Source organism: Microchirus variegatus (assembly GCF_963457635.1).
Source record: "Microchirus variegatus genome assembly, chromosome: 2".
In the NCBI taxonomy this organism is placed as follows: Eukaryota; Metazoa; Chordata; class Actinopteri; order Pleuronectiformes; family Soleidae; genus Microchirus; species Microchirus variegatus.
This window is the reverse complement of record NC_139803.1, coordinates 12464354-12529945: the sequence shown is the minus strand read 5'-3', so window position 1 is coordinate 12529945 and position 65592 is coordinate 12464354. Positions and strand designations below refer to the sequence as shown.

Here is a 65592-nt window from a genome sequence, read left to right as displayed (position 1 = left end):
AAAATATTATTTACTTCCATGTTTAAGTGATTCATATCAACATGATACTCGGTATCGGCCCGATACTGGTCCAATTATCACTGGATTGTATATCAGAGTGTAAATAAAAAAGTAGCATTTTAGCCGAGTCATGTTGTGGTCTGTTGGGAAAATTACGTCTTTGAAAAAGCTTGAAATGACTCATAGTTCAGGGGCCTCACCTGGGGGGGCCACATGAGCTTCAAAGTCTGGTCAGTAGGGGGCGGTAAAGTGTTTTTCGGGTGGTTTTCAGCGCTAATTAGTACATCTTTTAATATGCAAATGAAATGGTTGAAATGTGTATAACGTTGCTTTAAATTGAGACAGAAAAATATGTGTGAGCTCTCGCTCCTTAAGTGAGTGAAAACCGCTTAATAATAGTGCTGTGCTAAACGTTAACGCGCGTTAACGCATGACACATTTCCAAGACGCGAATGACGTCATGTTTACGTGCCGCGACACCGCGAGTCCAGGCACCGTTTACCGGTTAGCTTCGTTAGCTGCATTAGCTCCTTTTAGCGCCGGTTAGCTCGCCTACAGTGGAACTGGAGTAAACACACTGGAGTGTGTTTATTAAACAAAAAGGGCAGCGCTACGAATAACCGGGTGCACCTGTGTGCTGCGTATATGTGCCTCTGTTTTTAAAGTTTAGCGTTACTTTAGAGACTCATTTTAACAATCCGGAGTCACGTAAACATGACGTCACACACGTCTTTTTCCAGTCAGTTGTCATGGGAACGTATATGTAATAAATCTAAAGCAACTGGCCATAAAATCCTCCTAATATGTCACAGAGACTCAGGAATAATGTTCATATAACAAACTGAACTCACCAACAACAACAGTACAACCAAAATATTTGCATTAAAAAATATATTTTGCACACTGCAAATCATGTTTATGTTTTGAAATCATGTTTTGGCATGTGGCGCCACCTACCGCCGTCTACCAATCATTGCAGTCAGTAGAGTCTCAGCTGCCGCGCAACCACGGGTTGCCAGTTACGTCAGAAAACGAATCCTAAAAGACCTCGGTGTTTTTGGCCACATTCTTACATATGGCACCTTTAATAATAAACCTCCGTCCTTCCTTCAAAAGCACGTACACAACCGTTCTACCTTATTATCACATTAGGTCACTTTACTTTGTAAATGCACACTTATTCATGGACTGAAAAGCCTTCAATTCCCAGAATCCTCTCCTGTGGAACCAGCAGCCAGTAAGGCTTCAGGAAGGCGATGCTTTGGATCGGATATTAGACGGATAAAAATGTAAATAAAACGTCATGTTGTGGGCTGTTTGGGGGAAAAGTGGCTACACATCTTTTGAATGGTGTCGTAGTTTTAAAGGTCTACAATGACAGTATTGGACTGTTATCGGTATCAGTATCAGACACAAAAAGTGGTCATTCTAACATCGATTCTAATAGTGCTTTATTTCTGCTTTTGCAATAACCTGGTGCTGTAATTGCGTTATACCCACAGAGGTAATACTGTATGCCTCATTTCTGTTCACATACCATAATCCAGCACTATCAGTACAAACTGCACAAACATAACAATCTGTTTCCGGACAGTAAGATACCACACCTCGGCTGGATAAACACATCTTTTCGCTCTGCGCAGATTCTGTTCCATGTCATTGTCAGACAGCCGGATCTTTCCTTAAACAAGTTAAAAACAAAGTAAAAAAAAAAACTATTATAAACATTTCAATCACACACTTTTTTTTCCAACTAAAATCAGGTGAACACACACACACACACACACACACACACACTCTCACTCATCCCTGGCACCGCAGCAGGATTTCGAACCAGTGAGTTCCCACACGTCCTCCATCACAGCTATTGTTGGAGAATATTTATTTATTGTATTTATTCTCCCCCCAAAAAAAATTACATCATGACTTTACTGTGAACCTGCTCACATCCTTCATGAGCTTTGTATCTCCACACCCAAACGCAATAACACAAGCTTTATTTTGTCATAATTTTAAACGATGACACCGTTAGACAGAATATAAACAAATATGTCAGTGAAATTAAGGTGGGAGGTAGAAACAGTTATTGTTCAGAAACAGCCTAAAAAACAGCTCTGATTTACCGAAATGATTGTTTTACTAGTTAACCCTTTAATACCGAGCGTATTCCAGGCAACAAGTTCGCGCAAGCGTATTTTGCGTTGCCGTAGTTACGCAACGGTTTGTGCTATTGGGAAAATTCCAACGGTTTCTGAAACGCTGCGAGCGACGTTGCACGTCGAAACCAACGCGTGGTTATTACGGTAATTTCCCTCGCGCTGTTGCAGGAAGCCGGCGAATCAGCGCCTTTGTCGCCAGAAAGTGGGAAAGTGGTCCTGTTTTTGGACAAAAACTCAAACAAATAAATAAAACCTTTTGTTTTTTTTTTTTCATTTTAAATTGTTAATATACAACTTAAACATGCAGTAAATTGTAAATAACTGCCAGATATTGAAAGTTATTGTGGGAAAATTGGTAAAAAAAATCATGTTTTCTGGCCCTTTCATGGTTAAAATAAGCAGTGGGAAAAAAGACATTTTGAGGCTTAGGTGTCAAAGGGTTTAACTTGTCTGACCCAGCTAAATTTCTTTATTTAAAAATGCTAACCCACTGATTTTGTAATTGAATAGTCCTGTTCTAAAGGTTCAAATGTCAAGTATTTAGTGTGATTTAACCTTATAACACGACCCTGGCTCTCTTAAAACTGGAGTGGACCCTTAATTAATGTTATTGCTAAATATCTGCAGTGAAAAAGGTCGTAAGAGTAAAACCCACACTCTTAGAAATAAGGGTTCCAAAAGGGTCCTTCTACAAGGGCTGAGGTTCTACTTGGAACCATTTGCTTCCAGAAGAAAGGGTTTTTTAAAGGGTTCTTGGTAACACTAATGTTTCCAGTAAGAACCATTTTGATCCAGAAAACCCTTTAAAACCCCTTTCCTGAATAAAGGGTTCTTGGTGGAACCTTTTAAAAAAAGGTTCTACCTGGAGCAAAAAAGGGTTCTCCTATGAAGACAAGCCGAAGAAACTTATATGGTTCTACTTAGCACTTTTATTTGTAAGAGTGTAGAGACCTACCAGGGTTAGGAACAACAGGCATCAATGAGGGTCGGGTATCTTGCTCCCTTTTTTGAGCTTGTCCTCAGAGGAGAACACATTTTTGGCTCGAGGTAGAACCTGCATAAAGGTTCCAAGAACCCTTTAAAACCCTTTATTCAGGAAAGGGGTTTTAAAGGGTTCTCTGGATCAAAATGGTTCTCATGGGTACCATTAGTGTTACCAAGAAACCTAGAAAAAACCTTTCTTTGGGGGGTTTTTCAGAAGTAAATGGTTCCAGGTAGAACCTCAGCCCTTGTAGAAGAACCCTTTTGGAACCCTTATTTCTAATAGTGTTGTAGAGGATGCAGAGACACAATTTCCCCTGCAGGACTGATAAAGGACTCATTTAGTAAGTTAGTTCATTACGGTCACAGGTATTCACAAATAAACGCAGGCGCATTTGTGTTGACACATATTAAGCACACGTTCTTTATATACTTAATTAAATATCAGCGTTCTGCACAAAAGAAATTGAGCGAGAAGGTGTGTATACGCTGAAGCTTATTTGGACCGACCCTAGGTGCTAATGTTACCTGTCAGCGTGTGATTTATCAAACAAAGACGCAATCCATCAAAAAGCCAATGATCACAGAGTTTGACAGACATGAAAACAACAGAGCTGCTGGTGCTTTAAGATTCATGCACTGTACTGAATTTATATACAATAAACACTCATCAGCTGCCCTTAATAGATACACAGGACACCTCATTAAGTGGCACTCGGTGAGATTCTTCTGCTTCTGCTTCAAGGTTCATTAATGTGTCGCGCCACAATCAGAGATGGTTGAGTTGCCTTTCCGTCATTTTGGAACCAATCTTCCTTTGACCTCTGGCATCAACAAGGCAGAGAACTCTCCGCTCACTGGATGTTTTCTCTATTTTCAGAGCGTTCTCTATAAATCATGAACTAATTGTGAGAGAAAATACCAGCTCCTTTGGCACCAACTACTAACGCCACGTTAGTCAAAGTATTCTTAAAATATACTTAAGTTAAAACAGTAGCTTGCTTAAAATGTACTCAGAGTAAAAGTTACTTAGTTACTTTTTGTGTCGTGCTAAAAGGCCACATTATTCACCTGTCCTCATCTTTTTTTCACCTGTCCTCATTCACATATCCTCATCATTCACCTGTCTTCATTATTCACCTGTCCTCATCATTCATTTACCTATCCTCATTCACATGTCCTCAACATTCATCTGTCCTCATTCACATGTCCTCATTATTCACATGTCCTTATATTCTTTGACCTGTCCTCATCATTCATTCATCTGTCCTTGTCATTCACCTGTCCTCATTCACAGGTCCTCAACATTCACATGTCCTCATCATTCACCTGTCCTCATTCACATGTCCCCATGATTCACCTGTCCTCAGTCACCTGTACTCATCATTCATTCACCTGTCCTCATCATTCATCTGTCCTCATTCACATGTCCTCATCATTCACTTGTCCTCATTCACACGTCCTCATCATTCACCTTTCCCCTTTTACCTGTCCTAATTATTCACCTGTTCACGTTATTCAGCTGTCCTTATCTTCTTTCACCTGTCCTCATCATTCTTTCACCTGTCCTCATTCATGTGTCTTCATTCACCTGTCCTCATTATTCTCCTCTCCACATCATTCACCTGTCCTCATTATTCACCTGTCCACATCATTCACCTGTTCTCATCATTCACCTTTCCTCATTCACAGGTCGTCAACGTTCACATGTCCTCATCATTCACCTGTCCCCATTCACATATCCTCATTATTCACCTGTCCACATCATTCATTCACCTGTCCTCATTCACAGGTCCTCAACATTCACGTCCTCATCATTCACCTGTCCTCATTTTTTTCACCTGTCATTATTCACCTGTCACCTGTATCTTCTTTGACCTCTCCTCATCATTCATTCACCTCTCCTCATCATTCATTCACCTGTCCTCATCATTCACATGTCCTCAACATTCACCTGTCCTCATTCACATGTCCTCATCATTCACCTGTCCTCATTCACAGGTCCTCAACATTCACAAGTCCTCATCATTCACCTGTCCTCATTTTTCACCTGTCATTATTCACCTGTCACCTGTATCTTCTTTGACCTGTCCTCATCATTCATTCACCTGTCCTCATCATTCACATGTCCTCAGCATTCACCTGTCCTCATTGACACGTCCTCAACATTCACCTGTCCTCATTCACATGTCCTCAGCATTCACCTGTCCTCATTGACACGTCCTCAACATTCACCTGTCCTCATTCACATGTCCTCATCATTCACCTGTTCTCATTCACCTGTCCTTATCATCTTTCACCTGTCCTCATCATTCTTTCACCTGTCCTCATTCATGTGTCTTCATTCACCTGTCCTCATACATGTGTCTTCATTCACCTGTCCTTATCTTCTTTCACCTGTCCTCATCATTCTTTCACCTGTCCTCATTCATGTGTCTTCATTCACATGTCCTCATTATTCACCTGTCCACATCATTCAAATTTTTTAAACATTCAAAAACATATTTAAGTAAAAGTAAAATTACAAATTCTAAAATGTACATGCCTGAATACATGAAGTAGCTGCGATGTGAATGTTGGACCAGTGTACCTAATAAAGAGACTGCTGAGAGTATAGAACACACACAGCTGTTCACCCTTCACTGGTGACAGAAAACTCATGTAATCCTTCCACTCAACACGAAATGAGGAAGAAATTCTTGTATATTTTAGGCCTCGACACACACACACGCACACACTACAATCTGTGGTTTTACGTATTGATTCACCTTTATGTCACAGTCTCACACAACAATGATGGCGGCCACGGCTCGCCACACAGCCAGGCGAGCGTGCAACTCCCTCCTCCTCGTCTCCTGCCACGCACACCGAGCAATGCATTTTCTGGAGGAGAGAGGGAAAAAAACCTGAATATACAGATGTCTCCATCCTTCACAGGCTCAGTGGAGCCTGCAGTGCATACAAGACACACACACACACACACACACACACACACACACACACATACACTGCTGCTGCTGAGGCCTGTCACACACACATCCATCAGCACAGACAGAGGCGAACAGCAGCCACTGCAGCTCCGTCTCATGGATGTGAGCGAGGGCAGAGAAAAGACTTGTGTGTCAGAATTAGCAGCTGCAACAGAGAGGAGTTTGACATGGTATCACAACACAGCTTCTTCTCTTATATATATATACATGTATGTATATATATATACATACATGTATATATATATATACATATATATAGAAATAGAAATATGAGATTAACAGTGTGGAGCAGCATCCTCATCTCTGGTGAACCACACTGTCTCCTGATTGGGTGAAATAGCTGCACTGCTGTCTTCAAACCAGAGAGTGCTCTGGCGCCATCTTGTGGCAGATTTGAGCACATCAAGAGATGAGAAAGAGACCAATTCCTGCAGGAATTTAACAAAACCAACAACCCTAACCCTTTTAAGGTGTTGTTAAATGTCTGTCACACATAATATCCCCCAAGACCCAAAATAACACATTTATTTTACTTTGTTTAATTAATTTGTTTGTATCACAGCCAAATAAAAGAAGTTTCTCGCTTTACCTTTAACCTTTAATTAAGTCATTATACTTTTCAGTACTGTGTTCACTATCGGTTGGTTTTGCCTGTGTGTAATTTCTAGTTCGTTACAATTACATAGATTTATTTGTCTCCTGGCTACAGTCCGCACGCTCCCCTCTTGATGAATCTATTTAGAATCATCCACTTCCTGTTTGCCATTCAGACCTTCCACACTTGTGGAGCCTGCAGGAGCAGGAGGAGACACTGGGGACAAACATGTGGTAACTGCTGCTTAAAAATGATCCACACATTTCTTAGATGTTCTGTTGACGCTCTGTTTACAACTGTTGTTAACATCCGACCTGAGTGATCTGATCACAGGTGTTCAGATTACACCTGCTGCTAATGCTAATGCTAATGTGACGTCACTGCTCCACAGGAAACACAAACCTTTCATTTAATTTCTCTTCACATACAAATTATGTTGTTTTCTGGTCTGTGTGTTACAGAAAGACAAAGAATCCAGGAAATGTTAATGTTATTATTTTCTTTGTCCAGAAAATGTTTGAAAAATGTTCATCAATGTTTCTCAAACCTGGAATTGATGATTCTCAAATGTCTTTTTTATTATTATTATTATTATTATTATCCACAAGCCAAAAATGATTCCGTTTTAATTATTCCTTTGTTATAAGGAACAAAGAAACCAGGAAATGTAAAACATGTGTAATAAAATAAAACAATTAAAGAAACAACAACAATTAATTGATTAGTTGTATTTGACAATTGATTTAGTAATGGTTTAATAATGCATTAATCATTGCATCTCTACTTGTTTTATATATTTTTTAACAAACATCAGAGACACCATGATATGATTTATCACAATATTTGAAAAATCATATATTGCGTTATACTCTCAGCGTGAGTGAAAGTGAGCACTTGGCACCATCTAGTGGAATGAAATAATAATGTATTTTGTTATTTTTAATGCCAATCCCCAAAAACATTTTGGGGATTGGCATTTTGTTACATCAGTTTTAAAAAATATACGCTAAAAAAATAATACTTGGTGTCTCAAACGTGATAAAACATTATTATTATATTATTATCAACATATTTCACGAGACAGTGTTCACTTTGGATGTGGGACCTTAAATGTTGAAGTTTAAGGGTATTGAACTCTCAACATCAGGACCGCCATCAGTGAGTTATCTGTTGGGAAGGCGAGGTGGAATCGAACCAGCCACCACCTGACTGGCACAACTTTGCGGTTGTGAACAAATCCACCACGCCACACATCCCTTGCTGGTTGACTATGGTACTTAAAAAGTCACTGCATCCAAGATTCGAACCAGGACTCGAACTCAGGACTCCTGCTCCAAACGCAAGGGTGTAAACCATTACATCAACTGTTTGACAAATAGCTCATGGGACTAAGAGACTGACTGAAGTTCCTGAGGCTTCTGTGGGCAGGGTTTGAATCTTGGATAGAGTGACTTTTTGAGTACAATATTCAACCAAAAATAGTAAATAGTTGTTCGAAAACTGAAGTGAGTGTGGAGTTAAAGCTGGTTAAAGAGCAGGTGTAGCAATGCTCAAGTCCTGAGGTTGAGAATTCAATTCACTTATACTGCAACATTTTAAGGTTCCACGTCCAAAGTGAACACTGAAAAGCACCAAGAGCTCCCAAATCTCTCAGGGATGTGTGGTGTGGTGGATTTGTTCACAACCGCAAAGTTGTGCCAGTCCGGTGGTGGCAGGTTCAATTGCACCTCGTGGTCCCAACAGATATTAAGAGTTCAATTCCCTTATACTTCGACATTTTAGGTCCCACATCCAAAGTGAACACTGAAAAGCACCATGTGCTCCCAAACCTTTCAGGTTGAGCAGCAGTGAATGACATAATATCACGCTTGTCCACCGGAGGGCAGTTTCAACAGTTGAGCAGCCATGAATGACGTAATATCACGTTTGTCCACCGGAGGGCAGTTTCAACAGTTGAGCAGCAATGAATCAAATATTCCTCGAAATTTAATATCTCAATTGTCCACCGGAGGGCAGTTTAGATAAATCCATTTGGAATCCTTCACTTCCTGTTTGCCATTCAGACCTTCCACACATGAGGAGCCTGCAGGAGCAGGAGACACCCAGGAGGAAGAGGAGCACCGGGGACAAACGTGGTAACTACTGCTTAAAAATGATCCACATATTTCTTAGATGTTCTGTTGACGCTCTGTTTACAACTGTTGTTAACATCCGACCTGAGTGATCTGATCACAGGTGTTCACATGCTATTGCTAATTATAATGCTAATGCTAATGTGACGTCACATCACTGCTCCACAGTAAACAAACACCTTTAATTTCATTTGTCTTCACATACAAATGATGTTGTTTTCTGTTTGTTACAGAAAGACAAAGAATCCAGGAAATGTTTGAAAAATGTTTATCAATGTTTCTCAAACCTGGAATGGATGATTCTCAAATGTCTTCTCTCTTTTTTATCCACAAGCCAAAATGATTCTGTTTTAATTATTTCTTTGTTATAAGGAACAAAGAAAGCAGAAAATGTTCAACATGTGTAATAAAATAAAACAATTAAAGAAGCAACAACAATTAATTGATTATTAAAATAATAGCCAATTAATTTAGTAAGGGTTTAATAATGCAGTAATCATTGCATCCCTACCTGTTTTACATGTTTTTTAACAATCATCAGAGACACCATGATACGATTTATCACGATATTTGAAAAATCATATATTGCGTTGTACTGACAGTGCTAGTGAAAGTGAGCATTTGGCACCATCTAGTGGACTGAACTATTAGTTCATTTTGCTATTTTTTAATGCCAATCCACAAAAACGTTTGACGTTTTTGTCTTAATCGTGTACTTTGTAAAGTATTTTGACAGAGGATTACTCAGAAAGTACACAATAAAAGTACTTGATATTATTCATGCATGTAATCTAGAAAGTACTTAGTTCAGTGGTGAATGAATTTTGGACTACTTATGGAAAATAAGCATTTTATTTCATGTTAAAGTTGGGTGAAATCGACTTAATATTGTACTTTGTAAAGTATTTTGACAGAGGATTACTCAAAAAGTACACAGTAAAAGTACTTGATATTATTCATGCAGGTAATCTAGAAAGTGCTTAGTTCAGTAGTGAATTAATTTTGGACTACTTATGGGAAATAAACTTTTTATTCCATGTAACAGTTGGGAGAAATAAACTTAATCTTGTCTTCTGTAAAGTATTTTGAAAGAGGATTACTCAAAAAGTACACAGTAAAAGTACTTGATATTATTCATACAGGTAGTCTGGGATGTACCTAATTTAGTCGTGTATGAATCTTGGACTACTTATGGGAAATAAGCATTTTATTCCATGTTAAAATATGGCGAAATCAACTTAATCTTGTCCTTTGTTAGTGATTTTGACAGAGGATTACTCAAAAAGTACACAGTAAAAGTACTTCATATTATTCATGCAGGTAATCTAGGAAGTACTAAGTACAAAGTTCAGTAGTGTATGAATCTTGGACTACTTATGGAAAAAATACTTTTTATTCCATGTTAAATTTGGGTGAAATCAACTTAATCTTGTACTTTGTAAAGTATTTTGAAAGAGGATTACTCAAAAAGTACACTGTAAAAGTACTTGATATTATTCATGCATGTAATCTAGGAAGTACTAAGTACAAAGTTCAGTAGTGTATGAATCTTGGACTACTTATGGAAAATAAGCATTTTATTCCATTTTAAAGTTGGGCGAAATCGACTTAATCTTGTACGCTGTAAAGGATTTTGATAGCTGACTACTCAAAAAGTATGCAGTAAAAGTACTTGATATTATTCATGTCGGTAGTCTAGGAGGTACTTAGTTGAGTCATGTATGAATCTTGGATTCCTTATGGAAAATAAGCATTTGATTCCATTTTATTACATCCACGCTCTCCGGGGCTGCAGCTGGAAGATACTCAGTCCAGCAATATAAATCTTTAACTACTCACTGTCACTCCCAGCTCTTCAGTGCCGTTTCATTATGATTACCGTAAACATTAGTAGATTCGCGCACTGGAAAAACAACGTGCGGCTGATTTGACCAGGCAGACGCGAAGTCGCGTCACGTCACTGGACTCACAATTTGCCAATTCACCGTCAAATGAAACGTCTCTGCTCAGCTGGTAAGTAAAATAAACAGCTGTGTGTGATGTAAATACACAAAAATGTATTGTCTTGTGGAGTTTAAATACACGTCGTTAGCCTACAGCCTGTAGCCTGTACAGGGAAATACAGGTAAATACAGGTAAATACAGCGAGCTGGACTTCACTGAGATTGAGCATAGGCCTATGTCGCTAATTACGTTACTGTTTTTAATTATTATTCTTATTATTATTATTATGTAGAAAGCATGTTATATATATGGCAGGACTAAGCACACATTTATTACAATTGAAACATAAGTTAGTTGTTGACTTGTTTACTTTATTTCGTGATGTAGAACCCCATGAGCTGCCACTAAGTAAGCTAGCAGCCACTCTTCCACCGTTCAAAAGTGAAAAAGGAAAATACTTTTATAGTTGGTTACGTTTTGTTTGTTTGTTTATGTGTTATTAGTCTTCTTTGAGGTTCTTTAGCGGTCAGAATGTATATTAATAATAATCCCTACAGTTTCAAGAGGGTTCTCTGCACCTTGTGCTAATTACATATGGCATTGTTACTCATTAACTACTATACGTGTCAGTAGCTGTCTCCTATAAAGTACTTAAGTATTAAGAAAATGCCTTTGGTATAACTTGAATTAAAACATATATATAAGAAAGTAAAGTCTAAAAGTATATGACATTTACTGTACTTTCGTATCATGGTGGCTCAGTGGTCTGGCTAGTTCAACTGCAAAGTTGTGGGTTCAAATTACGGCTCTGCTAGTCTGTATGTGTCTTTGAGCAAGACACTTAAAGGGACACTGCGTAGTATTTATGGCTTTATATTACCCAAAATCCACTTTTGTATACATATTATGTGCTCCTGCATTGTCTAGTCTCTGTATAATATTTTAGTTTCATTTTCGTAGTGTTTCAAAAAGTCATGTAAAATAACATGGTTGCGGGCAGCTGTTGCATTGCCACAACGCCATGTTTCTACGGGAGCCTGTATAGACAAACCCGAGAGAACTGATCGGGCACCGAAAAAGAGGCTGAGAGCGGATCTTTTCAGCCTCTCCTCTAGATGTCACTATAAACTACTTACTTCACCTTTAACCCCATGTTGCAATGTGTGCATGATGAATGGCAAAACTAGTGTAAAGCAGCTAATAATTAGTTAATACAGACCATTACCAACTTTTCTTCTTCTTCTGATTTTATTTGGTAGTAACGAGCAACAAAAATAGTTATAGGAAAGTAGAGTAAAAGTACACAATTTATTCTGGAAATACAAAATACAAAGTACAGTTACGTGAATTTTGTACTCGTGCAAGTTCCTCCACTTGATAACTTCACCACACTACATTTCCAGGGTGCAACATTAATTTTACAGCTATAATTAGATTAAGATAATTCAACACAGATTACACAAACAGAAAACCAACAGGGTCTGTTTTGACTTGTGCTTTAAACCTTTCAGAACGGTTCGTTCAAGTAACACTCGAGGCCAAAAAAAATAGGTTAAAAATAATCCAACATTTTCCATTACTGCAAAGATTCTGGCTAAAGTCCAAACCCGAAAAGGATTTTGGAAATGAATTTGTGCAGCGGAACCTTATTCTGATTGATTTTGTTTCTCTGAACTACAATAAGTAGGAAAAGTACAGGTGGAAATAATCACCTTACCTACTGCCTGGTGGACTTGACTCCTTTGGTCCCCTTTATAATGATTTATTTGTGAGTATAATTACAATTACAATGTATATACAATCTGTACATACTGGTTCACAACATGAAATTAACAGATCCAGGCTTCTGTTTCACTGTCACGGTCAACAGGGAACTTAAGACATACTGTATAGCCACCATTTGCTTTGTGTTTACTGTACTCCAGGGTTCCCACAGGGCCTTGAAATCCTTGAAAATTCGCCCTAAATAGACATTGAAAGTGCTTGAATTTAGTGCAAGAAAGAAGTTGAGTTGATATTAAGGCAAATTCCTTTTATGTGATGCCACCTACTGTTTCATGCCCTGTATTGCTTGATGTATGCAGACTAGGTTCGTTGACATGAGATTCAAGTAACATGTAGCCAGTTGCAGGGCGTGCTGCAAAATTAATAAAAGTGGACGCCATGGGAGAAGCGACACTTACAAGTTACCCTCCCATCTTAAGCAGTGTCAGTACATTCTGTCCTTGAATTCGAGTTATTTTGGTCCTTGAAAAGTCCTCGAATTTGATGTCAACAAAGGTGTGGGAACCCTAACAGGTGTGCTATTCTTACTGTGACACACATGATGCTGTTATGTGTGTTTTTGTTTGTCCTTATTCGACCTTTGCACCTGAAGGAGTTACTGTACATGCCGTTACCAAGCTTAACCAACAGTATATATGTGATAAAGTTAATTCATACAGAATATTCCACATTGAACTTACCAGCTGCTTTACAGAGGTGATCAAGTTTGAGACATTTCAGTAAAAGAAGAGACAGGAATATATGGAATAATTAACAGTAAACACTGAGAACTTTCACAGACAATACAATTGTATGTTGTAAACAGATTTAAAGGTGAAGTAAGTAGTTTATAGTGCCATCTAGAGGAGAGGCTGAAATTTACAACAAAGAACTGCTGCTCTGCTCACCCCCTCCCTTCCCTGAGCGCTACGGTATCCGCAGCTGGTCAAATGTCGTCCTCGTCGTCTTTCTTCGTGTCAGCAGATGAGGTTCGTGAGGCGAGGGAGAGGACGAGCTACCGCGGCCGTAGCAGACGAAGCGGAGACAGTGGAGGCGGGACTTCCGCTACAAGTAAAGAGACGCTAGATTTGTTCTCTCGCGTTTGTCCTTACAGGCTCCGGTAGAAACATGGCGTCTCGCTGCTAACAGTGGCTATGCAACCGCGGCCCGCGACCATGTTATTTTACATGACTTTTTGAAACACTACGAAAATGAAACAAAAACTATTATACAGCGACTAGACAATGCAGGAGCACATAATATGTATAAAAAGGTGGATTTTGGGTTATATAAACCCATAAATACTACACATTGTCCCTTTAACAGGAGTATTAAAAAAAGAAAAGAAACGGATGTCAATCAAACACAGTCTGCATACACCCACACAAGTAGAATGACAGAAGTATTCAGGCAATAATGAATCTCATTATTTGTTGTTGTTAGGACAGATGTGTTTTACTGTTGTTGCTGGGTCAGGTGGGGGTAGTTTCTGCTCAATAGGCCGTTTTCACAGCAGACATTTTGATTTGATGTTTTGGCAGGAAAAGCATGGGGCGACACTGATGCCATTAACAACGTCAGGACAGTGAGCTGCAGTGCACGACAAGATGAAGGATGCAGATGTAAGTTTCTGCTACACAAATTCATTTCCAGATTCTTTTTCTGTTTGGACTTTAGCCTGAATGTCTGCTGTAATGGAAAATGTTGCATTGTTTTGAACCTATTTTTGGCCTCAAATGTTACTGGAATGAACTCATGTTAAAGGCTTCAAGCACGCATCAAAACAGACCCTGTTCATTTGTTTATGTAAATCTGGGTTGTATTATCTCAATCTAATTATAGCTGTAAAATGAATGTTGCAGATGACTGCGATACAACCTCCTTGAGCCCCTTGAAATGTAGTTTGGTAAAGTAAAACTGTGGAGGAACTTAAAATTGTACTATTGTTGGATGAGGTATTGACACATTGTGTTTTACATCTTCCTGAGCTGAGAAGCAGCCAGGAGCTAGCAGGCACACTCTCACTGAACGCACCTCCAGGGATGCCAGAAAAACACATTTTAGCCACTTATCAAAAGCCTCACTGAATAAAATAACAGTATTTTAAGTTTTATTTATTTATCTCTGATGTACAGCACTTTGTTTCAGCTCAGTTGTTGTGATTGAAACCTTTGTAAAGCAGCCACTCTCCCACTCCAAATCACATATTATAATCAGTGTTTGTTTGTGAGGCAAATCTGAATGGCGGTTTTAAAACACCACTGAAACAAAAGGAACACATTTGAACTCAGCAACTCCAACGTGCCTTGAAGGCAACTCAGACAAAACACTGATCTGCTCTACTGTTTTTGCTGCGGAGGCAGGAATGACACGTACCGTGTCTCGAAAAACTTGCACAAACAAAAATGAAACCATCTGTGTGTGTAGGTGAGGTGACGCCGTGTGTTAGTCCCCTGAATACAATCAGTACTTCACAGACTGTCTGCTTTTTCCCTCCCATTTTTATTTAAGGTTCATTATCATACAGCAAAAACTTATTTTGTACAAGGCCGTACAGGAAATGTACCTCACCTTTACTTTATCAAAAGCAGCAGAGTGAGTGAACAATCGTGGTGGAATTGTAACCAGCAGTGTCACCACAAAGCCGTTTTTTCTTTTAAATGTTAAAGCTCAAACTTCAGTGGCAGCCAGTGTTGTCAGAATCAATTACTGACACTGCTTGTACTCATAGAGATCAACCAGTAAGTAAAAGTAGCCTGATACTGGGGTTAGTCAGTAATTCAATATTCTACACACAAATCGTCAAATTTCACTGCAAAATCTCATTCGTGTACAACTACAGTGTGTTTTTTCTAAATAAGCTCCGTTTTTTTTTGTTTTTCTTGACTTTGAATGGTTAATACACTCTCTTCAAATGCAGTAAACTGTAAGTATACTGGAAAAATGGGCAAAAGCATTTATACTCGTAGGATGTTTTCTGGCCCTTTTATGGTTACAATAAGCAAAAAAGGCCAAGCGGACATACTTCATAGTTCATAAATAATGGTCTAAAATTACTAATATCGATATGTGGTTTGTGATATTGGTATCGGGCACAAAAATTCCCATCCCTACTGTTTTCTTAATCGATTAATCAGTTTGAGTGCTTCTTTAAATGATCAAAAGAAGCTCTCTGATTTAGCTTCTTAAATACAAGTATTTTCTGGTTTCTTTGCTCCATATAACTAAGAAATCATTAAAGCAGAATCATTTTGTTTTGTGGCCAAAACAAGACATTTGAGAACATTGTCATTTCCATTTTTTGACATTTTACGGACCAAACAACTGCTGTAGCTGCAGCCCTAGTTGCTTTATGTAAGAACGTTCAGCCTGATGAAGACGTAGCCCATTAACTTAGTGGTTCATCATCACTGATGTCTTTTCTGCAAGCAGCCTCTACCACGCCTGGTTCAGAATCAGCATGCGATCGCCAGCACAGGCCCAGCGAGAATGATGTGTGTGTTCCCGTCACTTCACACTGCTCTGGATTTTCAGTGAAATGAGAAAAGACAAAGAGCTTTTTCCCAAGTTGAATCAATCAAGCACTCCACGGAAGTGACACAGGCTCAATACATCTGCAGTATATGTCTATAAAAACTGACTCTGCAGCCTCTTTGCTGTAACATTTGTTAGCGGCTAATGACGTGGCTCTATAGAGACTACAGCGTTCATTGAAATACTGCATCTGAAGGTAATTGGATTGTCACCAGAATTTTGTATTTTATTGTGGCTTGATGATACATTTGAAAGGGCTTTGGTGTCACAAAGAGAATGGACCAAAACTAAAGACCCACTCCATACTGTATATTGAAGGCCATCCATTTCACAAGGATTTTAACAAACTGCTTCAATATTTGGTCTCGGCAGTGACCAACATTTTCTTTATAGCCATTACTGAAATATGTTGAGAACACATGTAGACTGTTCTAGGGCTGAAACTAACAATTATTTTCATAATCGATTAATCCAGTGTTTCCCAACCCTGGTCCTCAGGGAACACTGCCCTGCATGTGCTAGATGCCGCCCTGCTCCAACACACTGGATTCAGATGAACGGCTCGTTATCAGACTTCTGCAGAGCATGATGACCATTTGAATCAGCTGTGAGTAATCGTTTTGGTCAGTAAAATTTCAGAAAATGTTGATCAGTGTTTCTCAAAGCTAAAAAGGATGATGTTCTCAAATGTCTTGTTTTGTCTAAAAACCAAAAACTATTCTGTTTTAATGCTTTCTTTGTTATATGGAGCAAAAGCTGAAAAATCTGAAAACTTGTTGTAATCGCTTAAAAACACTCAAACCAATTAATCGATTGTCAAAATAGTTGATGATTAAAATGGTATTCAATTAATAATCGATTAATCAATTAATTGTTTCAAGTAATTAGTTTTCATATTATCATAACATTTTTATTTCAGTGCAACCACCTGGAGTTTAAAGGTGCCATATGTAAGAATGTGGCCAAAAACGGTTACTACACTCAAATTCAAAATACCGAGGTCTTTTAGGTTTCGTTTTCTCCGCCATTGTAGCTCAGATGTAACTGGCAACCCACTGTTGCGCGGCAGCTGAGACTCTACTGACTGCAATGATTGGTAGACGGTGGTAGGTGGCGCCACATGCCAAAACATGATTTCAAAACATAAACATGATTTGCAGTTTGCAAAAGATTTTTTTTTAATGCGAATATTTTGTCTGTACTGTTGTTGTTGGTGAGTTCAGTTTGTTATATGAACATTATTCCTGAATCTCTGTGACATATTAGGAGGATATTATGGCCAGTTGCTTTAGATTTATTACATAATGCACATTTAAGGCTTGTGTAGTTGCCCCACGGGTGAGTGATTATATTAGTTATAGATATCTTTTACTTTTTTAGGTAAGAGGAGTGTTTGTTTGTCGGTGTGTAGCAGCAGTTTAGCTCAGAATAGGAGAGGTGAAAGGTCAAACTGTAGGAATTGTGGAGGATTAATGCTATAAAATAAGTAGGAAAGTTATTTGAAGGTGTACAGGACTTCTCAACACTTTAATCCTGCTGAGTGCTGATGGGAATTCAGAGTAAAAGGCCAAGGTGTTGGTATTTGAAAGTGTGCGTGGAAGGGGAGGGGGTCTGCTATCCAGCTCACTGGAAGAAGAGTGTACAGCTCAGCACCCGTTCAGACATGTCATCATCAAAGTATTATAGCGGCAGTCCAGCTGGGAGATGATACTCTGACATCAAGGATCGAGTCAGAAGGTTTTATGACCTATTTCTCTTCTCTTTGGCTCAGGCCGTCTGCATAGCACCTGCTGATTTATATACACAACATAAAAGAAACAATAAAAAGAAAGGTGGGGTTGCTGGGGCATGGTTGCATCTAACAACACGTCATCATCTCTCTCTACGACCCTCTGGCTCTGTTGGTCCTAAAGCCTTGCTTTGCTGTAGCTGTCATATTTTTCAACGAGGCTCATATTTCTGACAAAGGGCCAGTTCAGATAGAAGCTGTAACGTATTAGTCCGTTTTTTAAATTTATTTATTTACCTTTAAAAACCAGCACTTTCATTTTTGCGGTTCGACACAATTATGGGTGAACGGAGCAGGTGGAGAATCGAAGATACAGCAGCTTCTGCTGATGACAGGAGAGGAAGTGAGATGGCTGCAGTGGATTTATCTTGAATGGTACTTCACATATCTCAGAGTCAGAGCTGTGTGAAGGAAACAAATCTATGTGGCAGAATAGTGTGAGGACTGTGTGTGTATCAATACAGATGTGGCACCAAATGCTGTGATGGTAGTTTTGTAGGGCTGCAAGGAACAATTATATTTTTGGTGTTTAAACTGTCAGAAAATGTTCGGTGTTTACCAAACCTGGAAATGATGATGTTCTCGACCAAAATGATTCCGTTTCAATGATTTCTTTGTTACATGGAGCAAATAAACCAGAAGATACTTACATATTATCACTCAAACTGAGTGATCGATTATCAAAATTGTCGAATAATCGTTTTGAGACACTTCATCTTAGGTGCAGTGTGGAATAAAGCCAGTGGGTGGCAGCTGAGGTCATTTTACATTATGCAGCAGTGCATAATTATTTCAATGCACTGCTGTTAAAAGTTTATTCAGCAACTTTTACGGTAAATTCTGTTCATTATTATATATTGCAGTCCTTCCTCGTGCAATATGCTAAGCCAGGACAAATATCGATATCTATAAATTGAGGCTATGTTTTGTCAGTGGAACACTTACGCATGTGTGACAGTAACACACTGAGGCAGTATTGCATGGATATTGGAGCAAAGTGTTCCGCACGCATTTTCAAATGAGTCAATTTGACTTGTATAAAAGCAGAGGCAGCGAGAGCAGGAGGAAAGAGAACATAACTCAGTGATAACTACGATAATATTGATTGTAGCAGTGGGTGTTAAAAAGGAGCACAGCAGTCACAGACGCAGAAATGCCTGCAGATAGTAACGCATGGAGAGAGACGAGAAAGCACAAAACTACAGGAGAGTGCATTAACGGGACGTGAATGCAAAGGAGGAGGAGGGGAGGAGGGCTCAGTGCATCATGGGAAGTCCCCTGGCAGACGAGACCTGTAGCATCCTATAGCAGAGGTTTCAGACAAGCCTCAGCCAGCCCTAAGGCGTTGTCAAAGAGGGAAAGTTTTTTGAGTTTTATCTGAAATGTGGAGACATTGTTTGAATCCGAACTGGAAGAATTGTCTCACAGGAGATGACCACTCCGGGAAGGATTCTAAATTCTGTTCAGGATTTTACAGAGAGCCAAAGCCAAGGAGCTAATAAAGGGGAAATGTGATTTATTTTACCAGTTTCTGTCAGTGCTGGTGCTGCAGCACTTTGCATCTGGAACTGTTGTTGGCCCTAAAACTACAGACATGTACAAGTTTACTGCATCTTTATGACACTGGGAGGACGATGATGCAGTGTATGCGGGAAAAAAAAGGCTTTCCCCTCGTTTTATGTGGGAAAGACGAATGCTGATCCAAGATATATTGCTGCTGAAGGCAGTAACTAGTGTTTATCAAGTGTTTCTGATGACTTCAGCTTTACCCTGTGTTGTTAGGTTTTCATGGTACATGGTTATGGAATTAGATTTGTGTCAATATTTTTCAAAGAACACTTTTTACGAAGCAAGCAACACTATTTAAGAAGCAAACAAATTGACTACTGAGTTTTGGAGCGACAACTCAAACTCCATCTGGAACTCTTTCCCCATGTTTTCCCGGTCGACATCCGACAAAATAATTTTAAGTAGCATTAGTTTGTCAGATTATAATCATTAAATACTTCAAGGTATTTTGTCGGACAGTGACTCCAAGCCCGTGACTACTACTGAACTCAGCAGCCAATCAGCTGGCAACGTCCTAAGGCCCGCCTATGGTCAGAATCACAAACAAAAAACCACGGTGCAAAGAACAAATCAGGGGGAAAGTTCTGATCATTCCAAACCAATAAAATACAATATTTTTGAAAGATTAAATCAATAATTTATTTGCAATTTGTGTATTTTGATTGATTTTTGTGTCCTCAATTCATAAAGTGTTGACACAAATCTTAATTCCATATAGTGTTAGTAGTAGTAGTATTAGTAGAGGAGGCTGAGGAGGCTTGTCTTATTAAAACTCACGGTCGACCAAGGGTCCTGTATTGATTACGCTAGCTCTAATTTGTCCCGGTGACACAGATTTGACCTGCTTTGCTCTCGAGTTCATATGAATTCACAAGAAACAATAATTAGAGTGGGTGTATTCCTTCAGTTTTAATGATCTCAGTGATGGAACTGCCTGGTCAACACGCACATCAACATGTTTTTAATCTCTTTTCAGTGTTTGATTGCTTTTTTCTCCCTCTTAATTAAACACCCAGGATGAAAGAGGGGGAAGTCACCTTCACCTCTGACATATAATGACCATTCACTCTAATGGAACTTTGTGTGGTGAGAAATGATTAACACTGAAGTTGATTACTGTCAAACTATACCATGGAGTCAAACTGGTGCTAGCAGAGGGAGTAACAGTAAAATAATGTAATATTAGTGATGGTAGTTGCTGATAAATGTGTTGTGATTATGTGAAGCAATGATATTTAAATATCAATTAAGTAAAATAGTCAGTGTGATTTCATGCTACATAGCACGTATTGATCATCAATTCACACTAAATACCAGGGCTCCAACTAACAATTATTTATTTTTTTACAATGGATTGATCTGTCACTTATTTCCTTGATTAATTATAGATTTTTTCCCAAAACGTCAAAGTGATGATGTCTTTTCACAGACCAAAGATGTCAAACTCAATTACAGAGGGGTTGAAATTAAAGACTGTGTCCAAGTCGAGGTCAAACGAGGTCAAACAATATTAAGATTCAGAGTGAAACAAGCTTGTAGATTAAACGGAGAAACACATTTGAAATTAAAGACGTGACAATATGTTCAAAGATATTTTTTTCATAAAACAATAATTGATTTACCCATAGAATAGCATCAGAACAACAAAAGAAAACATAGACGCTCTTTTGAGAGAGTAACTAACATTCACCCAGTTTGAAAAATCTGATTCCAAATTCCGTCTAGTCCTCATTAGAGGCATCAGCAGCTGTTATCTGTTTTCTCCCAGCATGTTTGATTTTTTTTCTGAGTGAAGGACTCCGAGGACTGATCGCTCAGTTTTCTCATTTTGCTGTTTTAATTCAATCCAGCAGTTTTGAGCAGAGACGGGCTGAAGTGACCGCGTTTCATAAAACTGATGAACGCGGCGGCGTTGACAGACGACCGCATTAATTTCAAGCGCCACTGTCCGCCTAATCACACATGAGGGACAGGCTGATTAATGTGTCCGCACTGAATGATTACAAAACCTTTAAAAAAAAGCCTGCAAGCTGCACTTCAGTCTCGGCTCTGCAACAAAAATGAATGAATCAGGTGTTGAAGGACGTGCTTCCTCTGTGATTATCTTATTTGTGTTATGCTTAGTTTTGAAGATGAGAGATGTGGGAAAACGCTAATCTTGTACCTGCAGTGTAAAGAAGTTCCAGTTTAACTTGAAATAATCATGGTAGATACTGGGTGAATGTAATTATATTGCAGTTCCTTCTTGCTGTTAATTGAGTTGTCTTTTTTACGAAATTCTGTCTGTCTCTCTGTGTGTCTGTGTGTGTGTGTCTGTGTGTGGTGAGAATAACTTATCATAACATGTTTTGATTGCATGATATACCAGCTTTGATCACAGGGTGGCACTGTCACCTAGCAACCACTAGTTTGAAATGCAGAACCATTAAATTTTCAGAAAACAGACTTTGCTTATGACATTGCAGATTCTAAAATGCCGCATTTTACTAATAAAATTATATATTTTGTACTTTTTTTTTTATCATTAATTATAACACCTGAGCCATAGATGCAGATACAGGACACTAATATCATTACCTCACCATTTGATATGTTATTTAAATATATGCTTTTATTTTGAGATTCATCACTTTAGGTTCATTACACATGGCGTTTTGCAGGGGTCAGAACAGATTACCTACTATCATCAAAGCCTCTATCCCCACCTCTTTATCCTCCCTTCAAAATGCAATGAAAGCATTATTGGTATTGACATTGTGTGTCCTCTGAGACTTCCTATGAGCTGTCATTCAGGGAAGAAGCACGATTTCTGTCCGTGTGACAGATAGAGTCTGCCTGAGCAATATCTTTAGTCTGGTGCCATCCTTCAGTTCTGTACTAACCTTTGAGTCAACTGTATAGAAGAGTCATTAGAATAAGAAGTCAGGAAAGCGTCATTCTGACTTCACATCCTGTCGAAACAGATCGTGTCTGATAACCTTATATGTCCCAGACTAATATGTCACAGAAGTTAAGATAAAATATTGGATTTGTGTACTTATACACCCATCAAATATAGGGCAACTGTATTGTTTATTGTGTTTCTGTCCGTCTGGCAAAGTGGTCATTTTCATTTTAGCTTGATTCTGGGAGGGAACAAGCCAACATATTTATATATGCAGCATTATTAAACACTGTTAATCAAATACAAAACATACTAACAGGCTAACAAAATGTGTTTTGTTGTGATTGACAAGACAATGATATTTTTAGCAATCTGAGATGCAGTCCATAATGGCTGTTCAATTTGCTCTGCTTTGCTTAATCTAGATTTGGTTTGAATTGACTCATAGCGCAGCCTTTTGTCAGAGAAAGGGCAAGTTGCTCTGGAAATTTTGGTGAAATTGTCAGTGATGTCGTTTTCATTGTTGCATCAGGCGTTTAGCTGTAGTGGATTCATGTCTTGAAGTCGCCTCTTTTGATCTGACACATGAATTCTCATGTAAACATAGTAGTAGCTGCTGCTACCGTACTGATATTTGGCCAGCTGATATTTGACAGCGTTATGTTATTTCTTCGGGGCAGCGATCTCCAGCTGTTGTAGTCTTTTCACAAAACATCTGGGCACAATCAAGGGGCTATAATGTACTGTATGTTTGCATTGGCAGGTGTTTGTTCAAAATCAAACTATAGTCCTTTAAGATAAAAGACGTGTTGAATAGATATGGAAATGCTTTGTTCCTTATTTCAGTGCAAAACTTTGACATAAAAATAACAGTTTAATCCACTAATGAAGATTGAGCAAGAAAATTGGCACTTTTAATTGGTTTTCCGTATGGACTCGCGGTGAATACAGAGCAATGGTGACAAGATGTAAAGCTAAAATGGTGACAGGATAGAAAGTTGGTTGATGGAATGTTACATACATAAAAAATATTATTGCAAAACAGCAAAGCAACACCTTTTACTCGACTGTGAATATGAACGTGTGTAGAGCTAATGTAGCCTATGTAAAGTGCAGTATATCGGGTACATGGGGGAGGCTGGTGGGTGCAATGTGTGTAAAGTGAGATATGTAAATAGTTCCTTATTTTATTATCTGCCGATAAAAGTTGGCAATCCTAGTCCTATGGGATTGACACATGATATAATGAGCTTTAACTCCGTTTTTCTGTGCGTCTGCCAGCTAAATGAGTTGGCACTCTGTCCACCACCATCTTGTTCCACATGATTATTACGCTGGACCTTTGCTTTTGCAAAATCGTCTCCATGAGTATAGGTTTCATGATTATAACACCAGTGGTGCAGCAGCAGCAGCTGCAGCTCAGACGTGCATGCATCTGAAACAGGTGTGTTATGAGAACCAGCTAAGGGTTAAAAATCCGCTCATCCATCCGGGAATCGCGGCTGCTTCTGGGGATTGAATTTTGGTTTGACATTAAATCTTGACATTTGTAGCTCGAGGAAGACATTAACCTTGTGGCTCGTAGCTGAAATCGCAGTTTGTTGTTTTTCTGTGACAGAATGTAATGAAAACCTGTTCAGTCTCGTACAAACAGCCTCGCAATGAATCCTGCCTTTATGAAATGGTTCATTTTTTTTTTTTATTATTGATTTAGCTTTGGTTTGTTTACTATGTTGCGCCGCAATTTCGTCAAGCCTCCTTGATATTTTGTATAATATAACCTGACACACTGAAACCCTCTTAACCACAATTTGAAAAATCGGTGTTTAAAAGTAATTAATGTTTGTTTGCACACAGCTGTTGACATCGAGTTTCTTATTATACTTACCTGTTGCCATAGCACGCTTCTCTTTTGCTGTTGCCAATTAAACGACATCTTATCTAAGTATTATTGAGTCTTGACACGTCATCAAGAATTTCAAAGAAATCTGCCCTTTCTTATATTCTTGTCATCACCTTTTTTCTTTCAATTATGGTGGAAGAAATCAGATGAAGCGCGTTTTACTGCAGTATCTGCAATTCGGCATCGGGCGGCACTGTTATTCCTGTGCAGACTGGGGATAGCTGAAGTATATTATCTATATCTATATCTATAAGTCAGAGCGGAGTTCAATAATAAGGAACTGGCATGAGCATGAATTTATTCTTTCTTTCTTTTCTTGTTTTTGTGGCATCACTATAATAATGAGTGAATGCAGCACAAATCGTCAGATATAAAAGGCTGAGATGGAGCTTTTGTGTGTTAGCTTTGCTCCATAAAAGTGAAAAATCAACACAAGTCATGTAAAGGTACTTCCTTTAATTCAAACTGAACTGGTTTAATAAAATAAGGAGGTCATAAATGGTAAATAATCAACATTATTTCTGTTGATGTACAGTTGAATAGAGAGTCCAGACATAATTCCACCTTAAGGCTTTTTTATCAATCATTACCATGACACGTCGCAAGCAGCGGATTCCTCCATAAACACTGCACCGTCAGAGTAATTCTTCAGTGTCCATCATCTGTGTTAGTGTGACAGGTCGCTCTTATGCTAGGAACATAATATGTACTAAAGTGAATTTGTAAAGCGTCACAGAAAAAAAGAAAAAAAAAAACCTTCTTAACCAAAATGAGTCCCACCAGGATTCACACTCACATTTGTACAGTCAGACACTTTGCTGGATAATCCCGACACTGCAGTCCAACAAATCTTGTCAAATCCTCTCTGGGATATTTGTCATCTTTGCCGCTCGCAGAGAGAGGCACTTTCCCCAGGCGGCCGCGAGGCTTTCATCACTGTTCGCCATTGGATCGCACAATGAATTGTCGTATTTCCTCCTGTGACCTCTGCTGCGTTTCCATGACACCGCAGCCAAACACAGTGTGCCTGGCTTATCAAACAGTCAGGTGGTCCACTTTCCATCAGCCAGTCTGTGTGTGTGTGTGTGTCTGTTCCCCACAGAGCACTCACTAAAGAACTTGTCCTGCTGCACCAGGCATGAGTGACCTTTTCAGATCATCATCTGGGGAGGTACTCCTGTGGAAGTCCACTAAAGTTCCTGTTCTGCAGAGCCTGGTCAACACTGTGGATAAAGGAGTCAATCATGTGTCTCATGTCAGGGGTGAAGGGGTCAAAGGAGGGCTGCTGGGTCCCCGAGCGTTTGAAATGGCCGTCCTGGTTGCTCTCGGCACAAAGCAGCCTCTCCTCCGCCATTGTGACGTTTAGGAACGCGGTGATGAGACGGAGCTGAGGGAGAAGAGCTCTCTGCAGCTCCTCGTAGTGCACCACCAGTAGACGGCGTCCAAATTTCAGCCAGCTCAGTGCGTGGGACGCCCACCAGGGGGCATAGCTGGAGACAAATTCTGGCCAGTCTGCAGGTGAAAGAGAGTAAATTGTGATGCAGTGACGGCAGTTATTTCTGGTATGGTTAATGTCAAAGATTAGTGTTTAAGTAAGAGTGATCTTTTTTATCATTTGTTGAAATCCTCTTCACATCCCCATAGCTTAAAGTGGTGTCGGTGTCTGTAGCTCTTGCCATACTTCTACTTCTTTTTGGGGAGGGTCACCAATTGCAAAATATTTTTTTTAAAGCCTTTTACTCGATATCTATTTAATAAGACATGCATTAGGTTGAGTCACAATTCATTCATCAGACGTGCTGTCTGCTGGAAATGTCATTTTAATCTCTATAAAAAACACTATGTGTTACAGAAATGGCAGTACAACAAGTCATTATATACTTTTCATGATCTATATTGTGAATCAGGTAAGAAACAGCTTCAATAAACATGGCCAATAACTGTTAGCAGCTGTACCTGACAATAACAATGAAGCTGTCATCAAAGAATGACGATTATAGACTCGTATTACAAATTAAAGGGCCAAATTAACTAATGTACAGCTGCTACATGAATAAAATAAACATCATAATAATGATAATTTACTTAGATCGATAGATACACGTACAGTCAACAAAATAGTTGCCAAAGAAAACTTTTATGATGGTACTTTGTACTTTGTATTTCCTCTTAGTATTCATGTTTCTGAACATATTTTGTCATCTCCCTGTATCTTCAGGAGTTCAGATAAGCTGCAATCCTCTGTTAAAGATGCTGAATTTTATGTTTTAAGAACCTACTCACAGTATTTACTGTATGTGACAGCTCAGTGCAGGCGTCACATAAATACCCTGAGGTCCACTGCAGCTGTAACATCAGGAGCAGGACATTATTCAGCAATAAGTACAGCATCTGTCTGCAGAGCCGTAAAAGCACTCGACCGTTATGTCTGCGTGTGGATTGCGGACTGCGTTACCTTTGCTTTTCCACTGTGTGTCCGTGGCGTGTCCTAAGTGTCCGGCGCACTTGCGATTGAATTCGGCCATGAGGGAGCGATAAGGGTTTCGAATGAGCAGGATGCCAGAATCGAACATCTCGATCTCTTTCTGACCGCTCTCGTGGGTCTTCACGCAGATGCTGCGGCCGCTCTTCCAATAATCCTTCTCACCTTTGAAGCCTGGCACCGATGAAGAAATAAAAATTGGACAGGGTCAGCTGCATAGCAACTCACTCAAACACTCATTTGTGAGAGAGGATTTCAGTGCAACCAAGTCTGCAGTTCCACTTTTACATTTCTGCAAACCACATATATGTTTTTTACACGTGTACAGACATACGTAGCAACATAATTTTAACCACTTGTGGCTGAAAAGAGGAAATGACAGATTTAGCATCTCTGTGGGGCTATAAAAAGATCATGGGTTTACCTCATGGCCCTAAATATTCTCTCCATTAAAAATGTGTTGTGTTGCACCATAAAACACACTGACATCTTGCCTGCGACATACACTGTTGTGACGCATTGAGAATTGCCATTTGAGTGGTGTCATGTCAGTTTTTAAAACTGGGATTTCACAGATGCACCCAGGCATCAATTGGACGGTCAGTCACATTAGTGTCCACACATATGTGCAGTGCAGTTATAAACAAAATTGACATCATTTTTATTGAAGAGGAGGTAAAGCGAATGATGTCGCGTTGAGCTTTGATCAACGATTAATCAGTTTGAAGCTTGTTTCATGATTAAAACAAGATTTGTGATTGTTTCAGCTTCTTCAATGTGAATATTTTCCCAGTTTATTTGCCCCAGATAAAGAAATAATTAAAAACGGAATTATTTTGGTTTGTGGGCAAAACAAGACATCGATTAATGAAAATAATTATGAAAAGATTAGCTCCTCAGGAAAATGGTTACCAATGAAATCAAGTGTGAAGTACGCTAATTCTCTAATAGACGATCAAAAATAGTCATTTTGTAAACAGCATAGTCGCTGATGATGCAAACATATAGGCAAATTTGGCCTATATGTCACATGCAAACATTCTATCTGCACTGGTTTTCAGAAAAAAATAATAATGGGAAGGTTTTTTCCTGTTAGAACAGGCTGCGCAGTGCCCTTCACAGCTCACCTCTGTTGTACAACATGCCATCGAAATAGAAGCTGCCAGTGTAGTAGCCGGTCACCAGCTCAATGAGATGCCGTACCCAGGTGTTGCCTGCGCCAGGAAAACTCGACAGAGCCACCAGGGAGCTGGATCTCTCAGGCAGAAACATTCTCTCTTTGCACCTGGAATCTAGAGGGACAGTGTTTTTTTTTTTTCCCCTGTCAGTTTCAGTTACATATATTTACACAAGATCAGAATTACCACAGTGCGGATTAATTTTCAGGGACAAAGGTAACGCGGAACTAAGAGGAGAGGATCGGAGGATAAGAGTTGAGATAGCTGCAGCGGTCTGATCTAAGTCTGAGATGAACACTGCTTACAAGGCAATTTCATCCTCAGCCATGCACTAAGTCCTCTTCCTCGCCAGAAAACGGCACAGGATTCACTGACAGTGTCGGGGAATGGAATCATTTAGAGTATGTTGTTTTTACGGGGGGCCATTTTACTGGAGACAAGAGAGGCTGCAAAAAATCCTGACAAAGCAGAAGGGGGATCTGATTAAAACAGAGGCACGGTCTGGTAATTATTACACTATCAGAACGAGACGCGGCTAGAATTTTAAACGCGTGGATGATTGACACAAATTCCCTCACCGAGCACAGGTGTGTGATACACCAGGTAGTGGTCGTGCTCAGCGGACGCACTGGGTGTGGAGTTGCTGGTGTCGTTGAGCGCGAACACCGGTGACATCCGTGTACAGAAACAGTGCGGCTTCTTGAACACAGCCAGAGGAAACTCCTGGAAAAACCCAAAAGCAACAAATATCCTTCATTTTTTTATTACATTATTCACATTTCTATCCAAAAATCCTGTCCAGCTTGCTTTTTTAATTTGTATGCAACAATTTTTGTCCCTTTTCCTGTTTTTTTTAGAAGGTCAGAACGCTCCATGTAAAAGCACAAGGACAAATACTGCATAGTCACTCAGACATACAGCACACACGGCAGTGTGGAAATTAATTACATTGTGGTTCCCGCCATGCAACATTTCTACTACCAGTGATTTCTCTTTTTAGAAAGAGACGCATCTGCTTCAGTTAGGTCTGAGTGCAGCATCCGGACTACTTCTAATTAGAGGCACATTAAACCTTAAATATTCAGCAAAATTCTAGGAGTTCTGTGAACCCACGTGTGATCTCCTGGGAGAGTAGACGGAGAGCCGCAGATTGTGCAATATTCGGATGATTTGCTCTGTAATTTCAGAGAAGTTATTCAAACCTTATCTGTGCAGGTCTCGATGCAGGACTGCGTTGTTCCGTTGGGCTGAAAGGAGGAGACGGGGAAGGTGTCGACGGTGCTCTTTGGCAACTTGAAGCAGCCGCGGTAGTGAACGTTTCTGACTGGAGAGAGGAAAATAAATGAGGGAATAGCTGCGTGCACTTGGAAAGATAATAAGGAAAGTTGGTAGAGTCATCCTTACTTAGAAACAACCTGTACAATGGTTTCGGGGTTAATTTGAAATATCCAGCCAGTCTTAAGTATTTCAGCCTGTAATATATTCATGCTCTTGACTGAATTGGAGTGTATAATACATTCAGAATTCAGCTGCAAACCTCCTGAGACACACACAGAACCATCCAATCATGAATATTAATACCATATATGAAATAAAGTCCCTCTGTAATAGATTTGACCTTGCCGACAACAAGAATGGAGGAGGCAACGTTCGCGGATCGTCAGCGTTTTCATGATGAAATCACGGGGGAAACAGTGAAATAATAATAAAAACTAAATGTATATCTGGCAAAGCAGTACATCTTTACATGAAATATGTTTTTTCAGATAGAATATTATAGTATATTGAAACGCGGCGCATCACAACCTCTATTCTTCGTGCAGAATGAACAAGCGGGGCGTTGCGTATCCTCCACAGTCACTGCCTCAGATTATTCTTAACTGAAAAATGTTTCAGCAAATGTCATAAATCAAAATGAAGGCTACACTAAGCATGGTTTTATGCAAATATATGCGTGCTTAGTCAATCAATAAAACATGCGTTCTCATTGCATAATTATTTTACATGTTTATATATCATACAGTATACACACACAGGAGCCTGCCTATAATTTATATGTATATGTGTGTATTTATGGAGTTCTGACACTAAGGAAACTGCTGCTGCAGCCTGTTTTTCCACATCTTCATTTCATTGTTATTAAACTGACATGACATTTACACTGACTACATTTCCCAATTACATTTATTAAAAAAAAAGAATCCCCAGTTAATGTTGCAATTGTGCAAAAAAAAAACCTGCTGACGCCAGCTCACATTTTGTTTGACCTCTTCTTTTCTGGAGTTTTTCAGACGCGTGTCAGCCTGTTATGGTGACTGTCAGCACAGATGGAAGAGTTACTTAACTTAGCTGAGTCTTAGCTTCAACTGAAATCCATCCATCGCTTCTTTAAAATTAGAATTTTCACACACCCACCAATTAGTGACGCTACATTTATCCTCTGCATTTTCTTTATACACACACGAGTCATGGGCGTTTAGATGCCTTGCTCAGGGGTACCCCAGCCCTTGACCTGTCCCAGCATCTGAACCGAGCCAATCCCATCAGAGAGAGGGTGGAAACTGGGGTCACACATACAAACATTCACTATCACATTCACATCTATGGTCAATTTAGAACAGGGGGTCTCAAACTCAAAGGGCCTGGGGGTCAATATTTCACAGAATTTCAAAGTAAAAGCATTTTGTTGACATGGAACGGTGCATATTTTACGCAAAAATTAATCTTAATAGAAAAACGTATAAAGAAATGACTTAATTCCGATATTCAGTGGTGGGCCATATGAAATCAAATGGAGGGCAGCATGTGGTCCACGAGCCTCAAGTTTGAGACCTCTGATTTAGGCCCCATGGTCAAACTTGGAACTTAACCTGTGACCTTTTTGCTGTGAGGCAACAATTCCAGCTGCAAATCTGCAGTATTTGGGGATGATATCAAAGGGGATACACACATACGCACAGTGTGTTTTCTGTAAAAAACAAACAATAACAACTTTTCTGCGGGAATTAATAATAATAAGTGACAAAGGGATGCTATGTTTTAAAATTTTTGGTAGCACATGCTTTAGTGATTCTGGCTGCAGGACTGTATCAAAATAAAGTGCTTAGTCCTGGATCATGGTGATGAAAGAACAAGCTCAAATGATCTGGTTTGACAGGTGATCTTTATATGAGGTTATAATGGAGTTGCTGATCTTCTGAGCGATGCAGACTTGTTACTTTTTTAGGGGCACAGAGCATCAAAGTTATTTCTCCAGAGAAAAACAATCTCATTTCTTCCCCCAGGGGAGGTCTGACTTACATTTTCTGTGTCCTGGCAGCTGCTCCTCCACCTTGTAAATGGAGAGTCGACCCACACCGCCACACGGTGACCCTCTCTCACCCCGACACACCAGACTACAATCCTCCTCGGGAGCCCGCGCACTACTGATGCGATTCCCGCAGTGGCATTCAGCTCCAAACTCCAGACCTGCAAACTGGTAACCACTAACACACACACACACACACACACACACACACACACTGTTATTGATGTAGCCATGGGCAGTCCATAACCTCAAGCTATTGCCTCAGGCTAAACCATCCCTTAGGTCATCAGTTAACATTTCAATTTTTATCAATTAGCTCAAACTTCCAGGCATTTAATCAACAGAATGCTCCATCTCCCTGTGATATTTGTCAGTACTTTACCCTCCCTGCACTCATCTGACCATGTAATGCCTTTTCCTCTGCTGAACTGCAAGTCACCTCTGATCTGTACTTTACATATCAAAGCTGTTGTGACTCATCCCTCTCTTCCCCTGCCTCTCCGGAAAAGATAGAGACCTCATCAAAATTGACCTTTTCATATATGTCCTTTTGAAGCTTCCCCGTAAATTGCCTTGACTTTTAACTTTTTCTAGTCGCTGTAATTGGCCCGCTCAGGTAACGAGCACGACTGATTTTCATGTGGATGGGCGGGGGGGTGGATATGTGGGAGGTTAATGCTCAGTGGGCTTGAGATGTGAGCACCGGCTCTCAGTCTGACGGCATCCATATGTGCTCTGCTGCTTTGCTACGCTACTTTCTTTTTCGCCGCTAACATACAATAATTCAAGTGGATGATTTTGTGCTCAAAAGTCCACCCTCACCACCCCCCCCCCTCCACCGCCGCCTGTCCGCATCCACATCGTCTGGCAGGTTTAAAGAGTCACGTCAATGCTGCTAACTCAGCTCACACTGACCCAATAAGAGATTATCACACCGCAGCCACAGGGAAGCACACATTTAGCCACTGATTTATTCAGCAACTGCTGTAGTCAGCTCATTAAGCTTTCTGACACACACAAACCCACCTCTCCCTCCTTCCTTCTCCTGCAACAGATCAAGCCTTCTGTCCGGGCCTGCTCCTCACTCTCTCCCCTTTCTCACTCCCCCTCATCTTTTACTGTCATGCAGCCACCTGGCTCTCCACTGCCTCCCAAACACAGGAGGCATTCATGGAGGAGACCGAGATCCAAAGCATTTACTCAAACAGCAGGCCTTCTGTGGTCCCTTCACAGAGACACGCCACAAACGCATTACCTTTCTGAGCAGGTGTCCTGACACAGAGAACTGGTCATTTTGCGCAGGTCATAAAGCATGGTTCCTCCCAGGGCTCGGTCACTGGCATTGTGCAGAAAGCAACCCATGTAGGTTCCTGCATGTGTCATAAAAAAGCAGGGAAAGCAGTCAGTTTGGAAATATCTGTGATGAGAGGGATTGCTTCATTTGTTTTTATGGCTGTGAATGATTAGTTGTCCATCAGAATAATTGAGGATTGATTAAAAATGGATATAGTTATTGGTTGTAGCCCCATTACATGATCACACCAAATAATACAGGTTAGAATATTATATGTTAGACGTGTTAAATCAAAATTACAAGCACATGCTTGAGAAAAAAGTGTCTTTCACACTAAAATTAGCAGGTATGTCCGGATTTGTGAACCCGGCTAAACTCGCTAAAAGAGTCAATTAACACTGTTCCCATTGCCAGTGGTTGTTCTGTCATGTGGTGCTTTGTGCGCTGCTCACCCCTGCATAATGGGACGTGCAACAGAAACGAAAATGTGTTGGAGGAAGAAGAAAATAATCCTAGCTTGCTAAAAACATTTATTGCGATTTACATGCTGACGATGAATGCACATCGTAACATTGCGCTGGAAAGAAAAATAAATGTGTGTCCTCACCCAGGTCTTACTTGTCCTCCTATTCTGATAAAAACCCACATTCATTGCAGTGTCATTTGACCCGCGAGTGAATGCTTTTTAAACACATTTCTCATGGTTTTCTATTTTAACTACCTATGGGTATAAAACTTTGTCCTTTAACAGGGTCAAAGCAGTGACTTTACGTCATCACTGTCTCAATTTACACGACTTTACGCACCAGAATGTATTATAAGTCATGTACCTCATTAATTACATGATCAGTTTGCTAATTTATCATTCAACATAGATTGTTTTTATTCCTGTGAATAAAAGTCATGTTATGTATAATAGACTCCAATATGAAGATTAAGGTTTCCATGTAAAAAATGTCGCCTAAATTCAGTGTTTGATGTTATCCTGCTCTTTGCCACTCTGCCAAATCAAAGCCTGCTCTGCTGTCACATAAAAGTCTCCTTTAGCCCTTTATAGATATCTGTATGGAGAGGAGCATATGCATTTCTTTTGTATGCTGGCTTCATTTACATCTTTGCCCCTCGGTTCTGTGACTGGAATATTTTTAGGTTGTACTGTAAGCTGCATTTTTCCTTGTCAACTTTTTTGTTTTCAGCTCATGATGAAGTGTCCACGGCTAATATGTCAGTATGCACTCTGAGGTTTCTTCTTTTTTTTTTTACAAAATGCTAGGATGAATTTGCATTCATGGATGTTTTGAAGGTCTCAAGGACACTGCGTGTTCAAACACTTTAAAAGCTTTAAAAATAGACCGATGCCAACAGGTCAAAGAGAGGATTTAAAGGGGGGGTCGTTAGGGACTGAATGGATGTGTCAGCAAATGTTCACAGACGTAGAAATCCCGAGCAGGTCAAGCATCACCATATTGAATTCATGATACAATGAGTCTGCTTTGTCCTGTGAAGCTCATCTAGCTTGTTGTGCTGAAACGAGGTTGTGCTGAAACATGGTCTTCACAAGACTGATGCCGTAGAGCGTCAGCAGCCACTGCCTTGCCTGAACGCTGCGAGAAGTCAGCTCTGTCAAATCTGTAGCTTCTCAAGAGGCATCACCGATCCAGATCCCCTCCCCTCCCCCACTTTACGGAGAGCAAGGCAGGTCATTGCTTTAATCAAAGTGAAAGAGAAGCCCCAGGCAGGTGCAGCTGAGTGTTAATGGAGGGAAGAAGCTTGAATTCCCATGCGTGGTAGAAATGAGCGCGCAATGGTTTGACACTGTGGCGTTCTTTAACGCTGAGACGTATGACTGTGCTGGAGCTCATTCTTCCTCACAGGAGTGGATGGAAGAGTCTAATGATGGAGAGGGCATGAGGACGTACAGTATGTCACTGCCACAGTCTAGATATTCACTCTCTCTCTGTGTGTGTGTGTCCATTAAAAAATGGGCTGAGAAATGTTCAGGTGCCGTGTCCTAATCGAGGAGCTGCTTCCTCTGAGAAGGTGTTGTGTACGTGACGTGCACAGATGGCGCTTTTCCACTTGCACGGCGTGCCTCGTTTCGGCACGGCGAGGTTATACGGCTTTTCTATTAGCGACAGTACCTGCTCTGGCGAGGTTCCAAGCGAGCTGAGGCAATACAATGCGTGACGTTGGCCAACGATTGGTCAGGGTGCCGTCAGAGGAAGAGGCATGAGCAAGACGTCCAACAGAAGAGTCAAAGTGAACAATGCCAAACTTTAGATCAGTTTCAAACAACCTCAGTTTCCCAACCCTGGTCCTCAGGGAACACTGCCCTGCATGTTTTAGATGTTGCCCTACTCAAACACCTCTAATTCAGATGAACCGTAGAGCGTCAGCAGCCACTGCCTTGCCTGAACGCTGCGAGAGGTCAGCTCTGTCAAATCTGTAGCTTCTCAAGAGGCATCACCAATCCAGATCCCCTCCCCTCCCCCACTTTACGGAGAGCAAGGCAGGTCATTGCTTTAATCAAAGTGAAAGAGAAGCCCCAGGCAGGTGCGGCTGAGTGTTAATGGAGGGAAGAAGCTTGAATTCCCATGCGTGGTAGAAATGAGCGCGCGGAGGTTTGACACTGTGGCGTTCTTTAACGCTGAGACGTATGACTGTGCTGGAGCTCATTCTTCCTTACAGGAGTGGATGGAAGAGTCTAATGATGGAGAGGGCATGAGGACGTACAGTATATCACTGCCACAGTCTAGATATTCACTCTCTCTCTGTGTGTGTGTGTCCATTAAAAAATGGGCTGAGAAATGTTCGGGTGCCGTGTCCTAATCGAGGAGCTGCTTCCTCTGAGAAGGTGTTGTGTACGTGACGTGCACAAATGGCGCTTTTCCACTTGCACGGCGTGCCTCGTTTCGGCACGGCGAGGTTATACGGCTTTTCTATTAGCGACAGTACCTGCTCTGGCGAGGTTCCAAGCGAGCTGAGGCAATACAATGCGTGACGTTGGCCAACGATTGGTCAGGGTGCCGTCAGAGGAAGAGGCATGAGCAAGACGTCCAACAGAAGAGTCAAAGTGAACAATGCCAAACTTTAGATCAGTTTCAAACAACCTCAGTTTCCCAACCCTGGTCCTCAGGGAACACTGCCCTGCATGTTTTAGATGTTGCCCTACTCAAACACCTCTAATTCAGATGAACAGCTCGTTATCAGGCTTCTGCAGAGCTTGACGACGAGCTGACCAACCTCCTGTGAATTTGAAAATCGCAGTTGTAGATTAAATTAAAAAGCCATGGCGCTCGTATTTAAATGCTCTGTACGTGATTTTCTTTGCCCTGGGTCAAATACGACCTCTGCTGTGATGACGGAGCTGTATTTGAGCAAAGCTGAGGTCAGAGGAGGTGTGAACGAGTTGGAGTTGTATTTTTGTCAGAAGGCGAAAGAGAGGGGGGAAAAAGGCAGCGTTCAAATTTTCTTTTGTCTAAAAAGTAGCAGACCAATCGATGGTTCAGCTCTGATTAAAATTTTGAGCCACATCAGCCTAATTGAAATGTTTGTGTGCCGTAAAATCACAAGAAATGTTTAGAATTTTTTTTTATCCCGCTAAGAGGGAGCCACGGTAGGAGACACAGCAGCAAAATACTGAGTATTTACTTCTATACAATGTCCATCATGTGTCAGTTAGAATGAGAGAAAGGACAGAAAATAAGTAATGATTAAATCCAGAAGGAAGCATTAGTGCAACCATACAGACACCAAGTGCTGTAAAACTACGTACGTACGATTAAATCACCTGCACACTGAATCTGGATCCCACAATGCCACAATTGTTAAAATCTCTTTTCACACCTTTTACTGTGCAAAATAGTAAGTTCTCCTTGTAACTATGTAACGTTACTGATCTGCGTAAGAGATAAATCGGTGTCTAAAGACAGACTGAAGATGGAGATAAATGAAATGGTGGAAAAAAATTAAGATTTAATGACAAACCTGAGATGACGCCAAGATATTACAAGCCCGGTGTAATGTGATGATACATAAAATTTGCATCAGCCAAATTAACTATTGTGTAAAGGTAATTTAGAAACATTGATGCCATAAATGTATTAGCTCTGACAAGTTTATTTTTACACAGTAAAATGAAGGACTTAAAAAAAACAAAAAACATCACAAGTGTATCTGCCGCAAACATCTGGTTGGACTCCACTGTCGGATTAATTAGCGCTGTTTCGCGACTGCAACGCCGTTATGGTGTCCTGATTGTGCCATTTACTCCCCTCTGCTCCACCTTTGTGCCATCGAGAGTGAGAAAGAGCTTCTCAAATCATTATAATGATTTTTTTTTGTTAGAAAAGAGTGAAATATGTGACATTAGTGTGACATTGAAACTGTGGCTGCAGCCAAAGATAGTTTCATTAAACTCATTCATCCAAAACACAAGGCAGTTCATTTTACAATTACGTAACGCGCGGAATGGGGGAAAGAAATAAGCTCAAATTTGAGCGGCTGTGGCCAATAGATTGAGTCATTTAGTAAATTGGAACTGGGTGGACATTTTTTTTGGGAGGGGGGGATAGGGAATATAATTATTCTCTATTCTGAGATAGTTTGATGTGATGATTGTCATCTATATCTTAGTGGAGCAGAAAAACTTAAAACAAGGAACCAAGTGAAATTGAAAAGCTTCATTTGATTTTTTTTTTGGTGCCTTTTCCATGAAAACCTTAATTTTTTTCTCCTGTACACGTGACACAACAGAGCTGGGAGTTTTAATTCCGTGTCTTGGCTAATACTTTTAGACAGGAACCTTTGCCAGATGGCTGCGACTGAAACTGATCCCATTCCTGGCTCCGACATTTTTCATCTTTATTACCCTGCTTAGTGACTGAGTGGTTATGTAGTGTCTGTTTAAAAAAGGGATTAAGAGCTCTTATAGGATGCTTTTCAAAAAAAAAGCTGTTAGAACAAATGTCACTGAAGGTGATTCCACTGTATTTATTATTTCAACAAAATATCAGAAGAACAGGCGCTGTTAAACAACTAAGTACATCTCCAGGGAAATCTCCAAGCACTCAAGTCATGATAAGGGCTCTTTAACGGAGAATACACATCAGGGATTGTATGATTTCATCTTCACGATACTTTATTTTCTAGAAACTTCTTCTTTGACTGCCCGCCTTTTTTTTCCCCACTCCCTGGTTTTGAGAGGATCGGCGAGCGCTCTCTGCCTCACCTGCGAAATCTGAAGCACTCACTCGTAAAATGTCATATAAATGTGTAATGAAGCTCCTCTGAATATGCTAAGGTCATGCTCGTTGGTTTGTAAAAGTAGAATAAAATCTGATGTGAATGTGCTGCTGTGTTACCTCACCCCGAGGCCCCTTTTGGAGCAGGAAAGCACAGAATCACAGCATAGAAAATAAACTTTGTATATTTGCTTCTTCATATATTATTAACCCGGAAAGCCACAGCCTCACATCTTCAGCGGGGGGATATTTCTGTCTTGCAGATCTGCTTCCACAGGTCTGTTATAGAGACAGCAGGATAGTGACAGCGATGAGAGCGCTTTCATTGACTCTGCAGTGATATCTGCTGCAGTTTAATGGCAAGACAGGTGCCCAAGCCTTGGCTGCAGACACACACCGAGGCAGTTCATTATGAGCAAAACCACATTAGTTCCTGTGAGGAGACCACAAGCCTCTCAGTGCTACGGTTGTGTGAAGTGTAATGTACACACTACGTCACTGATCAAATACATTCAGAACTCATGAGGATTATCGGGACTTTGTTTGTTTTTGTGCTTCTTGGTGAGCAATAACAATTTGATTTATTGCCCAGTCGGACTGAATATTTGGAAATTGATTTGATATACACAGAACTTTAACCTTATGAACTCAAAAGATATGAACTAGGGCTGCACGATTCTGGATCACAATTTCTTTCCTTAGAATTGAGATCACGATTCTCTGGCATGATTTTTTTAATTCAGTTCAATTCATTTATATTTGTATAGCGTCAAATCATAACATACATTATCTCAAGGCACTGTACTGCACTGCACTCATGAACAAAAGCTTAGAACCATTCAATTAGGCATTCAAGTGAAGTGCCTGAACATGGCCCTGCACAATGGGCTTATTGTTATTATTGTTGTTATTGTTATTGTTGTGGCTTTAGTGACATATGGCGTGTTTCCACTCCGCTCGACTTGTGACGTAACCAGGGATAATGCGAGTGCCGTCACAGGAAGCGGCACAAGAATCAAACTGTACAACTGTACATCAGTTAAAAAGACTTAACAATCCTGGAAACTGGGTTAATCTCCAACATTTAGCAAGGAAATGTCTAAAATCTCATCCTTTCCAGCAGTGCTGTCGCTTAATACACCAGCTTAATACACAGGTGTGTTTATGTAGTTGGTGAAAATATTTATATACTGTACGTTTTAATGGAAAAAGGTAGCCGAAATGCTAAATTGTCTGGGTTAATTTGGCATCCAACAATAACAAGACAGAAAGACTGAAATGCAGCATTTGCTATTTGCACATTCAATTAGTAAGCAAAAGTAATTGCTAAGGCCCGAGTGCCCAGTTAACTATCACATCCATGTTGTTACCACCTTACTCTGACTCTAATTAATGTAATTAGGACACTGGGCGCCCGGTGGTCACATGTTACGTTAACACTTGTGGCTGTGCTTTGTTTTGCCTGCTGGCTAGCTGTTTTGTCAGGGAAGCTCCAGCAGTGCTTATGAAACCACAGCCCTGAATAATTGAGAGTCGAGAGCGCTGGACTAAACACACTGACCATTCATTTCACAGGTGTAAAAAAGGAAAAATTGTGACATTAAAACATCTTGAGAGAGTTGTTATGTTTCTGTAATGGTTAATACGCCAGTATGTTGCAGCTGTTTAGGTGAAATGATATATGATATTTTGAAATGATATTTTAATGCTAAAATATAACTATTATTCTTATCCATGAATTTCCATCAATCACATTTACTGTTCTACAAATAAAAACCTATAAAATAGTAATGTCTTGATTATGATTATTATGATTATTGAAGATGTCAAAATTATAGTTATTTACTTGCTTTCCTGAACAGAAACGTTAGTTTTAGTGGTTGAATGTGACGCCAATTTTGGGTATAAAATGGTGACATAAATAACAATAACATAACCATTTTTTGAATATTTTTTTTTATATATTTTTCTTGTTTCTGTGACAGGTGCGCTAATAAATTTGTTAAACGCTATCTTCATTATGATGCTGCTGCGTTTGTTTAATTCACATGATATTACAGAGTACTGTAATATTTACTCATAAAACGTGACAGAAACACAGTAAAGAGCAGAATATGGCTTTTATTTTCTTTGAAGGAAGTGACTTTGACGTCGACTTTTTGTCAACGATTTTTGTTTTTTTCCAATCCCAACGTCCTCTGTCGTTGTGGGAATGAGACGCGTGTCTCAGATCCACTGTCTGATGATGAAATAACACATTTATCTCAGGAAATTTGTAAAAATATGGATATTTTTTGGGGGTGAAGTGGCCCTTTAAGCACTATACTTGTGACATTTTGCGGGAGGAAAAAAAAGGTACAATATACGCCTTGCTAATAGTATCGTGATTATATTGTATCGTCACCCCTGTGTGGGATATGTATCGTATCGGCGTTTTCTTGCCAATACAAATAATTATTATGCATAGACATAATATATTCACAGAACAGCAAACGCTCATCTGTATAAATATTTACCCTTGTGCCTGCTGCTCCTGTGGAGGGAGACTCTCTGCTCTGGACTCTCTGGCAGTAGACTGTGAAACCAGCGGCGATGCAAGTGTTGGACCCCCGGGCTCCGGGGAGCAGGCCAGTGTCGCCCGGCCTTGGCTCCACCGCCGGACACGGACTGAATGGTGGCCCATCTGGAGCGCGCCCTCACGGCCAGCCCCGCGGTCCTGAAGGCCGTGGGCGGCGCGGAGAGGGACAGCATGGGCGGCAAGCTGCCGGCGAGGTGCGGCTGGGTGAGCCTGATGCTGGAGCGCTGCAGGAGCAGGATGCTGCCCGCCATCAGATAAGCGATGCCCAGGCAGAGCAGCAGCACCTGGGCACGCTTCAAGAGACATTGCAGCCTGTAGAGCGGCGCCACCATTCCCCACACTGTGTACGATCGCTGACCTCAGTGGAAGGCCTTTTCATATGGATTAGGAGCCAGGAGATGGATATGTAACCTACTTACAACATGGTTTTTGTCTGGTAATAATGCAGACTCTATGTCTTTATCCTTCATTGCTACACGACCAATCGCAGCAGAGGATGGGTGAATATGTTAGGACAGAGAGGGGGTGGAGTGTCCAGTTCTGTGGCCACTGGCGTCACGATGATCCGTGGAGGAAAAGCTGAAGCACAAAATCAGAGAAAGACAACAATAGATGGATTTAAAGCACAGTAATACTGGGAAAGAGAGTAACACAAACGTCTGGCATATTAGATGCACAGCTCATGTTAATATATGAGCTTGTGTGTTTGTCTTTTCAGTGGTTCTGCTTCACTGCTTTCATCTGCACCATGTGTTTAAATTCAAAACCCTGCCTGGAGTTGTGTTCAGCAGCTCCTGTTTATACACTGTGATAGGATTGTGTTTTCAAAATTAAGAAATGACATTAACTTTTATTTAAAAAAAAAAAAAAAAGAAGAAAAAGAAGAAAATGGTTTCTCCCCCGTCCACCTTTCACTTCCCAGATTTCATTTGGGCCTAATTCCTGCAGTGTTGGGTAATATTTGATTTAACACTGGCAATATCTCACAGCTTCACAATTTGAATCTCACTTATCGCAGCAAAATGACATGATGTGATAAAACAAATTGTCTGGGGATTGCATTAGGGCTGCTTATGAAATGGGGGGGGGGGGGGGTATCGTAGCTGCAGCATGGAGATTCATCTGTGCAGAGATGGATATGTGGTGGATGAAATTAAAATTAAAAAAAAAAACACATGCAAGGATTTCAGAATAATTAGGGTGTAAAAGCTTCCTGGTGATCAGTGAGACATGGAGCCTGGCACAGGGTCAGGGAAGTGTGTCCTGGTTTCTTTAATGTCATGGTCTAACCCTGATACAGCTGGTTGCACAATACACAAGTTCCCCGTGTATCACCAGTCTATTCAGTATATGTACACCCTTCATTAGATGCCTCACACTCTCTCAGTCTCTCTCCACTGGTGCCTCTGTTGTGTCAGTGGTCGTCACACGCAGTCTTTGCCCTTCAGCGCTACTTCCATCAGGCCTGTCTTGGCAAATGGACTCGAATATACATTTCAACTCCCGCAACCCCCTTTTAAAAACTAAAAGTCAGGGGTGCGGTATAGTGCTCGGGGAGGATCGGAGCAACAGTTTGCACAATGGTCAAGTCCGAGTGCTCAAGTTATTCTCAACTCCAAACATCTTTTACGCACGGAATAACCAAAATATCCCGCTATTGGTGTGTGTGACGACGGCGAGGTCGAAAGGGTACGCGGAACATTAGCGAGATTAAATAAATGCTTCACCTATAATGAAAGAAGCAGAGGTCTTCCATCTTAAACACCCCCCCCCCCCTCATTCTCACCTCCACCATTTATAGTAGAGAGGAGGCAGCAGGAGCAGGAGCGGGAGGCTCTTACCTTCAGCGGCGGAGAAGCGAGCGCCGCATCCCCCGCGTCCGTGCGATCACTCCTCGGGTTGTGGCCGAACGTGAGCCCGGTTTTCCTCGCTTGTTATCCGGCAAACGTGTCGCCCCCCCTCCGGCTCTTCAGCGTTTTTTTTACCCAGAGCTGCCGTTATATAAGCTCTCCCTCTCTCTGCCAGTGTCGTCGCTCTGAAAGACTGGCACGACGGTATAAAGCGCACAGGCTGTGTTTTGTGTGTGTGTGTGTGAGGGAGAGAGAGTGGAGAGAGGAGAGAGGAGAGAGAGACTGTGGGGGGAGGAGGAGCGGGGGGGGGGGGGTCGTCAGTCTCATTTGCATTGGTGATCTTAACGCGTCACAGCTCCTCCTCTGTGCACACGCGAGAACGGTGACCACCGCCGGGTCCGCAGTTGTTGTTTTTTTTCACCCGCCTCACAATAAACACAGCGCCATTAAAATGGACTCAAATATGATCATAGTTATATAGAAAAAAGGACTTGTTGGTTAACAAATAAAAACATGCAACATCAGGACACGACATGTACTGTAGCTCTGACTGAGCCCCATCATCCGCCGCTCAAACTGCGTGTCATTGGTTGTTGCTGCTGCTTTGACGTCCCCTGCGTTTTCAGCACCACGGACAGCTCCTCACTTGCGCGCGCTCTCGTGTGTTTTCGTTTTTATTGCTGTCCTACCTTTTTTGACTATTTAATAATAATAATAATAGTCACTTTGTTCATATTAAGAGACATTTTGATGAATGTGAAAAACCTTTTAAGGATGGCACAATAGCACTTTTTTGTCTCCGATACCGATATCACCATCTCGAGTATCTGCCGATACTGATACTAGTCCAATATCGTTTTAGACATTTGTGCCATTTCACGTGTGACTAGACTAGAAAAGCGCTATATAAATATTTACCATAATATTCTTCTCCCATAATGATAAATAAGCAGCTCACAACATGACTCAGCTGTTGCTATTTTCAATTTTACCATCTGTGTGTAGTGAAGCATGCAATATGATTTATTTGCATTTGTCAGATTTTACATTTTTATTAGTCCGATATCTGATCCTGTCATTTTGACCAGTATCGGACCGATACCGATACTGACACTATCGTATCTAATCGTATTGTATCGGCTCAGCTCATCCCTATTATATATGACGGTTTTTAATGGACAATAGAAAAATAAATATTAAATACTAAATCTGGATGTTAAATTTAGATGTTCAATCAAAATCTAAATGTTTAATCAAAAATATAAATTTAATTAACTAATTAAATCCACATGTCAAATATACATTTTAAATCAAAATCCAAATGTTAAATCTAAACATCTGTTTAATTTAAATCGAAGTGTTCAGTCTGCGTTGGTTGCCAAGTTTAAAGTTAAATATTTTAAAATAAATATAAAATAATTACATAAAATAAATACATTTAAAAAGTCATCATACCCCGTACACTCAGCTCACACTGCAGATTTAGAAACATACGTATACATTTAGATCTAAATGTTAACATTCACATGGATTTCTGAAGCAAATCAGAGCAAAGTTTGCAAACTAGTTAAGAATTATTAGCAAAGAAACTCGAACCAGATTGTTCCATCTGGCATCCTTTTTGAAGCAGATGTAACGACATGCAACAAAGCAAATGGACCAAAGCGTTGGTGTTTTCAAGGGTTCCACAGATTCTTGGGACTTAAATGTGAATCTCAAAGTAAAAAAAAAAACAACACACAACGAAAAACAGCAGATGTTCTGTTTCATTAAACATCAGAAGGAAATCTGGGAGATTTTTGAAACACACTCAGTCTTTTATTCTAGAGCCAGTCGCGTGTCTAAATGTGTGGAAGATGAAGATGTAGACAGTACATGAATGGATACGACACAGAATATTCTTCATGCTTTTTTGTGTCTTAACCTCCATATAAATGCCCTCCAGTCCTTCATCGAACTGGGACACAACGAGGACGTACAGGACGTTAAATTATGGTATATACTTTTTTATGTGTTACGACTGGTTTAATTGTAGACGTAAATGAGAAAAGTGGAGAAATGTGCAACCTGCTCCTCCAACAAGTAGAGCATATCAAATGTTTACTTTGAGCAATGTCATGGATGTGATCCTCAAACTATTACACACAGTTTGACTTTAATAATTACACATTTAATCCTTTTTTTTCCATATTAATTTATGTTTGTACTACCCTTTAACCCTCTTCGAGATGTCTTAACAAATTCGAGATTCGAGATGTCTTAACAAATATCATGTTGGCAGCTTTCAAGGACAGATGAGGATAAGATAGGTTCGCCATCCCACATTTTATAAAAATGGTGATTTCTTCCCCCTTCTGTGCTCACTCGCTCATCTCTTCTGCTTGGCTGTGCTCGACTGTGCTGTGATTCCGCCCGCAGGCGCTGAATCTAAGTGTACTCAAAGACCAGATTTGGGTTTGCTCTTTATTCAAAAAGGAATTTGCCAACACAGACTTGGTGTTTCTGCATAATCACTCATGCGAGGAAACATCTGGGACTCGGGGGGCGCTGAAAGTAGACGGTGTTCTGTGAACGGTGTGCGCGACGGGCCAGACACCTCAGGAGTGGGCACCGCTCACTACTGTGATCCAGCAAACCAAGGTGGCGTGAGGACACGGTCCCTCTGGTTTGTAAGAATTTCGTGTCGGCCAATAGAAAATGATTGTCGGTGTGCTGTGACCGACATATCAACAGCAGGTCTTGTACTGCTGTAGAATCCAAGGTTCTTATTGTCTGTTAATTCAAATTCTGTGTTGGCTGCAAGGTTATGCATAACTGCCTATAATACTGCCTGTTTTACAGCTGTATTTAGAGGCTGATGACAACTAGAGAATCTTAATAAATGAAACGATAGAGTGAGGGAGGGTACAAGGAGAACCACGAGATACAAAAAATAAAATAAAGGTCAACTCACTATTTCAGTTATAAGCCGATGATAAAAGAATACACAGGGAAAAAAAACACTACAAATAATCTGCATAGTGATATGACATTTTGTATATTAACTAATTTGCTAAAAATCACAATTTACTTAGGAGTGCCACAAGGTTCAATACTTGGACTATTTACTTTTTAATTAATAGTTGCCTAATGAGTCTAATAGAATGGTAAAAATTCATATTTAATAACATGAAAGCGATCAGAACTATTCTCATATTGTTAAATAAAATGTTTACTGTGTGATAAAAATATTTTCTTTAGTAGAATATGATGTATGTATAGCTCAGGACGATATTTAATCTAAAACGGTAATTTGACACATTTTGGCTTAAATTAAAATTGCAGTAGGCCGTAATGGGATTTTTGATAAAATTGTGTTTAATTGTTCAGCTGATGTGTTTTTTAAGTCCATGTTTTTTTTATTTTTAGTCCTCCGATTAACATTTCATACGTCGAACAAAACCTTCGCATGCGTTCTTCTCAGCTCTGTTAGGTCACTCTAAAGTCTAAACAAACAACAGGAAGCCTCATGGATCATTCATAATGCAGAGTCTTCAGAAACCCTGGCAGAAACCAACACATTAGTCCACTTCTTAAATCACGTTATTGTCTGCAAGTGTAATACACTTCTACTTATAGCCTTTAATTACCGAACGGTTTGGCTTCCCACTGCACATCTGTACTGCACAATGATGACATCCTCTTACTTTCTCCCTGCAGTCAGCCATGCTGTTCCCATATTTGATAAAGTGTTGGCAAAAAATGATCTCAGGCAGAAGATGCCCACAGAGCGCAGCACTTTTTACTCCTCCTGTATTACACAGATAATTAACAGAAAGCAATGTTTTTGTCGCTGAAACAGACGCACCTAAGGTCAGCTATTTATCTTTAATTTGGAGGAATTGTAGAAGCAATGTTTCCACCACATATGAGCAAAGTATAGATTCTCACTGACCAGTATTTCCACAGTAACCATCGGGACACCTGCTGACTGGTATTTCCATGGTAACAAGCAGTGACACCTGCTGTCCAGTGACACCTCTTAGCTAGCGGCTTGCTTACAATGTTATGGAGTGAGTAATGAGCGAGCAAAGTGGAGTAACCTGTCAGTGGTTTTCATGGTCTGATCTGACTGGTGTGTTAGCCGAAGCACAGGCAGGCAGAGTTTCTGCTGCAGGTCTGCACTGCACTGTGATTGTGGAAGTGCTTTGTTTTGTCACTTGTTACTGGATTCCTGGGTAAAAAAATGTTCTGCTGCTGTTGAATTCTGCCAAGAGGACAGTATATTTTCTGCTGTAGGGATTCGAGCTGAGTGGTTTGATTGATTGATTGATTTATTGTAGTGCTGTCAGTATTAATTGAATACACATTCATTTGCGATGAGACAAAAATATAAATATCCATTTGAAGCATCCGTACTTGATTTCATGCTGCGGCAGCTAAGTCGATCTGATACCCACAACCGAGTTGTAGATATCTCTAATCCCAGTTTCAAGTATCAAGTTTGAGATATCTTTAATTATCCCCAATTGAAGATATCCACATCGTCCTTTTAAGATATTTTCAATGAACCCTTTAAAACTGAGCGTATCGCAGACCACTGTTTCTGAAAGCTGAGAAGTTGCTCGTCAAAGTCATGTTTTTATTACGGTCATTGCACTCGCGCTGTTTCTGGAAGCCTTCTTGCCCTTTTGTGGTTAAAATAAGTCCAGATGGACATTTTAAGGCTTGTTAAAATGTTAAAGGGTTAATGACATTGTAGATATCTATAATGACAAACCCCATAGTGTAGAATTGTAGTGGCAAATCAATCACCAAGGCAATGAAGAGTCATGTAAAGGGTTTGCACATTTTATTTCCACTACTACATCCAGGTTACATTTCCATCCATATAAACTGTATATCCAAGCTTCTCTCCGATCAACAACACATACTCCCTTGATGTTCCAGGTTGCGAATTTATGGATTTAACAGTACATAACGGTCGAAAAGCCTTTTTACTCCAAACCTAGCACAGCTAGAGATCTTCCAGTACATATCTACTGCACCTATCCCTCGATCTATCATATCTGTCAAAGGTATCATGGGTCCACAGTACCCTTTATCTCATAAAATAGAGGTTTTAATAACATTGGAGGTCCACAAAGACGACGCATTCCTTTCCCTGTAAGAATATTTACTCATTTACGTTTAAGGGTATCGGTTAACTACTTTAACTGTTCACAAATGACATCAATTTCTTTCATACTAAGCATAGACTAGTAAAGTACAACTTGCCAAAATGACGTCAGGGATATCTGCAATGGTAATTCCAGATTAAGGATGATTCAATTATCATCCTTAAATACTCATAGACAGCTCAGTTGTCAAAAGTACCTTCTGTAAAATGGAATTAAAATATCAGGCTACTGACAAGCTAAGCGTACAAGTGGTTGGCAAGTTCCTGAGTTTTCAACTAAACTGAGCATTTGCTGTTGCAGCATTTCTTTCTGTTAAACACAAGCTATATTTCAGAAGTAGACGTTGGGAAATATGGGGGGTAAAAAGAGGATAATAGCGTTGTGCAAGAGATGAATTTCAACAATTATCCCGAACCGTGTTCTGTGAAGTTAAAATATTCCTTTTTTTCTCGAATTCTTTTTGACATGGCATGCTCGATTCCTCTGACGCAAAGCACAGTGCATTTCCCCTCTAATGAAATGTACCATAGAAATAAAATTTCCCTTCTCCTTGCTTAAAAACATTATTGCGAGCTGCCTGGGCTCTGTGTGCTGCCACGTGGGAGTAAAGCTGCAATTGGCTGTTACCTCTCTGTCATCCTCACTTGACAGATGCCGCGCTATAGGTTTGTTTCACGTTCAGTTTATAAAGAGTGACATTGCCGTCGCTGCTAGATTTAAGACCTCTCTTATTAATACACTCAGCGTTGATATCAGGTTTTTTTGGAGGGGGGGGGGGGGTGCTTTCTGGGTGAAATGGCATCTTTGCACATGAATAACACTGTAGCTAATCCAGCGGAGTCCTCTGAGAGAGAGAGGACAGAGTAGATCCACACCACTCTGCCTGTTTGCTTTTATTACTCTTTCCTTCACAGAAGCCTCATCTGTCTTTCCCTCTCAACCTTTGCTTGCCTTTTCAGAAGACATGGGAGTGTGTGTGTGTGTGTGTGTGTGTGTGTGTGTGTGTGTGTGTGTGTGTGTGTGGGTGTGGGTGTGGGTGTGGGTGTGGGTGTGGGTGTGTGTGTGTGTGTGTGTGTGTGTGTGTGTGTTCACTTCAACCTTTTAGGCCCCGGCTGGCACCCAGAGACCATAGAGACAAGGATGCTGGAGGATCGGTGGGGATGTGTTTACACTATGCGTTCACTCCTGGGTCAAATAGCTGCCATGTGGCAGCATGTAGTTTTTTATTGACTTTTGCTTCGATTGACATTAGTGAGAACACAAGGTGAACATGCTAATTTCTTAGATATTGCAACCTGGTACATGGACTCAGTATTGTTTATTTCATCAACTGCGACTCAATTGAATGATTGAGAAAGAGAGAAAACGGCCACCACCACAACATTGTCAATGAGCTCGATTTTTTGTGACGTCCCAATTCACAACCACAGAGCAACCAAGCTCAATGTTACGACCAGGTCTAGGGGAAAACTTGATCGCAACATGAGCAGAGTAAGGACACTCCCTCTTCCCAACTCCCAATAAACCACAAGCAACAAGTAAAACATACCAAACCAGGACCAGTCAGCTCCCAGGATCCTACCAAGACTCTCACACACCCATCTCAAACTCGCATGCAGACACAATATCTGCAAGATGAAGTGGAACAGGATGCTAACATTAATAGATAAATCACTTCACATACTGAAGCAATTTATCATACACATACTGAACTCACTTTAGTGTTTCAAAGCTACAATTCCATCCTATTCTGCTTTGGAGAAAATTTGTTTGAAAAATTTGAAAGCGGACAAAAAAAGAAAGATCAATAGACATCTGTCCATTGTCCACTGCGATGTTTGCTCATAGTGATATAAAGTCATGCCCTCACACTGTCACTTCTTTCTTTACCTAAACTTTTCCTCCAATCGACACACACATCTCTGCTGAGCTGACATCTATAGCTGGTTTTTCCTTTCCTGCCACATCGATTTCAGCATTTTTCCCCCTTCTTCGGCTGCAAACCCTGCCTTTAGTCGAAGCCCTTGGTCTCACTGACAACACCACGCCGCCTGTGCTGCCCGTGCTACGAAAGAATCTTGATGTGAATGCACACAGTGCAACCACCTGCTCCTCTTTTCTTGTCCAAATTCTAGTCATCTCTTTCTCTCTGTACTACCACGACTCTCTCCTGGCTGGACTCCCAGCAGACCTTTCTCTCGCCTCCGCTACTCATACAGGAGGCCTGTCTCATTTTCATCCACACTAAATTCTTCTGTTTCATCCCCTTCTCACCAGCTTTCCAGCTCCTCATTTTGAATTCAACGCCTCGGCTCTCTGCTCCCCGTGTTCCCAGTGGTGCGCTGACCTCCCCACTCCTGACAGGACTTACGCAGTCTTTCTCTGTCTCCAAGGCTGAACCAAAAACTCTATCCAATCAAAACATTTCACATCCACATTTCCCACATCCTTTGTCATTTCATCTCATCTCACTCTTCCGACTTCAAAAACTATTCATGTTGGACTTGTTTTTTTTTTCTCTCCCACGTATCTTTGCCAAGTCTCTCCATGAGAGCAGTGAGCACGTATGAATATCGCTGCATGTCTTGAGCTTTAGTGTTATACACAATACATCTAGTTTCTCGAGGAGTCAGACATTTTCAGACAACAATAGCACTTAAGTAAATTGTGTATGGATTTGTTGCAATGGCTATTTAACTCCGAACTAAGGCGAACAATGGCAATAATGTTTGTCACTGTGCACTCATGCAAGTCATCCAGCAGAAATAGAGCTGCTGTTCTTCCTCGGCATCATCCACAATATACGGTCTACGGTTCTGACGTTAAATGCATGATAACTTAAGTTTTATGATAATATGTTATTTTCCAAATTATACACACACACATATATATATATAGGGCTGTCAAAAATTAACTACCGCTAATTAATCTTGCTTTTTGAAATTCATTAATCTAGCGAATAAGTTTGCTTTTCTTCTAATGACTAAATTATTGAGTAATCAGACAGTGTGTATTTCAGACACAATTGTTTAATTGTAAAGATATGATAAAGAGAGAGGAGGGGGGTGTCCAAACTGAAGTCACCGGGCAGCTGCCAGCATATTACGGACACTATCTGTGCTCAGAGTGGTTAGTTAGCTGAGGAAGGCCTCTGCGCAGGTCTCAGCAATTAGTTGCGCATCTGTTATTTTACAAGTCGAGGCAAAGGGTCTCAACTTCCAGTCATTGTCAATAAATTGTGCCATGACAACCACATGACAGCCAAAGTTTATCATGGGATAAGTAGAATTGTACTATTTCCACCTTTAACCCTGGGTGTAACTTCATATGAGTCAACTGTTTTTTTCATATCATTTCAGCTGTAATGCACACAGTTCTGTGTGGTGGGACCAGCATTCATTTACTGAATATTTGGTGGGGCCTAGTTTATTCTGGGTTACATCCATCCTTCTCCCCTATAGGGGCCTCACACTTGTTGCAGCAGGGATTAAAAGGCAGTGAAGCCTGAAACGACAAGAGGTAATGAATGGTGGAGGAGGCCCGTGCTTTTAAAGCTGTCGACTAATTGTAGAAAAAGCATCCCTTAGCAATGCCTCAGCTAGCAAACACTGTGTTTAAATGACATACTCTATACCCAAGAAAAGACAGTGTTTATTTAAAGGACTGCGTGAAATGACAGGCAATCATTCCAGAGAATAATTGTTTTGCTCTTTACTTATGAGCTTATGTTTAAGATGGTTCGTTCTCTCATTGTATCAGAAAAAGACAATCTCACAACTCTTATTAGAGTGCAGACAGAGCAATAAACCTGCAGCGGCAATGAATTTTATGTCCCCACCCATTTGCCACCTCATTTGAACCTCTCTGCTGCAACTCGCTTTGGCATTCTCGTGTGTGGGCAGAATGTGCCTCTGTAAAGCAAAAGCAGCTTTGGCAAGTGCTCCATGCAGATGGCTCCCCCATCTTTACACTCTTCACCGTGTCATTAAATATTCCAAGAGCTTTTTCTTTCCTTTGACTTAGAGCTGGTCACCAAAGAGGGAATGCATGTTCATGTTCTCACCGTTATGTTCCAGAATAGGCTTAGGTGGCAGTTATGATCGGATCTTGTGGACAAGAAATGGCCTTGAATTTTATCCCTCACCCTCATCCATGCCTGTCATTTGAGTACTTGCCTGTTCCCTTCCCGCCTCTTCTTTTTCACCACTTCCTGACCTTGCGAAACACTTACAATATCACAGTTTTATTTTTTCTTTTACTGCGCACCCAGCAATTAACCTTGTCTTTTTAATAAGACTTTCTGTGTGAGGATCTGTTATGCTCAGTTTACATAATAAAGTAAATGAATGTACAAGTATACATCGGATGGTGACTTGAACGTACTTGGGAAAGCCATGTGTCCTAGAGAAAACACATATAAACCCAGAACACAGTTTTAAGATAATTTGAGGCGAGAAATTAGTCATTTAGAATTCACAAATGTGTTTTTTTGAATTAAGATATGATGCATTTATAGTTTGGCAGCATCGTTGTCGGAGATGAACAGCTCAGCAGTTTATTAAAAGCATTTCACTTGTTCATTTATCAACACTGTAGGTGGCAGTAATGAGGCTTGGCAGGAAGTGCTTGGCACGACTTGCCATTCAAACAAGGAAGAATGCCACTGTTCCAAATGCAACGATCCTACTTGTGTACTCCCGTACTTCCCAAGTATGGAAGTACATCCTTGCATGCTCAGAAACCTTTTGAGTCCAATGTGTACAATGTTTTATTGAGGCCTGAAACAATTAACCTTGTCTATTCTCCTAAAAATAGAGAAAGAAATATCTGTATTTCACGTGTATATCTAATCTAACCCAGCATGACTGCGGACTCTCAAGGCCTCTGCATTTTATCAGTGTCGCAAATAACCCGGTGCGGAACTGTGAATAATTCAGAAGCGAATTTTGATGCGCCGACACATTTCACGTTAAGTGCGATGTCGATGTGAGTAAGCAAGTGAATTGTACGTTTGGTCACTCTTATAAAGCTGCAGATGTAGCGAGATAATAGTGAGGAGGACACAGATGCTTTTCCTCAGAGCCGGTGATGTGTTGTTTCATAATCAGCAGATATCAGGTGGACACTATTGTCTGCAGTGTTTTTGGATTTATGGAATAGCACAGTTCTTTTATGATGACACGGGGGATCCATATACACTATAATATTTTTGATATTTCATAGCATAATACTGAATTGATTCTATCGATATGGAAACATTAATACGGTTTTGTGTTGTATTGAAGCCCTGACTGTTGGTTGGTCCTCTGACTAGACAAAGGAAACCTAATTATTTAAGCATAAACATTGTTTTCATCAGAGTTTGCTTAAAATATACTTTTTATTTAATTTAATATACTGCCTTGTATCCCAAAATACTGCAGTATATCATATCATCGCCCCCTGCATTTGGATCACCAGATTCTTGCCAATGCCCTAAGTGAAAACGGTGTATAAACAGAACCTCTAGAAAAGTAGTTGGTGTCGGTTTTTTTTCTGGCCTTCTAGCCTTAAGACTCTTGTGCTAGTTGTGATGTTTCAAACATACAAACATAGGTTTTGCTTTTACTAATTGGCTGCTGTATTCAGTTGCTGTCTGAAAGCACTGCAGTCAGGCTGCTCCTCTCTGCCCACCTCCAGATTTAATCTGAAGGTTTTACTTTTAATCAGGGAACCTTTTTTCTCTCTCTCTCCATAGGTGGCCATGTCTTTGACCTGGCTCTGCCAAACAATGGTCTGAGCTAACCAGGCACTCTTATTATGTGCTTGCTCAAGGTCACTCAACAATCAAGAGATTGCCTATGAGCAAGCTTGCTGTCTCTGACTCAGAGGGATAAACTGGATTATGGTATTGGGAGGGCTGCACAGTTAAAGCTTTAGAGATGGCAGGCAAACACAATCAGAATGCCCCTACATGCCTCGCCTCTTTTAATCATTCACGAACAATCATGGCACGGATAGAAACCCACGTCCTCTTTGCATATCGTGACATGGAGACAACAGCAGAATATAATATGATCCCTGTATTAAAGCCTCATGTGCATCTGTGTAATAGATACATGTATATACATTAAAGTGAGTGGAAAACGTTAACAACCTGACACTCAGTATAGTATTCTACGTTTGTAGCAAACCTTACTTAAGGTTGCTATGGTGTTTTGTTTATGGCCTCTACATGATGGCATGAAAAAAAAAACACTAGCCACTAGACACTAGCAATGAGAATGGTGTTAATTGCCTTCTTTTCAGTTTCTTCACCTGCTAATTTTTGTGCGGAAGAGGCTGAAATAGCTTAAACTTTGACTGCATTTTTAAAAAAGGCTAAAAACCCTACTCTCGTTGCTGTAATTTGAATTTCTTCTGAATCCTTCCTAAAAAAACGCAGATTTAATTAGGAGGGATACATTTTCAATCCAAATAAGATGAGTGATGGTAATCGAGTTACACGTTTAATGAAAACATGTCCGAGCTGTAAAAATCCGATTGAAATTTCATTTTCATCATGATAGATGCTGTTGCAGTATTTACATCTACTTTATGGGGGCAACACACCCAATTCAATGGCCTGGAGTAGCCTTATGTAACTTGTCTAAATGTAATTAGCTTGTAATTTCCCAGGGGGAAATTCACTTTGGTTTGCTCACCAAGTATAAAACATCAAAGTGCAGATCGAACCAGAGGCAGGTCCAGCAGCACAAGAGAGAACTGTTGAAACCCAGGCTAGTGAAGCCTTGTACGCCACAACTCAACGGTTGGCTTACATAAACAGTTATCAGTGGTAATTTCATTATACATACACTTATATCTCATAAGGTGTGCATCTGTGTGTGCGTGTCTTCATGGGACGAGTAGTCGCTTCTGCCCTATGACTTTTGTCGTCTGCCATAACCATAAATAAAAGCAAACAACCACCACTTCGGTTTACTCTAATGATGTTTTTCCACTGCGTAGTACTCGCCTCTGCTCGACTCTGCGCGGTTTAGTTGGTTTTCCATTACAATATAGTACCTCCTCAACGTGGGCGCGGTCATGCCATGCATGACGCACACAAACTAGTGACTAGTGACGTGTAAAGCAGTTATTTTTGATGTACTGAATCATTAGAATCCATTTTCTCCGGCTTTATCCTCCACATGAGGGTCGCAGCAGGTGCTGTGCCGTACCTTATTTTGCGAACCATAGTGTTATAGCAACATCCAGATGTGGAAATGTGTGGGCTTTATATTCTCTGAACATTTTCATGAACAACACTTTTGTGTGTAGATCAAAGGCTAATTAGCAAATGTCAGCGCTAATGCATAAACTAAGTTGAGGAACATGACATTAAATGTAAATGTAGTTTCATTGTATTACTGTTTCAACCTTTTACTTTTCTCTTTAAATAAATGTCTTTCTTTATTTTGTACCCTTCAGGCTGCAGTCATCTAATAATTGTGCTGTCATCTCACATTCACTATTTTTTAATTTAAAAATGGATCACACACAAAAAACCATTGCTTTATGAGATTTAGCCTCAGAAAGAAGAGAATCGAGGGCCGTGGACCCACTTACAAAAATCTCAATTCAGTTCTGGCTTCAGGGCAGAGTTTCAACAATAGTTTGCTGCTTCACTGGTTTGATTATTACCATTTTGAATGAGAATATTGATACTTGTACAGAGAGAGATCGTCCTCACCAAACCTAGGGTTGTAATCTCCCTGTAATAGATCTTAAACACTGCGGATAAAAATAAACAGGAAGTGCTTATAGAGGTGGGCCCCAGTGAGCCGCAGCATTTTAATTTTGAGTTTCATTATCTTTATTATCCCTAAAGGACGCAATTCGTGGACAATCTCTGCAGATTGTATGGATAATTGATTATGCTACAAGAAACACATCCGTCCATTCTTGCTTCACAGGGTGTCGACAGAGCACAGAACTTATTTATCCCACTGAGTCTTAAAACGACCTTCTTTTTTTGGGGGGATGATGACAGCGCGACCTGTTTGGCTTTCAGAGTCATGCTTTCACCTCTTGAGATAAATCTAAAGGGACATGTTTTGAAGCATGAAGTTTCATCTCTCTGTAAGGCCTTTGCTCTTTTATCTTTGCCTCGCACTCCTCCTCAGCCCGAGCCGCAACGACAGCCTCCAGTGTTTACGAATCATACCGCATGACTTATACATGAAGAAGCCGCTCTTTATTCATCTTCAGGACTCCCACTGTGTGCGTGGCTCTTCGCTGTCTGTATCATTTCAGTTCTTCTGTCTGTCTGTTCTCTTGCACCTCTTGGACTTTATACTTTGTCTGTGAACTTGAGTGAGATGAGTTTAAATAACAGTAATATGAAAAAAAAAAAAACTAAAAGAAATATGTGCTCAAAATGAAGTTTTGTTCCACACCGCATTGTTTGGACTGAGCCTCTCTGAGCCAGAAATGTCTCGACAAATTGTCAATTGGATTGTCGAGGCCCTTAGAAGATGAGTCCTACTGATCTTTTCAATTCCCTGACTTTTTCTCTGCTCTAAATGACGTGACGAAGACAAAGACATTTGTGTCTCAGGATGAACCGTAATATCTTTTTGATCGTAGTATGATAGTATGAATAGTTAAAAGGAATACTTCACCAAGTTGTATTTAGCTTTGTATTACTAGAATAGGGGTAGAATTTTTGACACTTGGTCCTGTGAGATTAAGGGTGAATTCCAATTCCTTGCTTAACCCTCAATCTTAACCCACAGATGGCACCGAAAGCAGCGAAACACTACAAATTAAGTATTTTCTTTGTTAATAGAGATATAAAAATGATGAAAACCATTGTATTATCATAGTTTAGGCCCATATTATGGATTACTTACGTCATTGTTGCGTAACATTTATTTTTATTTTACAATCTTTTGTCAATAGCTGGCCGGTGCGGACACGCGATAGTTTGCTATCGTTTACTTTTCAATGAGCCGTGGTGTGTGGTAACTGTCAGCTGAATATGTCAGTGGTTGTGGTATTTGTATGAGTATCATCTTATAACTAACTGACAACCTAATTACTTGACTGACAAACGGATCGTAATTAATAATCGTGACGTAAATGTGTTCTTCTTCTTTTTTGGAGTTGACAGACTGGACACAGCTTTCACGTTATTCTGCCCTCCACAGTCTGAAGACGTATCTGCATTTAAGGGGTGTCCCATTTCTAAGTGACAAAATAACTCTCAACACTTGATTTTGAGGGCCAGTTAAGAGTAAGGGTTGAGCTTGAGGGTTAAGATAGGAATTGGAATTGGCCCTAACTGTTAGCAAAGATGGTGGACACTGTTTACATTCTGGGAATGACGGCCCGTCCTCCTACAAAGGCTCGGACCAAGTGTCACTGGTGGGCACGTAACAAAAAAAAAAATGAAGATATTTCTTGACTCAGGGGAAACTGAGGTTGGGGAGCAGAATTTTTTAAAAATACTACCCCTATTCTAGTAATACAAAGCTAAATGCAAATCGGTGAAGTATTCCTTTAATGTCACTTTGTGTTAAGTGCTCAAGCACACAGTAAATTAAAGCCATTTTCGGACATGAATATATGGAGAATTAGGTCTAGATCAGCGGTGGCCCTCCAATCGAGTACAGAGTAATAAATAAATTACAGAATAAATAAAAGACATAAGGCTCACATGAGGAAAAAAGACTTTTGTGAAATACTACCACAAATATTGTTATTGCTATATCATGATGACATATTGTTATCATTTTAAGGGCTCTCCTACTGAACAGTTGCTTTTGCTAACCCTTTTTTTCCACTTGACCAGCCTTGTACTGACCAGAGTTGACACTCGGTGGCCCCCAGGTCATTTGAGTTTGAGACCCTTGGTCAAGATTTAGAAAAAGAGTTGTTCGAGTTGTTCTTACCTGGGCTCACTCGGACTCTATTAGGAGCTTTAACTCAGGAAATATCCTCAGCGACATCTGTGGACATTTGTTTTCTCACATAGAAGATGCCCTCTGGACAATCCCTGGACTTCAGTGTGTGCATGAAAGTAAAAGTGTCCACAATCGATAGTAGACTGAACTCACAATGTAAACTTTTTGAACGTGAATAATTATTTTCCACATCATCGTCTGTCTCCTCCCCGGGCACTTTGCTATAATTGATCTGTCACTACATGAAATAATAAATATCCAATGCACTGTACACAGAAGTGATTTTCACTTAGAGCCACCAGCTTCCCATGATAAAGGACTTTAGACTTGCGACGAAGAGGGCATTTTGAAAACCTCTTTCCCTTGCACCATTAACTCAGTTTGGTCCTTTTATCGTCAAGTCATTGCAGTAATTTCCCTCCAATCTCATTCTGCGTTTCTGTGCAAACTTGATTAACACTGGAGTTCTAAATCTTAAGTTGTGAGATTGTATGTCACTTATCCTGCCTTCTGGGATGAAATAAGAGCAATAGAGAAATGGGATGCATTGTCATTTTCATGCAGTTTTTTTGTTCACATTCTTCCATTTTCTTGCTCCAATACACACATGCAATTGTGCGTATATACTCAAGAATATACTGAAAGTTTATGTTTCACAGTGTTTATGTATGTATGTGACTCTTGGTCCCAATTTGTTGTGATTCTATCAGAGATTTTCTCCTTAATCCAAAATCAATCATCAGTCTGACCTTTATCTAAAATGAATGGGACATTTAAACCAGATACAATCAGGTCAAGTTGAAATAAAATTGAAAATAAAGTGTTTTTTCTTTCCCAGTGTTCACTGAGCTACTGCTGTGAGAAAATGCTGGACCAAAAAATGACACAGCACAGGAAATACAAAAGTTTTCAGGTACTTTTTCAGGTAAGTTGGGAACTGCTTTTTAGTTTTAGCTGTTTCTCTTCATCGAGCGAGAAGAAAGTTTAAGAGCACTGTAAGTATGATTCATCACATTATTTCCATCTGTCGTGTTTTTTTTTTTATTGGTAGAGAAGGAAGAAGAAGAAACTTGGCTCCATCGTGGAACATTTGGTCGATGGCCGATCTGTTGCCTGAAGTAATTTGGGAGTATTTCTACACCTCCCATCATCCTCAGTGGTAAGCAGAGAGATTTTTTTAGGTACCATTTGTCATGTCTTTGACACAGCTGGGGTTTGGAACCACCAGCATCCCTCTCCTGAGGTGACCACTCCAAAAATCAGGCTTTTTTGGGTACAATGTGGAGTCCCCGTCTTCCTTTACTCCTTCGTTGAATGAGAGTTCATTGTCTCACTGAAGCTGATGAGATTGAGAAGTTTGCGGGCGTATTTGTTCAATAACCCGATCCGCAGGAAGAACCACTCTTGTCACAATTTACATTTACGTACAGTTTAGGTTTAATTTTGGATAATGAGAAAGCATCGGCCCTATTTACATAATCAATTGCAGGCATTAAGACAACAAACGGACAAAAAAAATCCCCAACATGCCGATGCCCTGCTGCTTCAATGCAGCAAGCATTAGATCTAAACTGAGGTAAAGTCAGTGCAGCTTCATATAAGGGTGATACGATTAGTTCACAATTTCGATTATTATAAATTAATTACGGCAGAATTATTTTTTTTCAGGTCAGTGTGTCGTCACCCTGTTTAATTAAAAAGCCGCCTCTGGCAAACATGGAGTGGAGAGCACATGGAGTGTGTTTTTATTGTCGGGCGTGGTTAATTGAAATTTGCGTTGTAAATGTGCGAGTAAAAAAATTGAAGCACATCATTATGAGAGCCTGTGTGTTTTTAATTACAGTTACAGGTTGAGTACGGTAGTTACGGAGCTTCACGGGTATGGGCATGTGCAGGTTTTTTAAAAAATGGGCCCATGCAGGACTCTGAATATGACTATTGAAAAATTACAATCAAGTATTCAATGTGTTTATTTTCTTTGTGTTAGTAATGCTCTTTATTCCAAATAAACAGAAATAATCGCCACTGTTCGGAGAAAGAAGTCGGCTGATTACTTGGGGTACCAAAATAATTGTGAGTTGCAGTCCTAGCTTTGATATTAAAGAGTAAATATCCAGGTGCAAAAAAAATGCATGTTTGCCTCCAGAATCTCATTTCCTGAACATCTGCAGTTATATGTGATAAAGTGACAGCAGCACTGTCAGTGCTTTGTGCTGAGCTTGAGAAGTCTCGTCCCAGCTCGGTAAGATGGTAGCTCTGTGTTATTGTGGCTGTGGAAAAACACAGATTGAATTTTTCTTGATGTGTAGGGAGCAACTGGGCTCAAGATGTACTCCATTTTTATGTCACTTTTATGACTATTTGTCATTAGGTGTCCTCATGTGAATTGCCTCCACACCTGTGTGTGTGTGTGGAACTCATGCATGATGTGAGCGTGGCTATTTTTATCTGCAGGTTTTCCTGTAATGAACGCCAGTGCGATGGCTGAGTGTGTGAGGGGTTATAGAGGTCTCTTGTATCTGTGATCAGTTCCACTTCTTTGGTAAGAAGCACAGAGATGATGATGATTTTAATTTGTTCTTTCATTTGCAATTGTTAAAACTGTAATGGATCAATTTTAAAGACAAAGAAGTGTCAGTTGCCGTCAAATGAGTTAACACAATGCTGATTAAGCCTATCAGCTGCACTCTGTGTTTATCTGTATAGGGGTTTCGTGGTCTCTTGTTGCTCGTCAAACTTTCTGCTGCACGCAGGAAGTGATTTGTTTTGTATGGAGACGGACAGAGCGGCAACATAGTGCTAAGAAAGCGAGACAAATGTATACATGTAATAGGGCTGGGCGATATGGACCAAAAGTCATATCTCGATATATTTTGGTTGAATAACGATATACGATATATATCTCGATATTTTTTCCGCAAAGTGAGAGCTGTGTAATGAAATGTTCAGTCAAAGTCAAAGCCAAATATGAGTAGTTTTATTGAAAACTACTCATAATAATACACAACAGGAGTTGCCTTTTATAAAATCAAAGCTCCATAAGGTGCACATTTAAATAAAAAAAATATATTAAATAAAAATAGTCTATAAAATAGGTCAATCTTTTTCTGAAATAAATATGTGTATATGAGAAAAGTACAATATCAAAATGTTTTAGTTTGACAACTATAAATGGCTTTTGAAAATCAAATTACAGATTTTCTTCTCTTATAAAAGAACAAAATATGACAAACCCTAGTAAAGGACAGCATTTATATATAGAGACAACAAAATAAAGTGCTCATTTTAAGAAAAAACATTTTTAAACATCAGCTTCAGATTACCTTTTCCTTTTTGTTAACTTATCTGAACAGTATCAACCAGTTGCACAAGAAACAGAGCAGCAACTCAATAAACATTTCCCCCTCTTTTATTTTACTTTGATAAACAGTAGTGCTGTCACATGTGCTGCTTGACCACATATCGCTGGTCGACGCTAAATGGGTGACGTTAGCGAGCCGGTTTGCAAGACTCTGTCTGACGTCACATTTGCAGCAGTGCTTCTCGTGCACAATAGTTGCGACTGGGAAGCTCATATCTCGGGTCCATCGTTTTCATTATCTTGTGGCAATGTGAAAGGACACCGCTTTTGTTATTGCACACCACTTGTCTGGAGTTTTGTCGGGTTGTGGATGGCTTGCGCCTGTGGCTTCCGCAGCGCGCAGTTTCACACACTCTGCATATTGCACTTTGTGCCACGTTTTTAAGTGGTGAAAAAGATTCGTATAGCTTCCATCACTGGCTGCAACGTGCTTATGGCACTCCCTACATATAGCGTGGTTTTGTTGCTCGTCCGATGATTTGTATCCAAACCATCTAGAAATGATTGAGCCACTGCTTTTTCTTTTACTAACCCAGATGCTCTCCTCCTCACGCTCCGCAGACGTTGCTGCTTTCTCCATGTGAAGCGGAGTGTCTGTTCCTGCCCCGCCCCTCTTTCATGCACAGAGAGGAGCAGTGCAGAGAGCTCCGGTCAGCAGCTTGTCTGGAGCAAGGATCACAGCGCTAGTTTGAACTATATCGATATACGCGATAGGGTCTAATTCCATATCGCATTTAAAAAATATATCGATATATGGTAAATATCGATATATCGCCCAGCCCTAACGTGTAATTACAAGGATCTGCCCATGAACGCTCCCGCAGATGATAGTATTGCTTGACAGAGCTTGTTTTCAGATGAAGGATGCAACATATAGATAAAGTGAAATTTTTTATGTACATGAAGAGGCAGAATTATTTACTTTCAAGAGCAAAAAACATCAAATGTTACACACACACCCTCTACATTTTGAGCGCTGTGCCTATCATAAGTAGATAATACTAGCTAAGATAATATCCCCATTGTGTCCAATGAACAGTACCTTGCTCGCAAATCCCCTGTATATTTCTTGGTCAAAACGAACAGCTGCTCGTTATAGCTGGTGTTGACTGTCACTCTTATCAAAAACTACTGGTGGTAAGCCATATCAGCAGCTGCTCATTAATGTGAGTTTCTTTACTTGACGACAGAACAAGACGAAATGTGTGTGTGTGTTGTTTGGATGGTGTTCCCATTTTTTAGAGAAAACCTTTTTTTTTTTTTTACCTTGCCCCTAACGTTTGCAGGAGGAGAAGCAGATGTTGAACAATTTGGTTTAAAACAAAGATGAACACAACGTGGTTGTACCGTTGACACAATGACAAGGGAATTGAAGTTTCTGACAGTGACGCTCATCAGCTCAGATGAGCGCACGTTTTTCCCTTTCTTTTATTTTGACACGATGGGAAACTTTTATTTGAAAGGCAAATACGCCCGCAAAGCTTAAAGAGGAACAGTAACAGTAACTGCCACGGGGGAAAAGGGAAATGGCGTTGGGAAGGAGTCAGGAACACAAAAGTATATTTATTTCCTGTCTGCTTTTATGACCCAAGCAAGATTTTATAACTGTTGCTAAATCAGCCTATCATCTGGGGCTACTGCAGCTTTTTAGTTCAATAGACATTTCAATTAATCAGCCGGGCTCCAGTGCACAGGAGCGGTGTAGAGTGAGGTGTTCACTGTGTAAGTACTTTTGTTAAGTACTTCTGAGTATCAGATATAAACTGGTAGCTACTGAATTGCCACCTGGTGTAGGTTTGCCGTGCTTTCGTCATGATCACATCAAAGCTGATGCATGATTCGAGTGACTCGACTGTATGAAGGCTGAATAATTTCATTTTGACGGGTCCATTCTTGTTACTGTATGCACTGTCGGGAAGAAAAGACCTTGATGGTATTCACAGACACCTCTTTCATCTATTCAACCAATGTTTTTTCCATCGTTGGACTGAAGCCGTCTGTGCAAATACATTGTATTACTTGTCATTCAAGGGGGCAATGACTCACCATCCATTGTTCCTGCAGGCAGCATCAAAGGTCACCCCCCCACCCCCCTCCCCTTACCATCATTACCAACATCACACTCACTCATTGGAATACAAAGAATTCAGAAAAACCTGTCTTGTCTGTTCTCTCTGGCACCTTTGAAAGAGTTTTCATTTTAAAGCTCTAACATCAGTGCCTGTGCCCACAGTCTTTGGCTACTGAACCACAATTACCAGTCCAATCAGGGTTCAGTGTGCCATACTCTACGACAATCTGACAGTCTTTTTTAAATGCATCCAATATTCGAAGATTCAGTTTGTAGGATTTAATGGAATCAGGTGGTGAAACTCCAAACAAAAAGCTTTTTGTTTTTGAGACTAAAGTCATCTCACTGTCAAAGTGCATCAGGGCATTTAAAAAATTCATGAAAATTATTCCTTGTTCAGGGCGATGCCGACTATTTTGATGGTAAATTTCAAGTCATTCTGAGATACTTTTTGTTTTTGAGACGAAAGTCAGCTCACTGTCAAAGGGGTCTATTTAGAATTGCATGAAACCGAAATATCGCAATAAAAAGCTGATAATGGAAACACCTACATTTCGGGAAAACTCTCAAATATGGCTAAAAAAAAAATTTTTACGCACTCATGGAGGTTTTTCAGAAGTGTCGACATAAGAGTTTATCGCGAAAGTGTTCGCATTTATATATCGCTGCCAGAGCCGGATTAAATAAATGGACTGTACTAGGCAGACTGTATTTTTTGGGCCCCCCTCCATCGATGTTTTTTATGAATTGAAATCTGAAACTTACCAAATTTACTAACAAAAGTTAATTCACAATTTACAAAGCATAGTCTTTGGTTACAAGTTGGTTCTTTGTATGCCAAAATAAGTCATGTGTCGTAATATCAGAGGTGGAAAGTAATGAAATACATGTACTCAAATTACTGTATTGAATACTGTTTTGTGTATTTTGTATTTTTTAAGTACAATTTAGGATTTTGTATTTTACTCGTGTACGTATTCACTCAAGTATTGTACTTAGTTACTTTATAAATCCTATCCGTTACTGAGTAAAAATAAAAATTCAGCACAATGAAAACCTACAAGGGGAAAATATACACCAGAACCAGACGAATGATGATGTGATTAGCACCAGCACTGGCCAAAAGTGACATAATATTCTGTGTCCTGTGAGCTCCAAAATAGTTTTGGATTTCTGACCCCTTGTCATATTTCTACTACCCTCATACCTCACGCAAAGTAACTCAGTAACTTTTACTTAAAGTACATTTCAAATTAACTACTTTTTACTTCTACTTGAGTATATTTTCAGATGACTACTTTTACTTCTACTTGAGTAATATTTCATCAAAATATTGGTACTTTTACTTGAGTAAAAAATATTAATACTTTTTCCACCTCTTTGGCCGCAGTCAGAGCGCATGAGCCGGGGAAGGAGAAGGAAAAAGAAGTGCGGCTCAAAAACAAACACATGACTGGGGGTTAATATCTTACCTTGTGCCACGGAGGTAAGTGGCACAAGGAGAATCACTACTGCTGCCGCGCCGCCAGTAGAGTGTTCCTGTCCGGAGACACCGGAGAGCGCGATACGTAATCTGTCGCCATCCAAGTCAAGTTAATGCTGGGTATGCTGATAGGGTGGGCCAGCTGTCAATCATAGTGGCACTGGCCCACGTTGGCCCGTATGTGGCTCCATCATTTAGTCATTCTGTCAACAGCGCTGATGTTGACGGCGCCACATCGTCTTCGGGCCGCGTCTCCGGGCCAGGCTCGGCCTGTGGCTCTGCTGATACGAGCAGGTTCACAGCTGTTAGACGGCTGCTCTACAGAAACTTCTGTATAGCCCCCCCATTGCCTTTTCTGCCTGTCCCGCTTAATCCTGACACCTGCCCTCCCCTCGGACTGAACTGACTGGCGTTAATGTGACATAACGTCACTATTTTTAGTGAATGAATAAATATTGATATATTAACACTGGAATAAAGTGTAGATGACATTTGTATATATTTTTTTCAAATGTTTTTTATTTATTTATTTATTTTTTGTCCCTCTGTCTGGGCCCCTCCTACCAATCGGGCCCTAGGCACGTGCCTAGTTTGCCTTTGCGTTAATCCAGCTCTGATCGCTGCTGTCACCGGACATGACGTGGGGTAACATGACCCCTTCAGTTCAGACAATATGGCGCGGTATGTAGTTCGCCTGCTGGCTGCTTCTTCTGTTACAGTAGCAGCAATCAAGATCACTGGAAACCACAGAATTGCGAAATGCTTTCGGCCATCTTCCTCAAAATCTCGCCAGACGACATTTTACCAGGAAAATCGGATGTAGCGCTACTACAATTACAGCTCGTCTGTCACTAGCTGTTTTAACGAGTGTCTGTCACCACGTCGTGTCAGTGACGCTATTAGCTGCCTCTGAATCTGTCCATGTGCATAATGCATGCCATGATGCAGTGTCCACATCTTAATTTACTGCATGCCTTCAAGACAACCACGATTTGGAATTGGCAACCTAAAGTCTAAGGAAATGTGATTGCCACTAATTAAAACATGATTATAAATATAATAGTCAGCTCCTGCCAGTAGATCCTCTTAAATCCTACACTCTGATCCTAATACATTGTTAGTAAGGAAGCATTAACTCTAACTTAATTAATTCCAGGGTCATTCTATTTCCAGTTTGCAGTTATTGATGTTCTGATATGTGGAGGAGAGAGAAAAAAGCCAGATTGCTGGTGGTAATGGCAGATCCCTGAGGCAGGCAATTTGGAGGTTGACTGCTCTTGAACCGTGATGGAAGTGTGGGTGCTTCAAAGTGATGTTTTTAGCACAGTGAAATATAGTTGGTCTAAACCAACAATCACCTCTTTCTGACTCATTATTAAATGTTTTACACTTAAACTCAGGAGTATAATTTGC

At 40.3% G+C, this 65592-nt stretch overlaps 1 protein-coding gene across 1 annotated transcript; it reads right to left on the bottom strand.

Moving 5' to 3' along the window:
* Positions 1-25403: 25403 nt before the first annotated feature.
* Positions 25404-40658, bottom strand: LOC310944937 (sialate:O-sulfotransferase 1-like; the record flags this gene model as incomplete). Its single annotated transcript, XM_083910793.1, has 8 exons — positions 25404-25756; positions 26700-26900; positions 27854-28018; positions 28483-28627; positions 29107-29228; positions 31205-31389; positions 32467-32581; positions 40265-40658. 8 exons carry the CDS (start codon positions 40656-40658, stop codon positions 25404-25406), a joined length of 1680 nt encoding a protein of 559 aa, XP_083766919.1.
* Between the last annotated feature and the right edge of the window lie 24934 nt (positions 40659-65592).